We start from the raw sequence: 72089 nt of genomic DNA, 5'->3' as shown, positions 1-72089 counted from the left end.
ACGATTCACTTTCTTTTTTTTTACATTCATTCTATGACTTTTAATATTATTATTAACTAGCACATCTTAACCCAACTCTCTGTATTTTCAAAAATAATTGTAATGGTTTAGACAGGGCAGAAGCTGTGCAGAAGACTCTGATGAGCTTGTTGAGTTTGAGAATCTGAAATACCACACCGGAGAAACTGTAAACAAGAATTGCGCAACCGTGCAATATAAAAGCCTGGTTCACCATTGCAATGGTAGGACCCAAACGCCACTTCCTCCCCCTCGTTCTCATCTCCCTCGCCGCTTTCATCTTCTACTCTTTTGACCACTCCTCTCTCTCACCGGCGATTCCTGAATCCAACCACAGATCCACTTTCCCAATCCCGATTCGAACCCTAAACCATCCCAATTTCAATTTCGTTGTCAACGTCCTCGCCTTCAACCGCCTCGCCGCACTCTCTCGGTGCCTACGCTCCCTCGCCGCCGCCGACTACCTCGGCGACCGCGTCCACCTCCACCTCCACATCGACCACTTCGCCTACGACAATGCGTCGAGCGTGGACCCTAAGCTCCGGGAGGCACGTCGGATCTTGGAGTTCGTGGACGCGTTCGATTGGAAGTTTGGGGAGAAGGTTGTGCATTACAGGACGGGCAATGTGGGCCTGCAGGCCCAATGGTTGGAGGCCTGGTGGCCCACTTCCGATCACGAGTTCGCCTTCGTGGTGGAGGATGACTTGGAGGTTTCCTCGCTTTACTATGAGTTCGTTAAGGCGTTGATTCTCAATTTTTACTACAATGCCTCCAATTATAGCCCTTCCATCTTCGGGGTTTCGTTACAGCGAGCAAGGTTTGTTCCAGGTATCGATTTTTTTATTCGTCACTGCTTTAATATATGACACTTCTTTTTTGTAGCTGGTGAGGTTTAGTTTACTCATTAGGCGAATCTGGTTGCTTCTGTGGATTGGCATCATGTGTTTTTTGGGTTAGATGTATCGTTTAACTTAATTGATTATTGCTCTGTTTTGCCCACATTTGAAATAAATTGATTTTCGGTTAGATAATGTTATAAAAAGACTCATGTGATGCATTTTTTCTTCCGCATGGCACAACCCGTCGAACAACTTTGGCATATTTGGAACTCAAAATACCTGCCAGTCCCATGAGTTTACAACTCATCCCGGCAATCCTATTCCGATCCCACCAACTTCTGAGGTGTGAGGACTTCAGAAATGGCTGGAAACTCGTTATGATCATAATCATAAAACAATGGATCCTGGCCTTTGTTAAGGAGCAACGCCAGTGCCACCAATCTGGACCTTGTCTTGTGTGTTATAATGATTTTGAAAATGAATATGATAAACTAAAGATCTGTGCAAGTTCTTTGCTATTCAACTTCGTGTAACTTTTGTCTATGGTGTTATATGTCTTCAATGCTGAGTCTATGTGTCTGACACCGACGCAAGTATGCACTCACACAGTATGACACTCCTACGACACGTGTCAAGGTACTCTCCTAACGTGTTGAATTTAAAGAAACATTTGTTTACGGCTGGGACATGGTACGACATGGTTCCGGCACAACGCTAATGAGAGCAAACAGAGTGATTTTATAAGAAGTTTGAAAGTAAGAAACGGTGTAGGTTTGCATTTCTCTTTTACAAACAAACCATCTTCACATTTACAGTCTCTGTTTCCCCTTCTCTATTTAAATTTGTGTTTAGATGAATCTAACTTAGAGGGTCTTGTTCAATGATGGTGATCAACAAGGAGTAAAATGTCTTAAAATGATTTAGATTCTTTTTTCACTTTTTAGATTTTATGTGGATGAATTATTAGATTGGATTTTTTGTATTAGGAAATAATGTGTTCAGATTGTTATATTTGACTAACTTTTTCATAGATGATTTTGAATATAATTTTGATTGTCAGTTTAAATAATTCATGATAGTATTCAATATATATTATATATACACACATATATAAATATGTTTGTGTTGCTGTATCCTATATTTTGGAAATTATAGGTGTTGAGGTATCTGTGTCGTACGGTGTTCGTGGTTGATAGGTTATATGGTTGTCATAGTTGTACTCTGCTTATTCAATACACTGGTATTGTTTATTGATAATATAATTGGTTTCAGGTAAACATGGAAACAAATTACAGTTGGATGACAAGACACGGCTTTTCTTATACCAGTTAGTTGGCACATGGGGTCAAATTCTCTTTCCAAAGCCATGGAAAGAGTTCAGGCTGTGGTATGACGAGAACAAGGCAAAGGGCAATAGGCCATTTCTCGAGGGGATGGTAATAAAATGCTTTTAAAGAGAAAAACATCTCCTGTTCTTTACTCTCATGTAATTCTCAGTTTTGTTCTTTTATATATGTCAGCAGTTCAGTTCATTCCTGATTTTAGTTCTGAAAATCTTTCCAGGTGACTACAGGATGGTATAAGAAAATGGGAGAGAGGATTTGGACACCTTGGTTCATAAAGTTTATTCATTCCCGGGGTTACTTTAATATATACACAAATCTTCTGCATGAGAGAGCCTTAAGTGTTTCTCACAGAGATGCTGGAGTAAACTATGGGAAAACTGCTGGACCTGATTCTAAATTACTTGAGAAAAGATATATGGACTTCAATATTTTGGAAATGCAACCTTTGAGTAGTTTAAAATGGTTTGATTTTTGTTTCAGAGAAGTACATCCTGGAAAGATTGTAACAAACCTAGAAGAACTTGGATTGTTGCTTCACTATTGGCAGAAGCGGGATAGTGTCTTCTTGGTAAATCTTTTCGGGGTATCGGATGATATAGCAAGAAACTTACTCTGCCACTTTGAGAGGCTAAATATCAGGAATTATATACTTATGGGCCCTCCATCTGACTCCTTATTTGATCTGGCAAGGAGGGGACATCCTGTAATTAATGTTGACCAATTTTTAAGTAGTGTTGGATTGTATAAACTTACTTCGCAAGGTTCAAATTCTGAGGCCATCAAGGGTTTTTTGGCAAAGATCTATGTAACTAAGAAGTGTATCGAGAATAAATATAACACGTGGGTTATGGATGGGAACATGCTTCCCACCTCAGACTTCTTTTCTGAGTCTGAAAATCCCAATGATAACTTCTTTGTAGCGAACACTTTTGAACTCTTCTATGCTAAAAGCTCATCTTCTAGTGAGAAAATCTGGGTTGATGGATTTGTTTCGAAGGTTGTAGCTGCGGTGGAGTCTTTGGCAGGAAAAGATTCAGAAACTCATTATAGTTTAAGCTTTGTGCATATTGTAACAAAATTATTGGAACAGAATGGTGCAAGGATTGGAAGAGTTGATGAGAGTTCTTTGGCCACGAAAATTGGCCATGGTAATGTGAGCGAATCTTTTCTTCGTGATAAAAAGTTGGTATATTGGTCAACTGAGATGGAGCTAGATTCAATTCAGAAATGGTTCAAAGAGGTGAATTTGTGGAGTATAGACAATGATTTGTCTTGCACCGCGGTGGTCTGTCAAAAATCATAGCACTTTCTGGCAGCTAGTATTTATTCTTCTTATTTTTAACATCCAATGAGTTAGCCAAGCGTGACGTGCCTGTGAAGCTTGTTATAGAGGATGCAGTGGCGTATACTATGGATGAGGTTGACATAGTTTTTGTTGGGGTGGATGGAGTTGTTGAAAGTGGTGGTAAAATCAACAATGATGGGGACCTGCCAAATTGCAATGGTCGCTAAAAGTATGAACAAGCCAGTTTATGTGGCTGCTGAAAGCCTAGTAGGTGCGTTTGCTGGCATCTTTCTGCATAGTTGTTATATTGATCAGTAAGAATTTGATTAAAATACACTGTTTACCATAGTAATTTTTATGACTTAAGCACACAAAGGGAGTTTAACTCAAAATATTACTGCTTAACACGGTAATAGTAGTTATAATCCTCAGTATCTCACTCTGCTTATCACTGATTTAGGTGTTCTTACTCCATCAGCTGTTAATGATGAACTCATCCAGCTATACTTGTAGCTATTCCTGTATAATTTTCTTTCTATTATTTTAAAATCTTGGCCTCACTTCAAGATTATGTGCAATAATTTTGTAACAAGTACATGTTTAGAATCTTTAGCCCTTCAGATTCAGACTTATGACAGGCTAACTAGATTAACATCTTCAAACTCTCAGGATACTGTATATTTCAAATCCATTTCCATGGAAAAAAACTGACTCTATTATTAGATGTCTTACTGATAAGTCATTTATATATAACCCTTCTTTTCTGAGTAGATTTTAATAGCTTATCCTTGTTTGAAAATTTTAATAGGAATTCAAAGCTTCTTTTCAACCAATCATTTATGTGTAGTTAGTTAAACCAGTAATATATATATATATATATATATATATATATATATATATATTTAAAATAGATGTTTTTTTTCAAACTCAATTAATTAATAATTTCAAAAAACAAATCAATCTTTTTTTAATATTTATTACTTTTTTAGATTTAAATTATTTGGAACTTTGAATATATAGTGCACATCACTTCTTAATAATAGAAAACTGTATATGTTTTTAGAATTTAGTATTAAAAAGTGTATAGGGATAGATATGGAATGAATTTTTAAAAATTCTATCCAAAGTCTAATCTAAATTAGAATAATTGGGTTGAAATTAAATCTCTTATATATATATATATATATATTAAAATGATTTTTGAATTTTTATAGAATGAAAATCCAAATATTTGGATTAATTTTTAAATTCAAATTCAAATTTGATAAAATAAAATAGTTTGAATAATATATATATATAAGTATATGTATATGTATACATATGTGTATCTATTTTTTTTTATTGTGCCTAATGAAAAAGGAGGTACTAGTGCCTGTATATCTTTTGAAACATTAATAACAGTGAAAACATGAAAAGAAAAAAAAATTATGAATGGGTAGTTTATAATATATTGTGCCGAGAAAGATGTTAAATTTTTTTAGTTTATATAGTTTGTTGTATTATTGAAATGTTTGCAATTATTTGTAATATTTTATTTTTTATTTTTAAGATATAATTAAAGATAAATTAGAAATATGAAAATGCAGAAGAATACTATATTATTAAAAATATTGTTAATAAATATAAAAATTCAATCAAGTGAGAACATATTTTGCCAAAATCATATTTTATATATTTTCATTAATATTTATGTAAACAAGTATTTTTTATTTATCTATATATATATATATATATATATATATGAACTTTCTGTAAAGATATTTTAAACATCAATACATTTTTTATTTTTTATCGTATCATATCACTTATTATCATATTAAATAAAGTTTATGTTAATTAAATATTGTTCCGTCCGGCTGACTGGGATCGTCTTTGCGCGTGGCCTGTCCTCGCGAGTTAGGGCACCTTCGTCTTGCTCCGTCTGTGAGTACCTGAAAGAAGAGAACAAAGGGGCGCCTTCGCGGCCGTTTGCACTCCGACGATCAAGTCAGCTAGCGAGAAACATCAAAGTGACACACCCTTGGGAGGTGGTCGAAGAAACTGTGCTGAGTGACTAAAAACTGTGAACTAGAATGGTGTTGCCCCAATTGCCTTGTGCTCACAGTGGGTGCGCCGTCAAGAACAACTAGGGTTTAGTGCTCTGTATAACTATGAGAATTAGGTTAAAGCTTGTAAAACTCTCCCTTACTAGGGCTCTTAGTGCCCTTTATATATGTGGAAACTAGGGTTTACCTTTGCGTTGCTGCTCTTATCTAGGGTTCCTTGGAGAAGGTCCTTGCGCCGCTATTCCTAGGATCTGAGCGTATCTGGCACATGGACTTCCCTTATCTAGAGTGCAATGAATAATCTTGTGGTCGCTTGGGTTCTAACTTGAGCATCGTATCTCTCGCGCCATCATACTTCGTGGGTGCCCTAATTAATTACGTGTCATGCATGCAGCCTTCCTTGGAGATCTTTAATGAGCACGTGGGCATTGTCACGTGCCCCTTTGACTTGATCGTTTATTCTGTGTGGAGGGTCCCACAGCGCCGCCACCCAACTTAGGGTTATTCCATCGTGTGGGCCCTCTTCTCTGCGAAATGCTTCTGTCACGCGGGTTGACTCTTCGAGCGATGTCTTACTTGGGCGACGTCTCGCTTGGGCAACGTCTTGCTTAGGCGATGTCCTTCTCTTGGGCGATGACTCATCTTGGCGGTGACACATCTCGGCGATAACCGATTATGTATACTGCAGAACGCCGCTTCTACATACGGCGACTATGTTGACTTCTTGACCACCTACCTTTCTCTTGTCCACGTCATCAATACATTTTTTATTTTTTATCGTATCATATCACTTATTATCATATTAAATAAAGTTTATGTTAATTAAATATATTTGTTATTCTTAATTAACCTATTTTGAATTTACATGTACTCTTTTTGTTGAGCCAAATTTGTTTTGCTTGCTGTTCACTTTTTGATTTTTTTTCTATGAACATTTTTTTGTTTAAACAAAAATATCAGAATTTTTGTCTCATTCTACATAGGAGTAGCAATACGGGCTGGTCCGTACTGCACAGGTCTGCTCTGCATAGATCCACAAAATGTGGGTCGTCTTGACCCACTCTGTGGGTTTGCGGGTCGGCCAACATAACTTCTACAATGGATTCTCACATAAAGAAATCAAGCTTTTGGAAATTGATGCAATATGAAATTATGAACTAATCAAGCCTACAAGAAACTATGACTAACAAATACACCTCATAAATTCTTGAATTAAACAAGATGGCCAAAATTCATTCATAGTACACATCAATAGTTACAAGAGATTTGATGAACTAAAAAACAACACTGAATAAGCCACTAACATCAATTAACAGTCAAAAGCAGTTACCGCATCAAACACTTGTTATGCAGTTGCTATCATATCATTTTCTTCCATTTCAAGAACATTAGATGCAACCTTAGAAGAACTTTCATCTTTCACTTTTTGATAATTATAAACTTTTTCATCATTTGCATATATTTGAACAATGACAATGAAAGAATGAATTTAAAATAAAAGTAATACAATAAAAATAGGATCTTTTAGAATAATTAAATTACCCTCAGAAAATTCATGCTTCCAACTAGAAGTTCAAATAATTGCTTCCACATTTTCAGGCAAAAGAGAATTCCTATACTTGTTAAGGATTCGAGAATGAATGCTAAATGCATATTCTGATGCAAATGTGGTTATAAGAATGCTCAACAAATCTCTAGCCATTAAAGCAAGATCCGAAAAACGTTAACTATTATTTTTCCACCACTTTAACACATCCATATGTTTCAAAAAATCAAAATTCAAAGTTGGTTCATTCAAATAAGTGTCAAGTTGTGTTCTTCCAATTTAATTAGCTACTTGAAGCTTGGGCATTTTTAATTCCTATTATAAATGTAATAAGTTAGTAATATGCATAATGGGCAAGTACAACAAACTAAAAAATTAATTGAAGTACATTCAAGTAAGCAACTTACATAAAAAAGACTTGGATTTAGAAGTAAATGAGGATGAAGATTGTTCTTACTTACACTTTAGAGCATTTAATGATGTTATCAAAACACTGCTTCTAAAGCTATAGCAAAACCAGGTACCCCTACCAAGCACCATATGAAAGGTAGGTGACTACTTGAAACTAAATATAAAATAATCGCTACATTGCTCCTCGGTGTAAAAAGTAAGGCTAAGCTAATCATATAAAATGAGTAACTAATACATCTATTAGTATCTTTTTAAATCAAGAAATCATGTTTATTAGAAGTAAAACAATATATACAAAGGTAGCAAAGTACCTCACTACACCTTTAGCTTGTTTTCAAAGTGTTCCGTGAAAATAAAGCTTTCTTGTCATAGAGGTGCCAATTAAATTTGTGGCTTCATGTGGAGGCTTTTACCTTTCAATGAATCAATGTTCATTGCATAGTTGGAATTTCAATTTTTAGATTTGCAAAAACAAAGGCAACAAGTACCTTCATTCTAAACAAAGAAGAAAATGTCAGTTAAAACATAAACAACACCCCTGTCACAAACAAAAAATACATTAAAAGAAACATGGACTAGAAAAAGGCAGAAGTTTAAGGAGGAAGGGATAGAACTTGGAAGAAGATGACGGTGAAGGGCGACGACAGATGGTGGTGTTGGCGGTTGAGGGGATCAGCAAATGACACACAATACACACACATAAGTCTATTTTTTTTAGGGATTGAAAATGAATACGATGAGAAACTGAGAAGATATATGGATGGAGATTTTTTTATGCGGACTAACGAACTAGCCCACTCGACCCCGTCATTGACCCGTACAGGCTGCGGGATATGCGAAACGAGCTTTAGCGGGTCAAATAAGAGAGTCCACCCCACGTTATATCTTGCGGGCTACGGATTGGCCTGCCCTGCATTGTCACCCCTAATTCAACATAACCTATAGAATTCTAAAATAAATTTCACAAAAGTCTTTATTTAACATCAATGTAAAATTTTGGAAATTTTATATAATTAAAAGATTTCTATGATTTTAAAATGTTCAAACATATAATATGTATTATGATTGAAATCACAATTTAACAAATAATTTCAAGACTTTAAAACTTCAAAATTGTCACTCATATTCAAACTCAAACAATCAACTTTATCTACTACTTCCCCAATTGTTTATACTTCAAATAATTTTCATAAAATAACATCTATTTCACCTAATAAAATAAACATTACGGCTCTGTTTGCTTCAAGGGATGTACTGTTCAAGAGGAAGGATATGAGTGGATATCCATGGTTTGGATCAAGGGATGTGCAGGGAAGGGAGAGAGTGGATATCCATGAATAGTGATTTTTCTCATTCTTCTCATATGCAAAGATTTGAGGGGAAAGCCACCTAAGATGATGGTGTTTTCCCTTTTTGGCCTTTTTTTCTTTGTCATTAATGTAATAATATATATAATAATCCCTTTTATTTTTATTATTTTTTCATCATAATTATCATATTATGATATTTCATACTTTATTATATATATTTTTTCTTTATAAATAAATTTGTTGTACAATTCACTCTATATATAATTTTTTTTTATTATAAAATGTCCTCAAAAATATTACATGGTTATGTATCATCTACATACAATCTAAATCTAAATCTAAATCAATGAATATAATTTTTTTTCAAAATGTATAAATAAATATAACAATAAATTTGTATATGCTTAGATAATATTATTTGTATGGTTTTTTTTTTCATGTTTCGATAATATTAAATAACTCGTATTTTTTTAAAATAATTATTTAATAGTATTGAAATAAATTATTCAATTGTACAGAAAATAATTTAAAATATTTCAACTAACTCAAATTTACACAAAAATACATCATATTATATTATTTAAATATTTATAAATACAAGGGTAAATTTGTAAACTTATATTTTACACTTTTTAAAAAAATTAAAAAATTCTCACAATAATTACATCACTCACAAACTCCTATAAACTTTCTTCCACGTCCACTCTAACATACCCCAATCCAAACAACCTCACTTTCTTTACACTTTCTTCTCACATCCTCACACATTCACTCCCTCAAATCCTCACACATCCACTTCTCAATCCAAACACACACTACAAGACAAATTTGGAACCTGTGACCATGTTATCTTCACATTGAGATCCTCTAACCTATAGTTCTATTGAAAGATAAAACTAATTTTTCTTATCTGAATAAAAAGACAAGTACTAAAAAATAACATAACTCGCATTGTAGAATTCTAATAAATGATTTGAACATATAATTAGAACCATAAACTAAGAGAGACTATTCTTGAAGTCACATACATCACATGCAAAACACGTCTACCTAGTTAAACAAGACAACTCAAATATAATTCAAAGAAAATGAGAGTAGAAAGGAACTTACTCTAAACAAAAATTTGATCGACTTTAATTTATTTATTGTCAAGAGTTTAAAAATGGTCTTTGATAGTTGATGAAAGATATAGTAAAATTTTTAGAGAGAAAGCATAAGAGAAAAGAAAAATGATTTCTAGAAAGATGGTAATTATTTTGAAAATGAAACTTGAATAACTAATATTTTTCACTTTAATACTAATATCTTTATGTATGATTTAAATCATATACTTATATTACATAGTTTAAAAATTAATATCAAATTCATTTATAAATTTTTTTTTATAGATTTAAATTTTAATCCAGTTATTTAGATTTTAATTTATAAAAAATTTAACTAGTTTTTTTTTATAAATTTTGAATTAAATTTATTTTAAATTTAAACTATTTGAATTTATAATGAATTGGATTAGTTCATTAATAAAACATATATAATTTTATGATTTTTTTTCCGCACTTATCTGAATCAACATTCTGAATATATATACAGTGGAGTGGTTGAGCATGTGGTACATTGTGACGACAATTTTGTCATGCAAGATAAAAAATGGAGAGGACCACATTCCAACCTTCTGCATTCTTTTAGCCTATAATTTTTCTTTGAAGAATCTCTTACTCTCTAATAATGATTGATATACTGATTTTTAAATCATTAAATTTTAAAAATATAATTCATAAATCATATACGTATCATTTTAATTTAGTATTATATTAAAAAGTAAAAGAAACCAAGAGTATGGAAAAACTCGTTTTCATCTAAACTCTTTGTAATAGAAATAAGTTGGTTATAAAATAAGTTGAATGCTTATTTTTATTTTTATTTTCTTCTGCAAGTAAGGTCTTTTTATGAATATAAAAATTTGTAGATTTTTTAACTATGGAATGTTGATTTTATTATGTTCTTTACTAACTTTCGTATTTAAAGAAACTATGTTTAGTATTATTATGATTAATAATGATTTTGTTGAAAAATTTCTAATAAATTTTCTTTCTTAGTTTCCTTAGTTTCATAAAATCCTCTTGTTCGTATAAAAATTGTTTTTTTTTTCATTTAAGTCAAACTAGTTTGTTTAAGATTATTTTTCAACAAATTTGTATAAATAAAAACTAATGATCATAAACGATTATATAATGACTCATGGAAGTAATCTAATTTTCTAAATTGATCCAAACATACCCTAACTAATATTTTTTTTTTAAATGTAAATTTAAAAGACTAGATGAAAGAGTTGGAAGTTTAATTGTATGAATATTTTTACTTTCAAGTACTAATACTTTAAAGTTTAGTTTAGAATATGACTAATCATGAAAACTAATCACATGACTCTAAAATCAACCAATATAAAATTCAAATAACCTCACAATTGATTGTGTTTTGTTAATTAGATAAGTGTGTAGAACTAGTTTATACATTCTCATAATGATCTAAAAAAATTCATGTTGGTAGCTTAACATTATATTTTTTTAAGCAATTTTGATATTTTTTTTAAGGTAGAGTTTATTAACGTGCTTTTGAAATTTCATAATAAAGTTGTATGACATTTTTTTAATACATTATTGATAAATTGTGAATATTAATTATAAATAAAATCCATATATCAATTTATAATTTATAATCCACGATATATCTATATTTATTCATCTATTTATATATAAATTTTGTAATAGAATATGTAATCAAATTTTTTTCAGATTCTTTTTCTTAGTCTAATATGCTAATTAAAAATTAATTAAAATACTTAATGTATTACATTTTCGATTTTTAACTCCATTTTATATCACTAATATCGAAATACATAAAAATATAACAAATTAAGTGTATTAAAATAAAATTATTAACTTGATTCTTTTATGAAATATCATTTATATATACACACAAAATAATAATAATAATTTTTATGAAAGGCAATATAAATAATAAGAGTGATTTATGGTACAAACTTTTTTTATATACATAAAAAAACTATTTACTAAACAAAAGTTAAGTATATGTTCGTATTTATTATTCCATGGTTAAAATGATAAAAAATTGTTCAATATAAATAAAATTTGTGTAATAACTTTACAAACTGATGTTATGTTTTACCAATTATTTTAAAACAACTTAATAGATTATAAAAGTGAAAATAGAATTTACGCAAATATAATGTGATTTTTTATGTTTTCTATTTTGTTTCCAAAACCTGATTCACAATAAAGTAAATAATTACACTAATACAAAAAAAAAATCTAAAAAACATCTACCATTATTATAATTCAAAAACATTTTAAATCAATACTACTTTCAAGCAACTATAAAATCATCTCACTTTATTTTTATTTTGTTTGCATATTCACTGTGTTTCCCTCCATTTTTTGTTCATAAACCAAGCTATCCTAACTGGTATCTCATGATAAAAAAATTTAGAGTAACTTTTGGCCACAGTAGGGAAGAGAAAGAACATAAAGAAATGAAAGCAAAAGTAATATTTTTCACATAACCAAACTCAATTGCCTCATGGAAAAACCACTCTGCCACCATTGTTGCCTTTAGTCACCTCACTCATTGAAAGCAGATTCTCTCAGGGAAAGAGAGAACCCTCCAAGGCATCTTCTAGATATGGAAGGCCACATAATACAGAAGTGCTATTTATTTATTTATTTATTTATATATTTTGCATGTTCTCTGCAAAATTGCCCTCCCTTGAAAAGTATAATGATAAACACCTTTCCATTAAGGAATTCTAGTAAGCACCTTTTGTCTGGAAGAAGCCACCTCCTAGGAGTGTGGAATTCAGATATTATTATTATTATTATTATTATTATTATGAACAAAGATATGCTATAAAGTTTTACACATTTGGCAGTTTTTTATTGTCTCAGAGTTGTGTTTTTTTTCTCAGCCAAAAAGAAAAATCTATAAAATTGTGTTTCTAAGTGGAGTTGGCACAAAAATACAGATTCCTTACACCTTCTTATATCTATGTAAACAAAAGCAGTGAAAATCTTTTGGGACCTCTAAAAAAAATCATGCTTCAATAACAATTCTGATTATGCATGGTTTAATTGCTTGTAGAAGTCATCTTCCATATCACAATATGAACCAATAATCTATATTCTTCTTTTTTTCTCTTAGCTAGCCAAATGAAATAGATCCTCCATGGCTTCATTGTTCAAGAATTTTAATGAACATTTTACCAAAAGAAAATGAAATAGCATGTTTTGTTCGCTTTTAATTATTTTTTTTATCAACAATTAATAATTTTTTATTAATAATTAAAAAATGAAATATTTTAACTCTATTATAAAAATTATCTCAAGAACTTAACTCGCATGTTTATCAAACACAATCATATAAAGTGATATAGGTGAAAAAAAAGTACAGCAAAGCAAAGCAAATAATTACACAAATGAACATTGAAATAGCTACACAGAAGAGAAGAAGAATATTGAAATATTGAAAGCAATAATCAGCAATTAATATAGCTGTAATTATAATTATAGTTTGATTAGATATCTTTTCACATATAAAAAGGGCACAATTTCTGTAGTGATTAGAACTTTTGAATGAAACCCATATGCTCCAAACACTATGCAAATAAAACTAAAGCTAGCTAATCAAACCCCCCAAAACGCCATGTGAGCATCCAAGGCAAATAGCATTGCAAAAGTAACAAAAAGAAAGCCAAAAAGTTTGTGTGAGGTTGAAAATGGTGGGAGAAGAGATCATGGGTTATTACATGGGTGTGCGTGTATCTAAAAAGTTGCATTTTTTTTTGTCACCAAAACAAGCTTTTACCCACCTTTTCTACATCTTTGCATCCTTCAATTTTATTTTATTTTATTTTTCTAAATTTTGTGTCAATATTTGTTCTTAGTCTCTCTCTACCTCTCTTTTCTTTCTTTCTTTTCTCTTCCTAGTCAGCTTAGAAACAACGCATTCTTAGCAACCCACACATTTTGTTTTATCCTATAGCACACACATTTACACACAAAAAGCAAACATTGATATTAATATGAAACATCACATACGGTAGGTCCTCCAATAACAAAAAAAAAACCTATGTGCAATTGGTTTCTTCCTCTAGTTATGTACAAGTCTCTTTCTAAGATACATACATATTGGGTGGAGCTTTGGCTCCACATAGAGCTAACCTCCAATTTAGGGTTTCCTTTATCTTTTTTCATCCAATCTTCTTCTCTTATCATCCATGCATGCCATCCTTTTTGTTATTTTCTTTTCTAATGTGGAAAACTAATCTTCCTAGCTAGGTCAACCCGCCATCCATTTCCATTGTCTCTTTCTTTCACATTCTTCATTTTTTTTTCTCCTTCTTCTCTATCAAGAAAGATTATAGAGGTGTTTAGAATAACTTCTTTATGAATATTTGTAGAAAAAAAAGAGTATACTTTTTGAAATTAAAATAAAATTTCAAAATATCTATACAAGATGATTTCGAAAATTAATTAATTTATACCAAAATAACTATTTTTTTTTTTTTTTTTTACATATTTTGATGAACAAATCTATCCAAACATATTTGTTGGAACAAGTATCATGGATGGTCATTGACCTCTGAATTAAGAAATATTGTATTGTAAACATTTTCTTAATAAAATGTGCATGTCGTGACAAATGCATTTCGAAAAAGTTGCCTTCCAAAAAAAATGATAAAAGACGCGAGGATATTATACTATAATAGTAGTTATAGTGAATTTGGTTTAAAAAGCACTTTAGAGAATCTGATTTTTTCATGTCACGTCATATTTTCAGATTTCATTTAGGGATTCTATTTGAGATTAAAAGGTCACATTTTTTTTTATTGAGTTTTAAGTTTTTTATACAAACTATTTACCTACTCTTTTTAATTGAGAAACAACAATTTTAATATACAATTTACAAATAAAGAAAATATATTTTACCGAAATGGTCTTGATAAGTTTATTGACTTTTATAACCATTATATTAAAATAATATCAACAATCACTTTTAATTGGTTGTCAATATAAAACAATTACACTAATTATGTTTAATCATCATATTTGTAAATTATATCATAAAAATAAGCTTGTTTATATTTTGATTAAAGTATTTTGAGATCTTAATTATTACCTTTTTTTTATACAATAGCGAATTTGTACATCAATAAAAAAATATATATAAAATTTTATCTTTAATTACCTAACTACATGAAACATTTATAATGAAAACTTACAAGTGAGAAATAGAAATTTAATGATAAAATATTAAATCGTTTAATTTGAAACCGGTGTTAAATAAAGTGTGATGACAAAATCGTAATAATCAAAGTACGTATTATATTGGTTATGTGTTAAACTCGTGTAATTTATTAATTTAACTTTGGTGAGTTCTTATAGTTAATGTGTTAATGTAATATGTGAACAATTACTTTTCAAATTATTTTTATTTTTATTTTTTGTGGTAAATGTTATGTTGGTTTTTTTTATAACTGATGTAATAGGGTCCATTTTTTATTTTACCACTTTTCTTTACACGTTCATTTTTTTGTTCTCACTTGTGTGTTTCCTATTGTGAGTTTACATTTGTCCTATTTGCTAGCAGATGTAAAAGTTAATTATTGTTATGAGTTTTTATTTTTGTCTTCATTACTGGGCGATTATGCAGCGAACACATCAAGTCCTACCATGAAGAACTTGTGTTGACTACACTGCTGAAGTCATAACTCATGTAATATGTGATATATTTACATCAGTTTTACCACAACCCCATGTAATATGTGACATATTACATTGATTGTTAATTACTAAGTCACAACCAATGTAATATGTGCCATATTTTTCTCTTATATTGGTCAATGTATAAATCCAATGTAGTATTTGCATATTTTATATCAAATTAGCAATCGATGTAAAATGTGTTTCACTTTCTACATTATTAGTATATATATTTGATGGAATTAGTGTAAAAACTCACTTATAATCGATGTAAAATTATTATTTTTACTAGTGATTATCTAAATAGTGACTATTAATTAGAAAATACTCTAAATAAAGATGGTCAATGAGAACATAAAATAAATAGTAATGAAAAAAATATGGTGATATTTATTATGATTTGAATAATTTTGTAATAAATGCTTATATATAAAACATGTTATATTCTCTTGGTTGGTGGAAAGTGTTTATGATGTATAAATCATGAAGTGGATCATGACATTATTTTAGGTCATGTGGTAACAATGTTGAGTTTTCTTTGATATTCTAACCATGCAGAGAGACACTGAAAGATAATGGAATCAAACCATGCAGAGACACTGAAAGATAATGGCAAGAGAAGAGATTGCACTATGCATTATTGACACTTTCTAATAGATTTTGTTTATTTTTTAAAAAAAGTAATTTAAGAAAGAAACGAAAGCAATACTTCCAAAGAAAAAAACACATCCCAAGAAACTATATATGCAATTCCACTTTGAGCCAAAGTTTGTGTGTGTTTGAGGCAATTATTGATCATAAATTATGTGCACTGGTTTCTGTTCTTTCGGTTATATGATACAAGATGACTTTGTTGCTTATATATAATCCAAACAAACCAAATTGACAACTCCATTGAGGGTGACCCATATGTCTTTTGGGGTGATATTTTAAGGGCATTGTCCAATTGGATTTTTCTGTGTATCTCACAAGCTTCAATCAATATCAATATTATTATTAGGGTATGGCACATGATGTGATTATATAACTAAGTTTTAGGTCAAATCTCATGCTCAAGAGAATTCACATAATAAATATCACATTTTCCATGAGTTTAGTTAAGATTGTGTACATAATATAAGAGGAAAATTTTATTATCATTACAACTTTATGGAAAGTTATAATTATTAATTGATCTTTTTGTGTAGTGATAGACCTAATTTTAAGTGTCGTGCAAATTGGAGATTTATCATCATAACCACCAAATTATGAGAGGAGGTGGGGTCGGTATTAGCATTTAACTAGGAATCAGTAAAAAAAAAATGCTTAATTTCTACTGAATAGATTGTTATTTTTATATTTTTAATTTTACCTTTTTTTCCTACTATTTTAGTTCCCATATTTTAGAAAATATGTTTTTAAAATTTAAGTTATTAACTTCATCCATCCTATGTATAATGTATCATACTATACATATAAGATTTGATCATTAAGAATTATGGTCTTAACTTCTTGAAACCTTTAAATGACTTAATTTTTGTTCACTTTTGTTTCTTTATTCAAATATCGACATGACTAGTGAGTCATTATATATAACTACTTATTTTATATTAGGTGTTTAATTTATTTTGTTTTTGTTTTAATTATCATCATTTGCATTTTATAAGGAGTCACTTTAGGTTTCGGATCCATTCTAGTAATGGCTTTTATTCAATATATTACTAAAATTAAGATGATTTTCTAAATCTCAAATATTAACCTCGGATATTTCATCTTCTGAAATTTGAAGATTGTTGACGTAATTTCTAATGCTCACTTCATCATGTTTTTATTTTGTATTAATTTTTCCATAAAAAAATTATTAAATAAAAACTAATTTTATAAATTAAAAAAATAATTGTAGTTAAAACAACATTAATAATTAATTAGATACCACTTGAAAACTTATTTATGAACAATAATAATTACTTTAAATATCAATAATTTTTTAATATATAAAATAATATTTATGTTATTCTTGGACCTGTTCGATATTAGGAAGACCTATGACTTAGATATTATTTCATGTAAAAACTTAAGACATGGATTGAACAATGTTCGATGACAAAGAGTATAAGGACATAAAGGTTGGATGACTGATATATTTTCAAAATAAAAAAATGTACGTCCCATATTTCACCCAAAAAATAAAATACAAAAACATATTTTTTTTTGTTTAAACACAATAATAACAAAAAAAAAAAAACCGAATCAACAATAAATGGAGGAAAAACAGTTTTTATCCATAGTACTACTCAGTTAAATAAAAAAAAACACTGAAAAAATAAACTCCAAAAATAACATTTAAATAAAAAATATCTAATTTAGTCAATAATAATTAATAATTTTTAATCTTTAAAATTAGTTTTTATTTAACCATTTTCTAATTGTTATCCAATTTATCATTTGAAGCTCAAGTAGCTCGACTAAGAGTTTTTACAACTACAAATTAAATTAATTAAGAGGATAGCAAGCATGGTTAAAAGAAATGTTAAAAACTTTCTTGTACACGCTATTTGGTATAACTTAGTTAGAATTTTATTACTAGTACAAAATAATTTTTTTAGTAGATTTTAGTTTTTTTACCCTATTTAATACTATTTTTTATAACTTGTTAGTGTTCGTTTGGCACAGGATCAGTCCAAATTTTCTTATGGATTTTTACTATTCTGGGTTTAAAATACATTGATTTTGATATATTAAAAAGTTTTTATTATATTTTAAAATATTAAAATTAGTGTATTTTGAAGTAGAAGGATAACAGAAAAAAAAAACTAGGAGAGAATCTAAATTTATGTCAGGACATGACAGACATGATTGAATAATTATTGAATAATTTTATCTGGTAGACTTTTTCTATTTTATTAATTAATATAAATTTTATTTGAAAAGGTTATCTGAATCAAAATGAACTCAACAAGAATATATATAATGATATTTTTTACCATTAATATTTAAAATCTAAAATAAATATTTACATGTAAATATTAATATAGTATGCATCAGAATATTTTTATCTAAAAATATAAAAATTTCTCATTCAATCATTTATCTAAAAAATCATTTTAAAATATAAAAAATACAAATATTTTTATTTTCTCATTCAATAATGTTTTTATCATTTAAAAATTATTTTCTTCCTCAGAATAAATCATAATCTTATAATTGAATTTCCTCTTTTAGTTTTGTTATATTATTCTTATTTTTTAATTTGGAGTAATTGTTATTTTCTTTGTGAAATTTGTAATTTTCAGGAAAAAAAAACCTACTTCTTTTTCTCTCTATATCTCTCTTTTCCTTGTTTCTTCATTTTTTTCCCCATAATTCATCTATTTTCAAATATAATCATGTCATGCTATAACTAAGGAGTCAGGATACATTTCTACTCGATCATATTTTCAAACAGAGTATGTTCATTTTTATTTTTTTTTACTCAGCAATAAATAACTATTGCAACACAACACCTTTCAAGCTCCAATTCTAACAACACCCGTAATCTTACGCAAAGGAACAAAAATTACAAGCTCCAAAAAACATATACGACCAATCCAACAAAACCACAACACTACAAGAAAATCATGAAATAGAAACCAATTTTAGAGACAAAAAATAATTAGTTGTTATAGTGACTAAATTAGATACCATTTTAGAATCTAAAAAAACTTTTGGTTTCTAAATTAGTTTCCATTATTGTTAAATAGTTTCTAAATTAGTATCTAATTAGCTACCCAGGTTTTAAATACCAATTATTTATATTCTAAATTTGGTAGCAAAAATCTTGGTAGCTAATTATATACCAATTTAGAAACCATTTAACAATAATAGAAACTAATTTAGAAACCAAAATATTTTTTAGTCTCTAAAATGGTCTCTAATTTAGTTACTATAACAACTAATTATTTTTGGTTTCTAAAATTAGTTTCTATTTCATGATTTTCTTGTAGTGCAAACACATCTAACACAAAACATATAAATTCCTTACACACAAATAAGGCCAAAGAAAAACCAAAACAATAGAATGTTAAGAACAAAACTTATTTCCTTCAATACCTCGGGATCCATCTCCAAAACCTACAATAAACAACAAACCCCTTGTTGGCCTAAGACCAACAAGAGTAAGTTCATTTTTACTCTAAAGATCCCTTATTATCTATTTTTTCTATGATTTAGTCATCAATCTTAGTGGACCCAATTGAGAAAAGTGTTTCTTTCGACTTGATTAAGTTCATACTAAATTTTGGTAATGTTTAAATAACTTGCTCTAGATTCCTAAATTTTGGAGTGGTTCCCCTGTTTGAGGTAGAATTTCCATCAAAATAAGGAATTTCAGGTAAGAGAAGCTAACTTTAATTTTTAATAGCACCCTAGGCTAGAAGATCTGAATTTGGAGGGGACGTGGTCCTAAGTTTCAATTTCTCTTCTAGGGATGTTATTTGATAAAATTGTTTGATTTTATGTTGTGGGAACATGTATAAATATTAGATTTTGATAGTTTGGAAGTTAAATATTGTTTTTGATGTTGGAAAGGTTCTTGAATGTTATGAATTTTTAAATGTTATGTAATTGAATAATATGTATTATATATGAATGATGAAAATTGTATGAAATTCATGTCATACATGTGGGATAATCTATGAGTTGTTGTTTGATGGTACATTAAGTATGAAAGCTTATGTTTAACAGAGATCCTCTAGCTTCACTAATGATCTAAGTCATATAGACTAAGATATCAGGTGGTGAGAAGCTAATGAGGGAGTTCATACACACTGGGTCCCGCTGTAGACACTCCATATTGGATGCTTGAACTTATCTTGATCTTGGATGAATGGATTAGATGTTAGTCTCTAATAGGGGCATACTTAATGAGTCTTTTGGAAGACGATGGTTTCATGAGTAGTCAGTGGGATTGAAATGAAATCCAATGATTGTGATTGAGAAATTGATCCATGTGAGATCTATGTGATTGTTTTATTTTGGGATTTGAAGAAGATTGAATAATTGAGAAATAGATCCATGTAATTTGGTTTTCTCTTTTGATTTAATTGTGTATATTATAAAACTTTATTTATACTAGTTTACCTTTGCTTTTCTTGCTGTGTTGTGAACTGCGATGATTGTACTATATAAATATAGGTGCATGAGAGTCTAAAAGGTTTTATAGTTTTGTTTTAAGCTATGGATTTGTAAATATTTGTATTTCTATAAGTCCTAATCATGTATCAGAAATATTTTGAAAAACTATAAGCTTGTATAGAAATATGTAGAATTTGTATTGTAATAGTTAGATGTATATTTGGGATGTTACATATAACGATATCAAAGCAATTCATTTTAGGATGACCTGAGGGTAGTGGGTTTATTGTGTTTCTCTTGCATGTAGACCTTTTTTTAAGTCTAGCTTCAAGACTTAGTTAATAGTTTTTAATAGGATGTTTAACAAGGTTTTTATTTTAAAATCTTTTTTGTGGTTGAGTGAAAGTGATTGTTATGAATAAAGATGAAAGTATTAAGAATGGAAAGAATCTTGATGTAGTGGTGAGGGTGCACACTCATGACTAAATCAAGATGATTTTCTATCTTAATTCTAAAAGTATAGTATACTTTTTTGTATATGTTTTGGGATGGTTATTTCTATGTTATGTGAACTTGATATTGAACACATGTCTATTTTAGGAAAATAAATTTAATCAATGTAAGTGTTTGGTTGTAAGTTTTAAAGTGATATTTTCAGCTAATAGTTTTACACCAACATTTGCTTTACTGTAGTATTTTTTTATATATATACATGATAGGTGGTTATTATTACCGATGAACTCAAATTTTAAGAGAGTTTGAGACATCTGTCTTTGGAGGACCTAGATATAATCTTTAGGGATGAATTGACTTTATGTTGATCACAATCTTTTTAATTGTGATGAATGGAAATGTGACATCTTCAAATTGGAACGATATGGAATGAGTAGTTGCACAACGAGTATGGAACAAGTCATGAATTAGAGTAACTTGTTTTATAATTTGGCTTCAAATAGAGATAAATAATAAAGGTTAGACAAGTAGTACTTTGACAAAGTGGAGTTTTATACACAAATTTTTTGAGCAAATATCAAGGTTGTCTTTAAAGATAAAAGTAAAATTTTCTTTGGTATGGTGCTTAAGCAGGGTTGACATTAATGACATATTATAAAATGGTTTCATCTGAGTAGTAAATTTGTAAAATTAAATTGGAGAAGTAGATTATTGGGTCGAGTATGCTACCATGAGGAATACCAATATTGTTGGTAAAGACGAAGGATGAGAAATCTAGATTATGTGTGGATTGTTAAAAGATAAACAAGATTGTGTTAGAATTATAGGCGTTAAACAAGAGGGGGTGAATTGTTTAAGAAAGATATTTGCAACTATTGAAGGTAGATTGAAAGACAATGAAGAATAAATTAATTAGAAATTAATTCAGCCAATTAGAAAACTGTTTTTAACTTATTGTAGAAAATCAACCAATTGTTTTTGCGAAACAATCAGTTGTTTATATCAGCAGTGTTGAAAATCAAAGCAAAAGAAGATTTAAAGAGTGTAAGGATAGAGAGATTAACACAGAATGTTTATAATGGTTCACTCTTTACCAAGAGCTACATCCAACCCTCAGCAACCACTGAGAATTCACTAAGTAATCAAAACCTTGATTACATACAACACACCTAAGTGGTGATCTTGAACACTTAAAAAACGCACACCACCTTTGGCAAATACAACACAGTTTTCAGAACAACCTCTGAAACTACACAACACCAATTCACACAAAATTACAATGATCAAGAAAGAAATGAATGGAATACACCTGGATACAATCAAATATTAAAGCACAGTGAATACAGGACAATTTTATTGCACACTTGAGAATGATCCAAAGCTCTTTGAAATCTTGAAAAACTGATTTGAATAATTTCTCTTAGTTGATTAACAACCAGGAGGGTAAAACAACTTAGTTAAATTCTAAACAGTTGGTCAAAGCATTTAATTCCATAATCAGAATCACTTTTAATCATTTAAAATAGATTAAAGCCACTTAACAAAAATTTGTTAAGGTTTTTAGAAAATCCATCGGTTAAAAACACGAATCAATCGATTGAATTTGTTTGTCAGCAAAGTCAAACAAAGTCAAGCTTTTTCAAATCCTTTTCAAAAACATTAAGTGTAAAACAACCGGTTGAATCGAAATTTCAACAGGTTGATTTTTCACTTTCTTTAGAAAACATATCTTTTTCAAAAGGATTGAAATCAAACAACCTTGGATCATCACACAGAGTGAATTAACAAATTTAAATACTCTAGACACACGCACACAACCAACAACAAGGGTCTTCATGCATTCCACTTGGATTTGGAGACATCAAAGCACCTTGTTCAACAATCTCCCCCTATTTAATGAAGACAGATCCCTGGTTTGCTTGTGTTGTCATTTTTGATTTTGATAGATCCTGGAAAATAGAAATTATGCACATACAAGGCATACATAGCAGAAGGATAACCCAAGTTTGGAAAGCACCCAATAAACAATTTTCTGCATAAGCTTTTTAGTAAGAAAACTAGAAAACACCGTATGAAAACCAATGTGAAAACAATGGTGAATTGAGGTGCATATCAGAGCAATAGCAGTAGCAAAATAAAAAAGAGTCATAGCAGCAAATACAACACCAAAAACCACATCATTCTCCCCCTTTCACAAATAGAATGAGAAATGGGATAAAAACATAATTAAGGAAGAATTTGAGAATCAAGAATACCCAACTCATTTCTCAAGAAGAAAAACCTGTCCTTAGGCAGTGGCTTAGTGAAGATATCTGCAAGTTAATAAATTGAGGTTCATAATCCCCATTACTCATATGATCCCTTATAAAATGGTGGCGGAACTTAATGTGCTTAGTCCTTGAATGCTGAATTTGATTTTTAGTGAGGTTGATAGCACTTATGTTATCACAAAACAAAGGCACCTTGTTGACCTTCAATCCAAAGTCTTCAAGTTGTTGCTTGATCCAAAGGATTTGAGCATAACAACAACCAACAACTATGTACTCAACTTCTACAGTTGAGAGGGCCACACAAACTTGCTTCTTGTTATGCCAAGATATGAGGCTTGAACCAAGAAGATGACAAGTGCCACTTGTGCGAATCCGCTTGGAACCTTAAACAAAAAGGTCTCATGTGAGGATTGCCTATAGCGGAGGGGAAAAGTTTGATTAACAATGGAGAATGGTCCGATTGGGTTAGAGGTAAATGCAACACAGCTTGCACCCTGCAAAATCAGAATAACCAACTAAATGTATAGGAGAGTGAGAGGGATACCATAAACCAATAGTGGTTGCGCCCTTAAGGTATTTCAGAATTCGTTTGGAAGCCTTGAAGTGAGATTCTTTTGGATTTGATTGAAATCTAACACATAGGCAAACAGAAAACATGATGTTTGGCCTGCTAGCAGTGAGATAGAGCAAAGAACCAATCAATCCTCTGAATTTGGTTTGATCTACTATTGTTCCAGCCAAGTCAGCATCCATATAATAGCTTGTGAACATTGGTGTGGATGCCTCTTTGCAGTTTTCCATCTCAAACTTCTTGAGAATCTCCTTGTAGTACTTGGTTTGGCTTAGGAAGATGCCATCCTTTAATTGCTTGACCTGCAACACTAAGAAGAAGGATAACTCTCCCATCATAGACATTTCAAACTCTCCCTGAATAGCTGCCACAAATTCATCGCATAGACAATCATTAGTAGCACCAAATATGATATCATCAACATAAATTTTGTTAGAATATATGGCCTTAAACGAGAGGTAGGGTGAATTGTTTAAGATGGGTTTTTGAAACTTTTTAAGGTTTAACAAAATTCTTTGTATGAATCCAGAACATAAATCAGGTTAGCCAAGAACAAGATCAGTAAAACAACAAAGCAGTAGAAAAACAATCGGTTGTTTATACCAGTAAAAACTAAAAACAGAATGTAAATGAGTTTAAAAGTAAGAGAAAGATACACCAACAGTTTATACTGGTTCACTCTTAAACCAAGAGCTACATCCAATCCCCAGAAAACCACTGGGTAATCCACTAAGTAATCAAACCAGATTACAACACACAATCCACCAAAGCAGTGACCTTGAACCCTTCAAGAAACACACTCACTTTGGCAATTCACACACCAAGAGTATTGATCTTGACCACCTCAAGAGCACACAACAGTCCTTGGCAACACAACACCAGAAATACAGAAGGTTGAGAAGAGATTACACTCCTTTATAGAACAATCTGAAATCAATACAAATGCAATCCTATTCCACTCTCTTAGAAAACCCAAAGCTTTGATGTGAATGTTTAAATCTTGAATCAACTCTTTTACAACTGAAAAACTAAAATTTGTTTTCTTACCTGTTTGAAAACATAAACAAACTATTTATATTTTCCAAAGATTGGTCAAAGCATTTAATGAAGGAGCGTATTCAGTTGGAAATCATTTAAAGCTCATTCAACCATCAAAACAGAATTTTGTTAGGATTTTCAAAGAAACAATCGGTTGAAACCACGAAACAACCGATTGTTTGGTTTGGCAGTTAAGTCAACCAAACTTAAACAATTTTCAACCTTTTCAAAAACTCCTAAGAGTAAAACAACCGGTTGATTAGACAAAACAACAGGTTATTTTTCACTTAGTTTGAAAAACACTTTATTTTAAAAAAAGGATTTAAAACACATCAGCTTTAGATTCAACAAAGGAGTGGATTACATATAAAACTACCCAGATCCCTCCCAAAACACAACAACAACACAGCCTGGCATCAAGCACAAAGGGTTTGGATTCTTCAAAGCACAATTTGAATTCTTCAAAGCACTTAATCACTCTTGATCAACAAATTTGAACCAAGATAATGAAAGATTTGGACTTTTTAATAAAAAGAGTCTTATCAATGCTAAGCCTCTCATACCACTGTCTTGGGGCTTGCTTGAGTCCATAGAAGGCCTTTTTCAACTTGTACACATGATTAGGATATTGGTGATCTTCATAACCGGGTGGTTGTGAGACATAGACCTTTTCATTGATGAATCCATTGAGAAATGCACTCTTCACATCCATCTGAAACAGTTTGAAACCACTCATGCAAGCAAATGCAAGAAGTAGTCTCACAACTTCCAATCTGGCCACAGGTGCAAAGGTTTCATCATAGTCAATACCTTCCTCTTGATTGTAACCTTTGGCAACCAACCTAGCTTTGTTTCTTGTTATCACACCAGCTTCATCCAATTTATTTATGAACATCCACTTGGTTATAATGATATTCATGTAATCAGTCTTAGGAACCAGAGACCACACATCGTTCCTAGTGAATTGATTCAGCACATCATGCATGGCAACAACCCAACTTCCATCTTTAAGTGCATCACTTATAGAATTAGGTTCAACTTTCGTCTCTCTTCCAGTGGCTCTTTACTCGTGTTACGCCTAAACGCGTCATCCACACCACACGTATGGACCTCTTGTGATCTAGGCATCTCCGTAACTGATAACTGGTGTATGGTCTGGGACCTACTTCTCGTGGCCCAGCTCTTCTGTTCGAATCACCGATGTTCGATCTATCATCGCCCTCACTACACTGCCGAGGACACATCAGCACATCCTGGTGATCGATGTCTGACCACTCTTCGGCAACTTGGCTCACGTGCCTTGCGAGACACTGGCCCACACCGCTCGTGGGACCCAGCTTATGTGGCCCCATCATTACTAGCGGTCAACGACACCCGAGGACTAGTCGGCACACAAGCCCCCAGTCTGGAGTTGTAACTTGTTCAACGAAGAGACTAAGTCCTTGCCCCTGGCGACCTACGTGGCTCTGCGTGATAGGACATAAACAGTGCACAAAAGTGATGCTTCTCTGTGCCCATCTTAATCTGCGCACACGTGTCTTGATCAAACGGCCAGGACTTAACGTTGCTTGTGCTTCTTAGTTTACGTTAAGTATTCGAAAACGCGTGCTTCCAATCACTGTTTCATTATTCTCAGAAACACCTTTGATTGCTTCATCTTCTTCCTCGAGCGCTCTCACCTTTCCTTCTACAAAGTCCAGAACTTTCAACCCACCTCGATCGAAAGGTATGAACTTTATCCATTGATCATCCTTACTTTTCGATTTCGCTGCTTGATAACTGTCTGTGACTGTTTAATTTCATTGCATTTTAGGTTTTCCATTCCTTTCCTCTGTTCCTTTGTTTTTCTAGGTTTTTCCCTTCGAGTGTGGGTTTTTTCTGGTTTTTGCTGGGTTACACCTTCACCCTTTTCTGAACCTTTGTTTTCTTCTTTCCTTTCCTTGCTTTTTAGCTTTCTTCGAGATGGCTCGAAAGAAAACGACCTCCAACCCTCCCCCAACATAGATTACAGAGCCTTGAACCCTTGGGCCTCTGCAGAGCTTCTCGTTGAAACCTCTACCCTCAACTCTAGCGAAGATGTGAGAAAACATAGGGAAGGGGAGCCTGATTGTGTAAGGCGTGTCTTTGGGCGCGAAAGTGATACTTACGTCTCGGTTCGACCTTGTGCTAAGGGCGAACCCGTATGTGCCGATGACCGGGCTAACGAAGGAGAGCCCTTCTTCTTCCTCTACCAGACTATCTTCAAACAGATTAACCTACGTCTCCCCCTCATCGGCTTCGAGAGGGCGTTGCTGACAAAATTAACGTGGCCCCCGCCCAGCTGCATCCCAACAACTGGACCTTCATGAGGGCCTTCTCTATCTTGTGCGACCACTTCGGGCACCCTCCCTCAGTCAACGTCTTCCTCCACTTCTTCGAGGCCAAGAGCCCGAGGAAGAATCTCTGGGTGAGTTTCAGTGGTGTGGCAGGGACAGTTCTCCTCATGCTCTTCCAACAATCTTACAAGGGTTTCAAAGGGAAGTTCCTTAGGGTGTGTTGCACTGAGCATGACCCTACCCTGCTGGACGGGTTCCCCCTTTACTGGGTAAGGGAACTCAAGTTTAAGAAACCCAAGACCTTGGAGGAACTGGCCACTCCCGACCGCAAAGTGTGCCAGGTTCTCTAAAGTTTGGGGGCGGTGTTCAATACTGTCCAGCTGATCAAGCATGAATTCAGGGCCTCTACCCTCAAGGGCTACATTGGTATTGCCTTACTTTGTTACACCTGTTAGCATGCTTCGTATATTCTGCCTCTTCATGCTTGTATGTTTACTCTTGTATTCTGTATCACTTTGCTAACCTCTTGCATTTTGACTTCGGCGCAGGTATGGTGTTGAACGAGGAAAAACGGGCGAGGCTTGCTGATGCCTTTGCTCGTCGCCAAGGGGTGCCTAGGGCCGCGGGTGCCTCTACTCTTCCCACTCCCATCTCTGCCACCGCCGCGTCTTCCCCCGCACCTTCCGCTCCCATCGTCGCGGTTCCCCTTGCCGCCGTCCAGGCGTGACCTGCTCCAACCCCCCTTAAGAAAAGCAAAGAGGTGGTGGAGATTGAGTCTGATGAGGACTCCGCGGAAGGGCCTGTCTTCAAAAGGTGCAAGGCGATGGTGGCTGCGACCTCTCACTCTACTACTATGGGCCATCCTGCATCTTTCAGGGAGCACCCGCCAATTGCTTCCTAACCTCATGGTCTCCTCGCGCTCGAAGGTGGCGGTGAGAGCGTCCCTGGGCATGGGCAAACTCCACTTACAATTGAGCTTCCTGCTGTCCTTCAGCATGCCCTCAAAGGTTTCCAATGAGGGGCAGTGGTGGAGGCGAATGAGGACGCGACCAAGGAACGCTTAGGCTTTGGCTTCGACGAACTCCTTGCCCAAGAAAACACCCAAATCAACAAGGCTGAGGTGATGGAGTAGCAATTAGCCTTGGTGGAGGCAAAGGCCAAAGAAGACTTAGCTCTGAAGGAGGAGAAAAAGAAGGAAGAACTAGCTCAACTGGTTTAAGTCTTCACCAATCGCGAAACCACGTTGGAGCAGGAACTGAGAAGCCTCCGCCAATCTGAAAGGGAGACCAAGAAAAGGCTCTTCGACAAAGGTCAAGATTACACCGATCTTGAGTCGAGGGTCTTGCCTCTACGCACCAGGGTGGTGGAGCTGGAAGAAGAGGCGGTGGCAACAAAGGCCAAGATGGCGAAGCTTGAAGAAAGGGCCACCAACTGGGAGGTGCAGCTTGGCCGTGTGGAAGCGGAGCTCACCCAACAGGTCGAGAACTTCAAGAAAGCTGAGGCTGAGCTGTTCGAGGACGTTGTCGATGCGTATGCTGCGGGGTTCGAGGACACCCTTACTCAGGTTGCCTGTGCACACCCTTAGATGGACGCCTCACCCTTCGCGACATCAAATTGTGTTGTGGATGGGCAGATTGTGCCAGGGCACCACCATCATAAGTTGTACTTGGTTTTCTAGCAAACAATTTCTCTTTTATCTATGACTGCTTTATTTACTTACAACTGTTTGCATCTTTTAACTGCCTCCATCCCTTAACTGCTTTAACTTTCTCGATCTAGATCTGTTTGAATGTTGTTCTTCTATTTCGTGTTGACTATTAACTGTTGCACCTCGCGCTGACGCTTCTAACAACGCCTTTGACAAACATTCGAACCTTAGGTAGCACGCTTGCCTACCTTATCTACCGCATACTCTCCATTGGGTAGCGGGGGTTTGCATACTAACCTTAACTAACCTCACGAAGGAGGATTTCACTGATGAACTATTTCGTTCGACCTTCGTGTTCTCACTCGAGGGGGGAGGTGTTCTCTACGAACCTACCTTTCCCCCTCTCGAGACCTCTGACGAAAGGGAACAGTTTGTACTTGACCTCATCTCCGCTCAAAGGCGAGGAGAATTTCTCTGGTGAACCATACTTGTTCATTCTTACTGTTCTCACTCGAGGGGGGGGGGGTGTTCTCTACGAACCTACCTTTCCCACACTCGAGACCTCTAACCCAAGCGAACGATTCGTAACTGACCTTACCTTCGCTCAAAGGCGAAAAAGGATTTAACTGGTGAACTATTTCGTTCAACCTTGGCGTTCTCACTCGAGGGGGGAGGTGTTCTCTACGAACCTAGCTTTCCCACACTCAAGACCTCTAACGCAAGGTTGAACAGTTCGTAACTGACCTCGTCTTCACTCAAAGGTGAATGAGGATTTAACTGGTGAACTATTTCGTTCGACCTTGGCGTTCTCACTCGAGGGGGGAGGTGTTCTCTACGAACCAACCTTTCCCACACTCGAGACCTCTAACGCAAGGTTGAACAGTTCGTATCTGTATTGTACAAAAATTCGAGAAAATATTTCAATCGAAATTTATTGGGTGACCTCATTAAAAAACCCTTATAAGGGAAAAAGAGCATCCCCTAAGAACTATGTACAATGTTACTGTTCAACTGAAGTAAAACTTGAGGTTGGTCGCATTCCATGTACGAGGAATCGCGCCTCCTTCCAGTGTCTCAAGCCTGTATGCTCCATTCCCAAGGGCCTCTGTCACCCTGAAAGGACCAGTCCACTTGGGGGACAACTTGTTCTCTAGCTGATATGGGTGGGCCTTTTGCATCACCAGGTCGGCGACCTGGAACTGGCGAGGCTTCAACTTCGAGTTGTACTTGTACTCCACCCTTCTCTTCAATGCTTCATCTTTGATTCTTGCTTCCTCCCTGACTTCATCCAGTAGGTCCAGGTTCACCTTTCTTTCTTCGTTGGACTCTTCAGCCACGAAGTTCAAGAAGCATGGCGAGCTCTCTTGGATCTCCACTGGAATCATCACGTCCGACCCATATACCAAGCTGAAGGGTGTGTCTCCAGTGGTGGACTAGGGAGTGGTGTGGTAAGCCCACACTATTCTCGGAACCTCCTCTGCCCAGGTTCCTTTGTCCTTCTCAAGTCTTCTCTTCAGACCTCTGAGCAAGACTCTATTGGCAGACTCGACCTGCCCATTCGTCTGGGGGTGCTCGACTGATGCGAACACCTACTTTATTCCAACCTCTGAGCATAGCTTACCCAACTGTTGGCTTGCAAACTGTGTGCCGTTGTCAGACACCAAGCGCTTCGGTACCCCGAAGCGGCACACTATATTCTTCCACATGAAGTGCTGGATCTTGTGGGTTGTGATCTATGCCAATGGCTCAGCTTCTATCCACTTCGTGAAGTATTCTATGGCGACCACGAGATACTTCATCTGCCTTATTACCAAAGGAAAGGGCCCCAAGATATCGATTCGCCATGTATGGAAAGGCCAAGGGCTGTAAGTCGACCTGATCTCCTCTGGCGTCGCCTTGTGCCAGTCAGCATGCTGCTGACACTGCTTGCACTGTTATGCATACCTCGTGCAGTATTCCCTCACTGTTGGCCAATAGTATCCTGCACGAATGGCTTTTGATGCTAGAGATTGTCCACCGATGTGACTCTCACATATCCCTTTGTGGAGCTCTGCCATTATCCGTACGCATTGGTCTCCACTTACACATACCAAGATTGGATGGGTGAACCCATGTCTGAACAACACTCCGTCAATGAGAGTGTACTTGGCAGAATTTTTCTTGACCTTCCTGGATTTTGTGGGTTCCAGCGGGAGTATCCCATCAGCCAGGTAGCGCTTGTAGGGCGTCATCCAGGTATCTCCTCCTTCGACCAGGCAAACCTGCATTGATTCCTCGCCCAGGATTGGGTATATGCCTACCTTGGGAGTCTGCAGTATCTTCTGAGTCAATGATCGATGACTCCTCGCCCTTCCTCTTGTCGTGTTGACCTGGTGCACCCCCACCCGGTTATCTGCGGTGAAAGTTCGAGGTGTCTTCAGGGTTTCCAGTATGATCGTCCTCTACCTGCCCCCCTTGCCTGAGCTGGCGAGCTTAGCTAGCAAGTTAGCTCGGGCATTCTGCTCTCTTGGGACATGCACCAACTCGAACACCGCGAATGACCCCTTTAGAATCTGAACATACCCTAGATAGGCACCCATCTGAGGGTCCTTGGCCTGGTATTCCCCAGTTACCTAGCCTGTGACCAGTAGGGAGTCGCTCTTCACTAACAGACTCTACGCTCCCATCTCTTTCACCAACAGCATGCCTGCAATGAGGGCTTCATACTCTACCTGATTGTTATTGGCCTTGAAGGCGAACCGTAGGGCTTGCTCGATCAATAGCCCGTTCGGTCCCTCCAAGATGACACCTGCCCTGCTACCTTGTTGGTTAGAGGACCCATCTACAGAGAGCACCCACCGGAAGTTGTCTTCCTCTTGGTGTGCATCTGCCGATGAGAGCTCTACCACAAAGTCTGTGTAAACCTATCCTTTGATAGGACCTTGGGGCTCGTACTGGACATCGAACTCTGAAAGTTCCACTGCCCATCGTACCATCCTTCCCGCCACATCCGATTTCTGCAGGACCTTGCGAATAGGCAGGTCTGTCATCACCACCATTGTAAAGCTTTGGAAATAATGGCGAAGTCTCCTAGCTGAGAACACCACTGCTAGAGCCTCCTTCTCCAGGGTCTGGTACCTCACCTCAGGCCCTTGCAATACTTTGCTCACAAAGTATATAGGCTTATGAACTTGGTCCTGCTCTTGCACGAGGACCAAACTGATTGCCCGCTCCGTCACAGCGAAGTACCGGCGGAGCGGAGTACCTAGCTGTGGTTTGCACAACACTGGAGGACTGGCCAGGTACTCCTTCAGCTTGAGGAACGCCTCTTCGCACTCCCTGCAATCGAGTCAACCGGCAGGAACATTTGGTGCCCACCGTGGGACCCAGCTTACGTGGCCCCATCATTACTAGCGGTCAACGACACCCGAGGACTGGTCGGTACAGTTTGCAGTAATTAAAGACAGAGTTTCCACAGAAAGGTCTTTAGAGTCCTCCATTATTTGGGACGTTAATCCTGTTGCAGAATTTCAACCGGTTGTTTTTCTGGAAATGATTCCAACTTCTGTAAAATGCTGTTTTTCTCATCTTCTTCTACATAATTCTTCATGGATTCCTATTCTACATGGTTAGTCTCATCAAAGACAACATAAATAGACTCTTCCACGGTTATAAGCTTTTTATTATACACTCTATAAGCATGGCTAGTTAACGAATAACCAAAAAAGATACCATTATCCGATTTTTCATCAAACTTGCCAAGGTTTTCCTTTCCATTATTTAAAATGTAACACTTGCAACCAAAAACGTTTAGATGACCAATGTTAGTGATCCTGCCGACAACTCGAGCGTGGAGGAATCGCTTCGTAGCTCTCTCTGCCCCGTCTACGCGACTGTGTGATCTGCAAAATCACCCTCAGAACCTTCTCTAGGATCTCCAAACGCGACCTGCAAAACACACAGACGGCGCCTCTAGCGGCCGTTTGCACTCCGACGATCAAGTTAGATCACAGAACCACCAATGAGAAAAACTAGTAGTGTGTGTGTAAACTCTTCCTCTCTCTTTTTTGTTCCTCCCTCTCTTTTCTATCTTGATTCTGTTTTATGCCACTGCCTGTATCTGGGCCTAACAGAATTCTGTTATGCTTTCTGGCATGTGTCAGAACCCTGTTATGCTTTTCTGCGACAACGTACCTCCAGAATCAGTAGAGTGTGAGTGTCTGTGCGTGTCTGCGCTTGGCTGCGCTTGTCTGTACCCTTAGCGGTATGGAGTGCACCTATATCTGGACCGCGCCCTTCTCAGATGATGACACGTGGAGGCATGCAACTCACATCTAACCATACACGTGTCACTACTTGAAGGGCTCTAGCGCTTCTCTTTGTGCGCCTAAGTTATTCCCTCGCGGAGTAACTTAGCATATTTCTAGCCGATAAGCTCCTCCCTCCAGAGTTTCTAGCCGATAAGCTCCGTTCTCCAACGTCTCAACCACTCTGTACGGGCCTGTCCACTTTGGAGACAACTTGTTCTCCATCTCATTCTGATGCGCCTTTCTCATCACCAGATCACCTTCCTGGAAGCGCCTGAGCCTCACCTTAGAATTGTGCCTCCGTTCTACTCTTCTCTTTACGGCTTCAGCACTGACTCTGGCTTCTTCTCGCACTTCGTCCAGTAGGTCGAGATTCACCTTTCGCTCTTCATTGGACTCTTCAGCAATGAAATTCAAGAATCTGGGGGAGCTCTCATGTATCTCCACGAGAATCATGGCGTCTGTCCCGTAAACAAGGCTGAAGGGTGTCTCATGGGTGCTGGACTGTGGGGGTGGTATGATAAGACCATACGATTCTGGGGACCTCCTCTGCCCAGCCTCCTTTAGCCTTGTCTAGTCTTCGCTTCAGCCCCCTGAGCAGTACTCGGTTGGCCGACTCCACATGCCCATTGGTTTGCGGGTGTTCCACTGAAGCGAAAACCTGTTGTATCTTTAACTCCTCACACATCTTCCTCAGCTGATGACTCGTGAACTGGGTGCCATTGTCGGAGACCAACCTCTTGGGTATTCCAAAGCGACGGACGATGTTCTTCCAGACGAAGTGCTCAACTTTCTGTGCGGTGATGTGTGCGACTGGTTCTGCCTCCACCCACTTGGTGAAGTACTCGATGGCCACGATGAGAAACTTCATTTGCCTTATCGCCAGGGGAAAAGGTCCTAGGATGTCGATCCCCCATGTATGGAATGGCCACGGGCTATGGATGGACCTCAACTCCTCAGGAGGTGCCTTGTGCCAGTCCGCGTGAAGTTGACACTGTTTGCAACGCTGAGCAAACCTCACGCAGTCTTCCTTCAGCTTTGGCCAGTAGTACCCCGCGCGGAGTATCCTGCTTGCCAAAGCGCGACCACCTACATGGCTTCCGCACACCCCCTCGTGCAGCTCAGACATGAGTCTGGTGCATTGCTCGCCGTGCACGCAGATCTGCACAGGGTGAGAAAATCCGAATCTAAAGAGGTTTCCATCAATTAGAGTAAACTTACTTGAGCTCCTCTTTATCCTTTTTGCCTCTGCCACGTCAAGTGGGAGTACACCATCTTCTAAGTACAACTGGTATGGTGTTATCCAGGTGTCGGGTTCCTTCACCGCGCGGACCTCCATCGACTCATCGATCTTCGACGGTCGCGCTCTCACCCTCGGTGCTTTCAACGTTTCTTGAGTCAACGACCGATGACTGACCGTCAGGCGCTCCATTGATTTGTACACATGAAGTACCTGGTTGTCTGACACGAACGCTCGCGGTACCTTCAAGGTCTCCTGAATGACGGTCCTCTGCTTTCCCCCCTTGCCTGAGCTGGCCAGCTTGGCAAGCAGGTCTGCTCTGGCATTTTGCTCTCTTGGCACGTGCACCAATTGAAACTCGGTGAAGGACGTCTTCAGGAGCTGTACATACTCCAGGTAGGCTGCCATCTGGGGGTCTTTTGCCTGGAACTCCCCTGTAACCTGCCCGGTGACTAGCAAAGAGTCGCTTTTGGCCAGCAGGTTTCTCGCTCCCATTTCTCTTGCTAGCAACATTCCTGCGATCAGGGCTTCATACTCCGCCTGATTGTTGCTAGCCTTGAAGGCAAAGCGGAGGGACTGCTCGATCAGTACCCCGTTTGGGCCTTCCAGAATGACTCCAGCGCCGCTCCCCTGCTGATTAGAGGAGCCATCCACCGATAACACCCATCAGAAATCTAAACCTTCTACAGGTGTCGCGATCGACGACAGCTCGACTACAAAGTCCGCGAACACCTACCCCTTGATCGGTCCTCGGGGCTCGTACTGAATGTCAAATTCTGACAATTCCACCGCCCACTTGACCATCCTTCCTGCTACGTCAGGTTTCTTCAGCACGTTTTGGATGGGCAGATCTGTCATTACCACCACTGTGAAGCTGTGGAAGTAATGCCTGAGTCTCCTTGCTGAAAATACCACCGCCAGGGCAGCCTTCTCGAGGGCCTGGTACCTTGTTTCAGGGCCTTGCAGCACCTTACTCACGAAGTACACAGGCCTCTGGGCCTGATCTTGCTCTTGCACCAGGACTGAGCTGACTGCTCTCTCCGTCACAGCGAAGTATAGGCGAAGAGGGATGCCTACCTGGGGTTTACGCAAGACTGGTGGGCTCGCCAGATACTCCTTCAGTTTGATGAAGGCCTCCTCGCACTCCTGTGTCCAAAGGAATCTGCTGTTGCGTTTAAGACACTGGAAGTACGGATGACCTTTCTCCCCTCCAGCGGACATAAACCGGGATAAGGCTGCCAAGCGACCGGTGAGCTGCTGCACCTCCTTCACCGTCGTCGGGCTCCTCATTGCCACGATTGCTGCGCACTTCTCTGGGTTAGCTTCGATTCCCCGCTCTGTTAAGAGGAAACCCAAGAACTTCCCAGCCTCCACGCCAAAAATACACTTCTCAGGGTTGAGCTTCAGCCTGTACTTGGCGATGGTGGTGAATAGTTCCTCCAGATCAGCTGCATGATGCTTCTTCTCTTGGGACGTGACCACCATGTCATCTACATATGCATGCACGTTCCTTCCCAGCATGGGCGAGAGCACCCTATCCATGAGTCGCTGGTAGGTAGCCCCCGCATTCTTTAATCCGAATGGCATGACCCTGTAGCAATAGCAAGACCGTTCCGTCATGAACGCGGTCTTGCACTCATCCATGGGGTGCATCCTGATCTGGTTATACCCTGAGAAAGCATCCAAGAAGCTGAGTAGCTTCCCCCCTGATGTGCTATCAACTAGGGCGTCTATACTGGGTAAGGGGTAAGAATCTTTGGGACATGCCTTGTTGAGGTCAGTGAAGTCCACGCACATTCTCCACTTGCCGCTTGCCTTCTGAACCAGTACCACGTTCGCTAGCCACTCGGGGTATTGGATCTCTCTTATGTGCCCTGCAGCAAGGAGCTTCTGCGCTTCGTCGTGGATCACCTTCCTCTTTTCCTCGTTGAATTTCCTTCGCCTATGTCGCACAGGTTGAACCTTAGGATCCATCGACAGACGATGGCAAAGGAAATCGGGGTCGATTCCTGGCATGTCGGACGCTGACCATGCAAAGGCACCCATGTGTTTCTCGATAACACCAACAATCAGCTTTCGCTCTTCTTGAACGAGGGATCCCCCCAATTTGAACTTTTTCCCCCTGATGTCCACTTCGACCCATCCTTCAGCTGGGTGGGGCCTTCTCTCACTGGCGATGACCGCCCTCGCGATCCCTGACTCGCGAGGAGCGATCGCGCCTTCCTCTTCTTCTTCAACCTGAGCTACCTGGGAGCCCCCCACTGTAGCGTTCTCCATCCTCTGAGCACCCTGTGTTTCCCTAACCACCGATCACTCTTCGCGCACACCTGGTGGTGGTGTCGTGGTGACGTGACATACACTTCTCTTCTGCTTTAGGCTGTTCTCATAACAGCGTCTAGCCTCAGCCTGATCCGACTTGATGGTTATTACGGTCCCCTCCATCGACGGCAGCTTCAGCTTCATGTGCCTCGTTGATCGTATTGCGCCCAACCTATTGAGGGTTGGCCTCCCCAACAAAATGTTGTACGCAGAAGGGGCGTTCACCACCAAGTACTTTATCCTTTCGGTGCAGGCTGTCGTTCCATCAGTGAACGTTGTCCTCAGCTCAATGTACCCCCGCACCTCTACCTGATCCCCTGCAAAGCCGTAGAGACACCCGGTATACGGTCTTAGTTGATCAGGGGACAACTGCAACTTGTTAAACGTCGGCCAGAACATGACGTCCGCCGAGCTTCCTTGATCTACGAGCACTCTGTGCACTCGTCTTCCTGCCGTGATGAGGGAAATGACCACAGGGTCGTTATCGTGCGGGACAACGTCCCGTAGGTCAGCTTTCCTGAAGACAATATCTACTTCAAGGTAATGGCTCTCGTTTACCGAGTCTACCGCCATAACCGATCGAGCGTACCTCCTTCTCTGTGACGCGGTGCATCCCCCGCCAGAGAAGCCTCCCGCGATTGTTTGCACTTCCCCATGCACAGGGACTTCATGCTGCTGTTCTCCAGCCAGGGATCCCGACGCGCGATCACCCTGCGGCTCACGCAGGTAATCTGCCAGGAATCCAGACTTCACCAACTCTGCCAGTTGGTGTCCCAACGCCAAACAGGAGTGGAGTGTGTGGCCAAAGGCCTGGTGAAACTCACACCACTCATTCTTCTTCCTTCCAAGTACCTTATCTGTCTTTTCTGGTACTCGTAGTCTCGCTGCAACAGCAGGAAGGGCGATGAGATCCGCCAGTCCCACCATGAAATTGTATCTTGGGGGTGCATTGTTCTCCCTTGCACGCCCCCTGCCCTGATCCTTGCCTGGTGTGTAGGGACGAGGTTTTTCTCGCACCTTTTTCCCCTCCTTGGCCTCATGCACCCTTGCTTGCTGCTGCGGTTTCCCTTGCCCTCCACGCGGTCTTGGTGGTGCAGCACTCCCTCTTTTCTCAGAAACCTCTATTTCTGCCACTATGTACACCACCGCGCGTCGTCGAATCTCTGCAAAGGTGCTGGGATGGCTCCTGATGAGGGACTCACTGAAGGGGCCAGGCAGCACTCCCTTCTTAAACGCGTGCACCAACATATCCTCATCCTTGCTGGGCAGTCTAACCACTTGTGCTCCAAAGCGGTTGAGGTAGTCCTTCAGCGACTCGCCTTGGTACTGTCGTACATCGAACAAATCGTATTACACCACCGCGGGTGCTTTGTTGACGATGTACTGCTCAGTGAAAAGCTTTGAAAACTGAGGGAAGGACGTGATATGTCCTTCTGGTAGGCTCACGAACCATTCCATGGCGATTCCGCTTAGCGTGCTCATGAACATTTTGCAGTACACAGCGTCTGAGCCCCCAGAAAACATCATCTGGGTGTGGAACGCCGTCAGATGCGCCTCCGGATCTTCTACCCCTGTGAACGACGCCTTCACTCCCACCAGGTTGGGAGGCACCATGGTTCCCATGACTTCAGGGGAGAATGGCATGGGGAACACTCTTGGAGGCGACGGTGGCCTCGACACCCTTTCTTCAACCGCGCGTTCCTTCTGTGCCTGCAACGTCCTCCTTAGCTCTTCATTGACGCGATTCAGCTCGTCGTTCCTACTCTGCGACGCAGCCAACTCCGTCTGTATCCTCTCTTGCTCAACTCTCGACGCCGCGGCGTTGTCCTGCAGCGTGCGCACCATCTCCAGGACCTGCGCCATTGTCACAACTCCTTCGTCAACAGATGGCGCAGGTGATGGTTGTCTGTTTCTTGGCATCTTTCCCTAGCAAAGAGCTTGGCAAAACTTCGATAAGCTTCAAAAACTGTGGTGTAAATGGGACCACGATTCACTCGGGCCCCACGGTGGGCGCCAAATGATCCTGCCGACAACTCGAGCGCGGAGGAATCGCTTCGTAGCTCTCTCTGCCCCGTTTACGCGACTGTGTGATCTGCAAAATCACCCTCAGAACCTTCTCTAGGATCTCCAAACGCGACCTGCAAAACACACAGACGGCGCCTCTAGCGGTCGTTTGCACTCCGACGATCAAGTTAGATCACAGAACCACCAATGAGAAAAACTAGTAGTGTGTGTGTAAACTCTTCCTCTCTCTTTTTTGTTCCTCCCTCTCTTTTCTATCTTGATTCTGTTTTATGCCACTGCCTGTATCTGGGCCTAACAGAATTCTGTTATGCTTTCTGGCATGTGTCTGAACCCTGTTATGCCTTTCTGCGACAACGTACCTCCAGAATCAGTAGAGTGTGAGTGTCTGTGCGTGTCTGCGCTTGGCTGCGCTTGTCTGTACCCTTAGCGGTACGGAGTGCACCTTTATCTGGACCGCGCCCTTCTCAGATGATGACACGTGGAGGCATGCAACTCACATCTAACCATACACGTGTCACTACTTGAAGGGCTCTAGCGCTTCTCTTTGTGCGCCTAAGTTATTCCCTCGCGGAGTAACTTAGCATATTTCTTCCCTCTGGGTAACTCGCATACTCTCAAGAGAACGCCAGGTGTGGCTGGTCTAAGCGCACTCACCAAGCGTTGCTCTCTGCGCAAACAACTTACCCTTCACGCACGTAATGGGTTGGGGGAATCACCAATCACTGATCGGTTTACTAGCTCCCTCAGGCCACTCTCGTGCGCGATTCCCTGAGGTGTGCTCATGCGAGGTCTATGCGTAACGCTCTCGCTGGGAACCTCAATCCCAGTTTAACTGCGTGTAGCACGAGGCAGCCCCGATGACCATGCACCCGATGACTGATCAGTGCTCTATTGCTTCTCGCGTTCTGCCCCCAGGCGTTCATCTGGGAACTGGTATGTTGGTGGCCACTTGGTTACTGACCTCCGATCATCGTTCTGGGTGGTCTGTCCCCTGACTTCGCTGCCGCCTGATCTGTCGGTGGTCATTTGGTTAGTGACAACCGATCGCGTTCACCCCGATCTATCTGTCACCTGGCCCACGTGTCACCCCGCGAGTGGTCCACGTGCTTCTCTGCTGCTGACGTCATCGACTACCGATGACCGATCGGATCAGTTAGGTTTTCTCCCATTAAACAGTTCATAAAGGGTTTCCTTCAAGATTGGTCTAATGAGGACCTTGTTCATCACATAACAAGTTGTACTGGCAACATCAACCCAAAAATATTTTGGCAAAGAAGTCTCACTTAAAATGGTTCAAGCAAGTTCCTTAAGAGACATGTTCTTCCTTTCCACAACCCCATTTTGTTGGGAAGTTCTAGGAGCAGAAAAGTTATAGAAAATTCCAAAATTTTCACAAAAAGCACTGATTTTTTCATTTTGAAATTCCCCTCCATGATCGCTACGGATGGCACAAATGTTATTGTAGCTCATGTTTTGTAATCTCTTGGCAAGCTTTTTGAATGCAAAAAATGCATCACTCTTGGATTCCAAAAATAAAGTCCATGTGAACCTAGAGAAATCAACAACAACAACAAGTGCATAGTAGTTTCCACCAAGACTCATGGTTCTTGAAGGACCAAACAAATCCTTGTGCAGCAGTTCAAGGGGTTTGGAAGTAGAAACACCATTTTTTAGTTTGAAAGAATGTTTGATTTGCTTCCCCTTTTGACATGCTTCACATATGTGGTCTTTCTCAAACTTGAGTTTGGGTAAACCTTCCACAAGATCTTTTGAGATCAACTTATTTAGATGATGCATGTGGATGTGTGTTATCCTTCTATGCCATAACCATGATTCCTCATGTTTGGTTAAAAGGTAGCCAATAAATGCAGAATGTAAGATATCAAATAAATAGACATTGTTGATCCTTTTACCAATCAACAATACTTCCTGTGATTTGGGCAGCTTTATCTCACATGTGTTCGGCTTGAAGGTTATTTGATAACCTTTGTCACACAGCTGACTTATGCTAACGAGACTATGTTTGAGTCCTTGCACAAACAACACATCATGGATCAAGAAGGTGTTCTTGTCTCCAATGGTTCCTCTCCCAAGAATTTTCCCTTTGTTGTTGTCTTCATAAGTCACATGACCTTCATGCTTGAGGATTAGATTAACAAACTTGGTTTTATCCCCTGTCATGTGCTTGGAACAACCATTGTCCAGGTACCACAGGTGCTGGTTTGCCATCAAAGAGCTCTACAAGAAACAAAATCAAGAAGCAAGATTTGGTCCCCTTACAAATTTGGGTCCATGGGCATTAATTGGATCATTAGGAACCTTAAAATTATTAGGAACCCATTTCAAAACACCCCTGGGAACAGAAAATTTCCTAACTCCAGAATCTAACAGAGTGGCCCTTCATCATACAGTAAAAGCATGAAACTACCAGTTGTTTAAACAATTCAATCGGTTGTTTTTCAAAGAAGCTTGAAAAAGGCTTTGAAACTGATATTTTCTTGCTGTGTGGATTAAAACCTGTTCTCGCCTGTTGACTCGAACGGTAGTCCTTGGCCCTCCTATCTCCGCCTGAGAATCAAACTTCCTTGGTTGAAGAATCTCTCGATTGCAAAGACAAAGGGCACCTTGACAGTCGTTTGCACTCTGACGCTCAAGTCGATCGCCTCGATACCAACTTGTGCACCAAGTCTCTGGGACCATTTGTTCTGCGGGTGCCCTAAGTATTCACATGCCATGCATGCAGCCTCCCTTGGAAACCCTAACCCTAACAGGCCTTAATGCCTCCAAGGACTATTTACTCGTGTTGCGCTTGAATGCGCTATACACACCACCTGCATGGATCCCTCGTGACTTAGACTTTCTTTATATCTGTTGTTTTAACTGGTAACTTAATGTAATTCTGAGGCCCACCTTACGTGGCCTAACATAGTTGTTCAGACCACCGACATCCGATCTCTCCCTCTATTTGATGGAGATCAAGCCCAAGAGAACATGGAGGCCACTCATCAAGCTCAAGAAGAGGTGGAGGCACAAATGGAGGACGCCCATGGAGGTCAAAGTCCACCTCAAAGGATTACAAGAAGCATGTTCAAAGCCTTGGGAGCTAGAGGACATTTATTTTCTCTTTTTGTAGTGTCTTTAGTTGAAGGTGCTTAGAGGGAAACCTTAGAAACCTCTTTTGTTATAGCATCTTTTAGGTTTTAGTTAGGAGCTTTAGGGGGGTGTATTAGTAGATAGGTGTAGGAGTAGAATAGGGGGTGCCAAAGTGAAGGAAAGGATCACACCTTCCTTGCCTTGCTTTTGAGCGCCGGTTCTAGCTTGTTTTGGAGGGAATTTTGATTTGTTTTAGCTTTCAATTTTCAGCACCTTAGGCTATAAATAGAGGTGCATGTGGTATCATGAGTCTTAGGTTCTTCATGTTTAATTGTTGAGTTGTGTGCACTTTAATTTCAAGAGCTCTTTAATTTCTTGCAATTTAAGTTTCTGTTTTAGAATTTTAATTGAGTTTTCTTGCTGTTTTTCTTTTGCTCCAAGTGTTTGTGGAAAGGTTTATGGCACTCATAATTCTTATGAGTATGGTTGCTCTTTTGGAATGGCATTATCCTTCCTAGAGTTTACCTTAAGCTTCCTTTCATTTGTTACAATTTGTGTTGTGTCTTTTAATTTTTGAATCATGTCAAGTTGTGTCTTAGTCATGTTATTCCATATATGTCATTACTTCTAGTAGTACTTTTATTGTTTTGATTGTTTCTTGCTTTGGTGTCATATAATTTTCTGAATTGATGTTGATCCTTTGTGCATTTTCTTTTTAGAATTGAGTTCATACTTGTATTCTAGACCTATACAAGTTCCAATACATCATTTTCTATTATGTCTTTGCTAGTTCATCATTCTGTTTTTTTATTCCTATTAGGATTCCTCTGTTTCTGAAAAAAGTGCTTACTGTTTTTCCTTATTGCAACTGATTTACGTACTGTAAAATTCTGAAATTCTGGATTTGAGATATTCAAAGTGTTAGAAAAGAATAGAAAAAAGAATCATTCAAAAATATGAAGTACACAAAAAATGATAAATAAAATAAAAAAAGTGTACATTCCTGCCGAAAAAAAATACGGTAATCTGGCAGTGATTTTGAAAAATTTATTTCTCTCAATTGGCTTACTGTTTTTAATTGATTCCAGTGCCATTATTGAGTTAACATCTTGAAGTTTCTGTGGTATAAATTTCATAATCCAGTTCGCTCTACAACGTTCCAGTTAAATCAGTGAATATCAAACACAGTTTGCATAAAAAAAAAAAAATTTCCAGTAGCTAAATTTTTTGTTTTCTTCATCTACTCTAGTGCTTTTCCTTAGGTATTCTTTTGTGTGCCTACTTTTCTCATTGAGTTCTTTATTTTCTTGATTGTCTTTCATTCTTACTCTTTGAGTTTGTCTTACATATAGTATTCCTTTTGCAATTACCTTTCCTTGCTTATACCTTTTCTTGTTTGTCTTTATTGTTTCTTTGGTTTTGTGGTGGTTTGCTCTTAAGATTGGTGTGCTTGCTTTGACATATTTCATTTGAGGATTCCAAGGCCTCAAGATCAGATTGGAGCAAGAACATTATTTTTTTGAGAGTGATATCTTTTTCAGCCTTAAATTCACTTCGGCAGTTTCAAGTGCAAAGCTCACTGTTTTTGCTAATTTTTAACTTGTTTGCTGTTTTGTGTGTTTGCTGTTTTTTTTAATTACAAATGGCTGGATCTTCAAGTGATGCATCCTACAAGCAGAATTCTCCTTCCAAAGCTTCCATTCTTGGTGAATTACATGAAGCTCAAAGAACAATTAGAAGGTTGGAGGAAAAAATGCAAAAGATGGAGGTCCAACAATCTAGACCATCTCCTTCTATCCATGATGGACATCATTCTCATAGACCATCTTCAAGAGCTTCTTCAAATGATGTTGGCCGTGAAGATGAGCATAGGAGAAGGAGACCTCCACCCCAAGTCCATGGACAAAGACATCATCATCAAGGGGAAAGAATTCACTACGGCAATGGCTTCTACCATGATGCAAAGTCCAAGCTTCCTTCGGTCAAACTACCTTGCTTTAATGGTTCTAGTGATCCAAATGTGTATTTAGATTGGGAGGCTAAGTGTGAACAAATTTTTGAGATCCATGAGATCCAAGATGAGCATAAGCTCAAGCTAGCCACCCTAGAGTTTAGTGATTATGCCATGAAATGGTGGCATGGAATTGTAAAGGACATTATCTATCACAAGGGTCCTCCCGTGGACTCTTGGAACTCTTTAAAGGATCATATGCGCGCTAGGTTTGTGCCCCCACATTTTAGGAAAGACCTCATGTTGAGACTCCAACGGTTTCAACAAGGCACGCTAAATGTGGATGAATATTATAAGGAGCTTGAGACGCTTGTGCTTAAAATTGAATTAGAAGAAAGTGAAGAAGCCATGGTTGCTAGGTTTGTGAGTGGTCTTAGGAAGGATATCCAAGACATTGTTGAGTTACAAGAGTATTCATCATTGGGCTCTTTAGTTCATCTTGCAATGAAGGTGGAAGCCCAACTTGCTAAGAAAAACTCTTTTAAAAATGCTTCCAATAATGGATACTACTCCAAGTCTTGGAGAAACAAAACTTCTTTTTCAAAACATCCTTCCAAAGATTCTTCTTTCAAACCCAAGGAATCTAAGCCATCAACATCTAGACCTAAGTCTCCCACTAGAACATCTAACACTAAATGCTTTAAATGTATGGGTTATGGTCATATTGCTGCAAATTGTCCTTCAAAACGAAGTATGTACATGCATGAGGGCATTGTAGTTAGTGAGCATGATTCGGATTCTTCAAAGCATTCATTGCATTCTCATGCATCTAGTGAGGAAGAGAGCGAATGTCCACTTGAAGGGGACTTGTTAGTTGTGAGAAGACTTCTTGGACAAGTTTCACAACCTTTTGATGAAAGTCAAAGGGAAAATATTTTCCATACAAGATGTCTTATTCAAAAGAACATTTGTTCCTTGATAGTGGATGGGGGTAGTTGTGCAAATGTGGCTAGTACAAGAGTAGTAGATAAGCTTGGATTGCCTACTATCTCTCATACAAAGCCCTACAAATTACAATGGCTTAGTGAAGTAGGAGAAATAATTGTTAATAAACAAGTCCTCATCCATTTCTCCATTGGAAAATACAAAGATGAGGTATTATGTGATGTTGTGCCCATGGAAGCCACTCATGTTCTTTTGGGAAGGCCTTGGCAATTTGATAGAAAAGTTTTACATGATGGCTTTACCAACAAATTATCTTTTGAATTCCATGGTCACAAGGTTACTTTAAAATCTCTCTCTCCAAGAGAAGTCCATGAGGACCAAGTTATCATGAAGAAAAAGAGGGAGAGTGAAAAAGATAAAAAAGATAAGAGTTCTAAGCCTACACTCCTTGTGTCTAGGCGTGACATTGAAAGGGAAATAGTGGCTCATCATCCTCTTTTTTTAGCCATCCCTAGAACTCTTAGCATAGAAACACTTGTTGATAGTCCTCATTGCTTGGAAAATTTGGTAGAAGAGTTCAAAGATGTGTTTCAAGATCCTCCAAATGGACTTCCACCTTTGAGAGGGATTGAGCACCAAATTGATTTGATACCGGGCTCTTCTTTACCAAATCGTCCCGCATATAGGACCAATCCAAGTGAAACCAAGGAAATTCGCCAACAAGTTGAGGCTTTGATTGAAAAAGGGTGGGTGCAAGATAGCATGAGTCCTTGTGCTATGCCTATCATCTTAGTGCCAAAAAAGGATGGCACATGGCGAATGTGTTCGGATTGTAGGGCCATAAATAACATAACCATTAAGTATAGGCATCCCATACCTAGACTAGATGATTTGTTGGATGAATTACATGGTTCAAAAATCTTTTCAAAGATTGATCTTAAAAGCGGCTACAATCAAATCCGTATCAAACCGGGTGATGAATGGAAGACGACTTTTAAGACCAACTTTGGTTTATATGAGTGGTTAGTTATGCCTTTTGGTTTAACTAATGCACCAAGTACCTTCATGCGCCTCATGCATCATGTTCTTAGACCTTTCATTGGTAAGTTTGTTGTGGTTTACTTTGATGACATTCTCATTTATAGCTTATCTTTGAATGACCATAGGTTGCATGTTAGGCAAGTTTTGGAAACCCTTAGGAAGGAACATTTGTATGCTAACCTTGCTAAATGTATGTTTGCTCTTGATCATATAGAATTCCTAGGGTTTGTTGTGAGTTGTAAAGGGGTCCATGTGGACAAAACCAAGGTGGTGGCCATTCAAAATTGGCCTACACCGAAATCTTTGAATGAGGTCCGAAGTTTTCATGGGCTTGCTTCTTTCTATAGAAGATTTGTCCCAAACTTTGGTACCATTGCCGCACCACTCAATGACATAGTGAAAAAGGATGTGGTCTTTCATTGGGGAGAAGCACAACAAAATGCTTTTGATACTTTGAAAGAAAAATTGACTAATGCTCCCATCTTGGCCCTTCCTAATTTCACTAAGACATTTGAGATTGAGTGTGATGCTTCAAGCATAGGTATTGGGGCTGTTCTCCTTCAAGAGGGCCACCCCATAGCCTATTTTAGTGAGAAATTGAAGGGAAGTCATCTCAACTATTCCACCTATGATAAAGAATTATATGCACTTGTTAGGGCTTTGTTTACTTGGCAACACTATCTTTTTCCCAAAGAGTTTGTGATACATAGTGATCATGAATCTCTTAAATATTTGAAAAGCCAAAACAAACTTAACAAGAGGCATGCTAAATGGATGGAATTCATTGAGCAATTTCCTTATGTGATCAAACACAAGCAAGGCAAAATAAATATTGTGGCGGATGCTCTTTCTAGAAGATACACCTTGCTAAATCTTTTAACCTCTCAATATCTTGGTTTTGATCACATTAAGGAACTTTATCATGATGACCTTGATTTTTCTCTCCTCTATCAAGAGTGTCTTAAGGGAGGACACAAAGATTTTTTTATTCAAGATGGCTTTCTTTTTAAAGGAAAACGTCTTTGTGTTCCCCAATGCTCTATTAGATTATCTCTTGTTAGAGAAGCTCATGAGGGGGGCTTAATGGGACATTTTGGGGTTGCTAAAACTTTGGATGTGTTGCATGAACATTTCCTTTGGCCTCATATGCATAAACATGTTCATAGTTTGTGTGATAAATGCATAGCTTGCCGCAAAGCTAAATCTAAAATGCATCCCCATGGTCTTTATACTCCTCTTCCTATCCCTTCAATGCCTTGGGTAGATATATCTATGGATTTCATCTTAGGCTTACCCAAGACATCAAAGGGAAAGGACTCCATTTTTGTGGTAGTGGATCGTTTTTCAAAGATGGCTCACTTTATTCCTTGCCACAAAGTGGATGATGCATGCCACATTGCAAACCTCTTCTTCCAAGAAGTGGTTCGCTTGCATGGGATTCCTAGGTCTATAGTGTCCAATAGAGATCCTAAGTTCTTGAGTCACTTTTGGAAGACCTTGTGGGGCAAGCTTGGAACTAAGCTTTTATTTTCTACCACTTGCCACCCACAAACTGATGGTCAAACCGAGGTGGTGAATAGAACTTTAGGACAACTATTGCGATGCTTTATTTCGGGGAATCCTAGAGTGTGGGAGAATTTACTACCCCATGTTGAGTTTGCATATAACCGAGTAGTAAATTCTACCACCTCCCATTCTCCTTTTGAGGTGGTCTATGGGTTTAATCCCCTAACACCTCTTGATCTTCTTCCTATTCCCCTTCTTGACGATGTCTTGTGCAAAGATGGGGATGAAAAGGCTTCTTTTGTGAAAACTTTGCATAAAGACATCAAGAAGAGAATTGAGAAGAAGGTTGGCAAGTATGCTGAACTTGCCAATAAAAGGAGAAAAGCATTGTTGTTTGATGAGGGCGATTGGGTTTGGCTTCATTTGAGGAAGGATCGTTTTCCTACTCAAAGGAAGTCCAAACTAATGCCTCGAGGGGATGGACCTTTCCAAGTCCTCAAGAGGATTAATGACAATGCTTATGAGTTAGATATGCCTGATACATTCTTAGGTAGTCATACTTTTAATGTCAGCGATCTAACTCCTTTTTCTGTAGGTCTCCAGAATTCGTGGTCGAATTCTCTCCAACTCGGGGAGTATGATGGAGATCAAGCCCAAGAGAACATGGAGGCCACTCATCAAGCTCAAGAAGAGGTGGAGGCACAAATGGAGGACGCCCATGGAGGTCAAAGTCCACCTCAAAGGATTACAAGAAGCATGTTCAAAGCCTTGGGAGCTAGAGGACATTTATTTTCTCTTTTTGTAGTGTCTTTAGTTGAAGGTGCTTAGAGGGAAACCTTAGAAACCTCTTTTGTTATAGCATCTTTTAGGTTTTAGTTAGGAGCTTTAGGGGGGTGTATTAGTAGATAGGTGTAGGAGTAGAATAGGGGGTGCCAAAGTGAAGGAAAGGATCACACCTTCCTTGCCTTGCTTTTGAGCGCCGGTTCTAGCTTGTTTTGGAGGGAATTTTGATTTGTTTTAGCTTTCAATTTTCAGCACCTTAGGCTATAAATATAGGTGCCTTCCTTGTAAATTTCAGATTTGAATTTATCTAAAGAAACTATACTCAAAATTGGAGTGAGCATTTGGAGAGCTTTGAGCTTCTACTCTAGTCTTATCTTGAAGGACCATGGTTTCCTCAAGTGGCGGCTTCCACACTCATCTAGGAGCATCCATACTTCTAGTGGCGTGATCATCCAACCTATCTTCCATCTTCATGAGCATTCTCTTCTCCTTCCTTTCTTCTTCTTTAATTGTTCATGTTGCCTTGTGTTTTTGAGTTGTCTAGCTTTCGGTTTTTCTATTTTCAGCACCTATATTCTGTTTTGTTTTTTTTTTAATTCTGTTCGGTTCTTTTATTTAGTAGCTTAATTCTGTTCGGTTAATCTAGTTTCTATTCCTTTGTTGATTCAATTTGACAATATTTGGTTCATCCAAATGAGTTTGGGATTTGGTACTTGTTATTGGTGAGTTCTTGATTTTAGAACCATGATCCAACTTCTAAGAAAGTGCCTCTACATTTTCCAGCTCAAGGTGATTCCTCAAAGTGTCAAGAATCTTGTTCTATGTGGCTATTGGAATCACATCACTATTGGCGAGGTCTGATGTCAATCCTTGACGTTGATGTCCGAGAACTGGTTGATACAAAACCCAATCCAACTTTTCCAAAAAAACATTTTTGAGATTTTAGAACAATTTCAAAGTTTGATTGGCCTTTTGAAAACTTAAACACAGTTTTTACTAGATAGAGAACCTTCTTTTGAAGTGATTAACAGTTTTCATGAAAACTAGAGTCACATTTGCAAGAAGAGTTTTTGTAAATCATTTCCAGATTTTCAAAATCATTTTTCGAATTGTTTAGCTCTTCTTCCAATTTCTTGACTATGTTTTCCAGCCAATTATTCATGCCTTTCAAGCAGTTGTTCAAAAGGGTGATGTGACCCAAAAATACATGAAGATGACCAAGTTGCTATACTTGAAGGGTCATCTCAAAGAGCAAATGAAGACTTCATCAGTAGAAGAAATGGACAAGGCCCAAAGCATTTGAAAGGAGTTCATACACACCGGGTTCCGCTGTAGACACTCAGTATTGGATGTTTGAACTTATCTTGATCCTTGATGTATGGATTAAATATGAGTCTCTGGTAGGGGCATACTTAATGAGTCTTCCGAAAGACAATGAATTCATGTGTAATCAGTAGGATTGAAATGAATTCCAATGATTGTGATTGAGAAACTAATCCATGTGAGATTTATGTGATTGTTTTATGTTGGGATTTGAAGAAGATTGAATAATTGAGAATGGATCCATGTAATTTGGTTTTCTCTTTTAATTTAAATGTGTATATTATAAAATTTTATTTATAATAAAGCCGCCTGGGAAGCTTGGCAGGCAAGGGAAGTGTCCCCTCCTGATACCCACAGGTAGGGATAACCGTGTAGGAGGCAGCACAGTAGGAGGCGACCCAGTAGGGGCGTGGAGTCCTTGGGCCTCGGCACCCCAGACAGTAATAATAGATAAAGAAAGGTGGTTTTCAAGCCACACCCCTAGTACCAGAAGGGAGAGACCCAACTCACGAGGGATCCGTGCATGAGGTGTAGGGACGCGGCAGTACGCACCACCATTGGAAAGCCACTGGGACAGAGACGACCCATGAGAGGGTCACGTCCCAGAGGGTGATCTGCATGCATGGCACGTGAAGAAGGCAGGGAACATTTGGCGCCCACCATGGGACCTGATCTAAAACATCTGTCCTGCTGCAAGAAGGAGAAGATTCAGTGAGGGTTGTGGAAAATCGTTAAAGTTTTTCAAGATTCTTGAAAGGTTCGTCAAGAATCCTCAAGGTTTTCTTAGATTCACCGAAGAAAGTTCCAAGATTCGATAAAACAATTCAAGATTCGCCAAGAAACGTCCAAGAATGAGGAATACTAGGCAGAGTTCTACGGCGCATGTGGGTGGTGAGAGTTTGACCTTGCAGCATGTCACGGAAATGATGCAGGGCCTCGAGGAGGCGATGGCGGCGTTGACGGCGGAGCAGTAGTGTATTCAGCTGGACCTTGCGGCGTCGCAAGCAAGAAATGAGGAGTTGCACCGCACTAACGAAGAGTTGCATCGCGGGTTACGCAACCAACCTGGGAGTCACGAAACAGAGGAGCAAGAGTGCGCAACGCCTCCCAGGGAGTTTCCTATGCCTTTCTCACAGGCAATCATGGATATTGCGATCCCTACTACATTCGTGGGCCCGAAAGCCACGTTCATCGGGATGGAGGATCCAGAGGCGCACCTCACAGCATTCCATACTCAAATGATGCTAATTGGCGGTTCTGACGCCGTCAGATGTAAGTTGTTCATGAGTACGTTGGTGGGAACGACGATGGAGTGGTTCATCAGCCTTCCAGATGGCCACTTGACTTCATTCGCGCAGCTGTCGAAGCTGTTCAGGGAGCAGTACATAGAGAATCGTGCTCCCCCACCCAACTCCTACGATCTCTTCGATGTAAGGCAGTATCAGGGCAAACGTTGAAAGATTTTGTTAATCGCTTTGGGGCACAGGTGGTGAGGGTCAACACCACGGATGAGTCGATGATAGTCCATGCGTTCAGGAAGGGAATCTGCCCTGGACCTTTCAGCAAGTTCCTCATCAGAGGTCACCCCAAGACTTTCGTTGAGATCAGGCGTCGTGCGGTGGCACACATTGCAGCGGAAGGTGAAGTAAACGAGAAGCGCGCGAGCGTCGTTCCCGCGCGTCCACGAGTTTCATCGTGCGCACAACCCATGAGGGTGAACGAGGCCGCGACGAGGAAGAGGGGTCAAGGAGGAAAGCGGCGCTACGAGCCAAGGAAGCCCTAAGCTAAGGGGCGCTCAGGGGAGAATAAGCCGGTGAGGCACAACTTTTTGGTGGATTTGAAAGACCTGATCGCTAAGCCCAACATAGCGGACACGTTGAAGATGCCGGTGAAGACTGATAAGGTGTTGGGACCACACAAGGATGCATGGTGCGAGTTCCACCAGGCGTTTGGTCATCCGATAAACAACTGCTTGGCGTTGGGGCATCAGTTGGATGAGCTTGTGAAGAGCGGTTTCCTGAATGATTACCTGGCGGGGTCATCAGGGACCGAGGCCTTGACGGCATTAGCAGAGGACCAAGCCCACGAGATGCCCATCCACGGGGAAATCCACACCATCTCAAGTGGATTCTCGGGTGGAGGGTGCACTGCCTCTCAGCGCAAGAGGTACGTGCGTTCGGTAATGTCAGTAGCAGAGCAGGTGGTGGATGACTCGCTCGACGTCGACCTCACGTTTACGAAGGCTGATCTTCGCGACGTCTTTCCATATGATAACGACCCCGTGGTGATTTCGGTTGTAACCGCAGAAAGGAAAGTACACCGAGTGCTGGTAGACCAGGGCAGCTCGGCGGATGTGATGTTCTGGCCTACGTTTAATAAGTTGCAGTTGTCTCCTGATCAACTTAGGCCATACACGGGGTGTTTGTATGGGTTTGCGGGAGATCAGGTGGAGGTGCATGGTTATTTGGAGCTGAGGACGACTTTTACAGATGGCTCCGCATCTCGCACAGAAAACATAAGATACCTAGTGGTAAGGCCGACCCTGAATCGGCTGAGGGGGGTGTCGTCTACACGCCATATGAAGTTGAAGCTGCCCGATCTTAGTGGGAAGGTGATCGTGATCAAATCCGATCAGCAAGAGGCCAAGAACTGCTATGAGAATAGCCTCAAAACGAAGAGGGGGTTGTTCATGGTAGTGGAACGCCCACCCATGGAGGAGGCGCCCATGGAGGAGGACCGTGTAGGTGTATCCCGCGCAGAGAACGCTCGGGAGAGGCGACCCGAGCCAGCTGAGAATATTGTGGAGAGGAAGATTGGTGGTAAGACGTACAAGTTGGGTAAATCGTTAGACCAAGAGGAACAAAACTAGGTGGCAAAGGTGATATCGCGTCATCTGAACGCCTTCGCATGGTCCGTCTCGGACATGCCAGGCATTGACTCATTGGTAGACAGCGCCTCGGGTTGTAGGATGCTCAGTTTCCTGGACGCGTTCTCAGGGTATAATCAGATCAAGATGCACCCCCGCGACGAGTGCAAAACGGTGTTCATGACCGAGACATCCTGCTACTGTTACACAGTGATGTCGTTCGGCCTGAAGAACGCAGGCGCCACCTATCAGAGGTTGATGGATAAGGTCCTTGCACCCATGTTGGGAAGAAACGTGTAGGCCTATGTGGATGACATGGTGGTGACCTTGCAAGAGAGGGGACATCACATAGCTTATTTGGAAGAGCTATTCGCTACAATAGCTAAGTATCGTTTGAAGCTGAACCCCGAAAAGTGTGTATTCGGGGTCGAAGCGGGTAAATTCTTGGGGTTCCTACAAACCAAGCATGGGATAGAGGCGAACCCAGATAAGTGTGCAGCGATCCTCGCCATGAGGAGCCCCACCTCGGTGAAAGAAGTACAACAACTGACAGAGCGGATGGCAGCCCTGTCCAGATTCGTATCCGTTGGAAGAGACAAGGGCCACCCGTACTTCCAATGTTTAAGAAGAAACAGTCGTGAGCCCCGAGGCCCCATCAAAGGCCAAGTCTATGCGGATTTCGTGGCAGAGCTCTCCCAGGGAGTGCACAGCAAGAAGAGGAGGTTAGTTTCAAGTGGGTACTCTCAGTTGATGGGTCCTCCAATCAGCAGGGAAGTGGAGTCGGCGTGATCTTGGAGGGGCCAAATGGGTTGTTGATTGAACAGAACCTGAGGTTCGCCTTCAAAGCCAGTAACAACCAGGCGGAGTACGAGGCCCTAATAGCTGGAATGCTCTTGGCCAAGGAGATGGGCGCACGGAGTTTGCTGGCAAAGAGTGATTCCCAATTAGTTACGGGACAAGTAACCGGGGAGTACCAAGCCAAAGATCCACAGATGGCTGTATACTTGGGATATGTTCAAGTCTTGAAGGGGGCGTTCGCGGTGTTCGAGCTGGTACACGTCCCAAGGGAGCAGAATGCCCGTGCTGATCTGCTCGCCAAGCTGGCCAGCTCGGGCAAGGGGGGAAGGCAGAAGACGGTAATACAAGAAACCCTCAAAACACCACGAATGTTTGTTGCAGATAACAGGTTAAGCGTCCTTCAGATCAATGCGTTTAGGGGAAGGGCGATGAGTCATCGGTCGTTGACTCAGGACACGCTGATGACACCCAGCGTAAGTGTTTATCCAGTCTCACAGGGAGGGGAGGATCCTATGTAGGTATGCGTGCTGGAGGAGGGGGACACGTGGATGGGATACTCCCAGTAGAGCCCGAGGAGGGAAAGAAGGTAAAGAGAAACTTTGCAAGGTACACCCTCGTTGACGGAGCACTGTTCAGGCATGGGTTCACACACCCGATCTTGACGTGTGTGAGCGGAGATCAGTGTACGAGGATAATGACTGAGCTCCACGAGGGAATTTGTGGAAGCCATGTTGGCGGTAGGTCTTTAGCGTCGAAGGTTGTACACGCAGGGTATTACTGGCCGACAGTAAGAGAAGATTGTGTGAGGTACGCCCAACGGTGCAAGCGGTGCCAGCAGCACGCCGATTGGCACAAGGCGCCACCAGAAGAGTTGAGGTCCATCTATAGTCTGTGGCCCTTCCATACATGGGGAATCGACATTCTGGGACCCTTTTCGTTGGCAATAAGACAGATGAAGTATTTGATAGTAGCCATCAAATACTTCACGAAGTGGATTGAAGCCGAGTCGGTAGCGCAGATCACGACTCACAAGGTACAACATTTTGTGTGGAGGAATATTGTGTGTCGCTTTGACGTACCTAGACGTCTTGTCTCCGACAACGGTACACAGTTCGCAAGCCAGCAGTCAGGCAAGTTATGTACAGAGGTCGGCATAAAGCAAGTGTTCGTGTCCGTCAAACAACCCCAGACGAACGGGCAGGTGGAGTCTGCTAACAGAATCTTGCTTAGAGGATTGAAGAGAAGGCTAGAGAAGGCTTGAGAATGCTAAGGGGACCTGAGGGGAAGAGGTTCCCAGGATAGTGTGGGCTTACCACACCACGCCTCAATCTTCCACTAAGGAGACGCTCTTTAGCCTGGTGTATGGATCGGATGCAATGATCCCGGTAGAGATCCACGAGATCTCGCCACGTTTTCAAAGTTTTGTGGTCGAGGAGTCTAACGAGGAGAGGAAGGTAAATCTGGATCTGTTGGACGAGTTCAGAGAGGAGGCGAGGATCAAAAGAGAAGGGTGGAGCACCAGTACAGCTCCAAGATAAAGCCCCGGCAGTTCCAAGTTGCTGATTTGGTAATGCGGAAGGCTCATCCGTACGAATTGGAGAACAAATTGTCCCCCAAGTGGACTGGTCCCTTTAGGGTAACCGAGGCCCTGAGGAACGGGGCGTACAGGCTTGAAACCTTGGAGGGAGGCGCCATCCCTCGCACTTGGAATGCAACAAATCTCAAGTTTTATTTTAGTTAAAAATTCTGCATTGTATACAGTTTAAGAGGACACTCTTTTTCCCTTTCAGGGGTTTTTTAATGAGGTCACCTAATAAAGTTACATTTTGAGCATATGTACCCTCAAGTTTTCTTTACAATGTAGGGAGGAGCGCTCGTACGTTGGTGTTTAGACACCTCGGGCGGTGTAGTAGCTTTCTTTAAGACGCCTCCCCGAGCGTGGGCACCAAGCGAGGATAGCACGGTTCAGTAAGAAACGAACTCGTGGCCTTGATGTTTAGACACCTCGAAAGGAATTGGCGGGGGGCGCCTCCTTCGAGCGTGGGCATCAAGTGCGAGAGGTAAGTTCAAATCAGTGATGAACCGGACGCCTTGGTGTGTGTACACCCCAAGCAGGAGTGGTGGTATCCTTTGGGACACCCCCTCCTAGGGCGTGAGCACCAAGTGCCCTGGTCGTATTGGTGTTTAGACACCTTGAGAGAGAGCGACGGGGGGCGCCTCCTCCGAGCGTGGGCACCAAGTGCGCTGATCGCCTTGATGTTTAGACACACTGAGGACGAGCGGCGCTGCTTCTGGCACACCTCTCCTCGGACGTAGGCATCAAGCGCAAATAGTAAGGTCCGATCGGTGGTGAACTGGTTGCTCTGGTGTTTAGACACCCGGAGGGAGGATAAAGGCGCCCATTAGGCCACCTCCTCCCCGGGCGTGGGCACCAAGTACACCGATCGACTTGGTGTTTAGACACCTCGAGGAGGGTGGCAGCTCCCTATGGGACGCCTCCTCCCCGGGCGTGGGCACCAAGCCTATCGATTGACCTGGTGTTTAGACACCTCGAGAGAGAGCGGCGAGGGGCGCATCCTCGAGCGTGGACACCAAGCATGAATAGTAGGCTTCGGCCAAGATAAGTCCTCCTCCGCCTTTGAGCGATGATGAGGCCAGTAACGCTCTTAAGGCTGGACGCCTCGAGACCACGAAGTACGAGTAAGTGCCAAGTGAAGGAGCTCCCATGCTCGAGTTGTTGAACCAAGTGGTGTTCAAGCTTTGAAGAATCCAAATCCTTTGAAGGATGTTGAAGCCTCTACTGTGCTTGATGTTGCTGTGCTGGTTTAAGCTTTGTTCTGGGGTAGTTTATATGTTGTAATCCACCCTATGATTAAATCTAAAGCATTAGCATTCTCAATCTTTGTGAAAACAAAATGATTTCAAACTAAGTAAAAACAACCGATTGTTTTGTCGAAACAACCGATTGTTTGTACTTAGGTGTTTTGAGAAAAAGTTTGAAAACTGTTTTGAATGGTTGAACTGTTAAGTACCAAAACAACCGATTGATTCGAGGAAACAACCGATTGTTTATTTTGGGACCATAACAGAAAAACTGTTTTCTTTGACTGAGCTTTAAATGATTTAACTGCTTACGCTCCAGTCATTAAATGCTTTGACCAATCTTTTAATGCAATTTAAGAGTTTGTTAAGATTTGATAACAAGCTACATCTTTGAATATATTCAGAAAAACAAATTTAAGAATGAAGAATCTTTGACAAAGTTTTTCTAAGAGAGTTTTTTCAAAGTGCTGAGATTGCTAAGAGTTTGTGATCGATCAAAGTGCTGGAATAGGATTCTGCTTGTATTGATTTCAGATTATCTTCTGTAACAAGTGTAATCCTTGTACTCTGTTGAACAATTTCGTTTCTGTGTTTGCTGAGATTGGCTGTGTGTTCTTGAGGTGTTTAAGATCAACAATCTTAGTGTTGGCCAAGGAGAGTGTGTTTCTTGAGGTGTTCAAGGTCATTCTCTTGGTTGTTGTGTAAGTGATCAAGTGGTGATTGCTTAGTGGATATCCTCAGGGTTTCTGAGAAGACTGGATGTAGCTCTGGTTTGGAGTGAACAAGTATAAACAACTGTGTATAATCTCTCTATCTCTAACTCTTTAAATTCAGTTTATTTGTTGTTTGCTGGTATAAACAACCGATTGTTTCTACGAAACAACCGATTGTTTTTCTGGTTCTTTAGCTTTTGCTTGCTGTTTTGGCTAACTGAATTACTGAATCAATTGGTTCCTGAGATAAATTCATTCTAGTTTTGAAAAGTTTGCGAAAACCCTTTTTAAACAATTCACCCCCCCTCTAGTTTAAAGCCATCTTTTCTAACATGAGTAAGAGAGAAAGTTAAGGACTATTGAAGGTCCGCACACACTTGTCTCATCACAGATTGTTTTGGCAGCAAAGTTAAAGGATGACAAGGCGTGCTACCTATAGTTCGAGAAGACAAGGCTATTCGAAGTAACGAGCGAAGTAAGCATCAAAAGTGTTGTTAATAATGGAGGTAAGCAAAATGCAAGCAGAAATAAGCAAAGCAGTTAAGTTAAAAGTGCAAGATACATTCACAGTATAAAAAGTTCTTAAGAATACAACTTTTTTACTACAAAGCTAAGCAGCATCATGATGTGGAAGGCTCCTTGGCACGATTTCTCCTTCGATGACGTGGTTCACTGTGGAAAAAGGCGAAGTGTCCATCTCAGGATGTTTGCAAACAACCTGGGCAAGGGCATCTTCAAACCCAACGGCGTAGGCGTCCGCAGTGTCGTCGATGAGTTCTGTCTCGACCTTTTGGAAGCCCTCAGCTTGGACAACCATCTCTTTTTCAGCTTGGACAAGAACTTCAGTTTTCCGTGAAAGCTCTTGTTTGGTCTCCTCAAAGCTTTTGTCCTGCTCAGCTAGCTCAACCTTGATGTTCTCAAGGGCCTCAATTTGTGCAGCCAGTTCCTCCTTGGCTTTTGCTAGAGCTTCAGTCTTTTCCACGAGCTCAGCTTCAACCTTACCCAGGTGCACCTCCCGGGTAACAGAGTGCTCTTCAAGGTTGGTCATCTTGGCTTGGGTGGCCGCAACAGCATCTTTTAGTTCCGCTATCTCAGCTCGTAGAGGCACCACTTTGGCCAGAAGTGTGGTGTACTTCTGACCTTCATCGTGAAGCCTCTTGTTGGCCTCCAGCTCAGCCTTTCGAAGAACGCCCATCTCCTCGGTCAAAGCAGCCTCCTGGATAAAGAAGCGTTGAGCCTGTTTGGCCATTTGTTCTTTCACCAGAACCAGTTCATCTGCAAGGGCCTGTTTCTCCTTGGCCTTCACCTCAGCCTGGTGGAAAGAAGAGTTGGCACGAGTAAGGAACCCACCAAGGCTGAGGGCTATGCTCTCTGGCAGCGCCTCATCAGTAAAGTTCCCCGTGGTCTCTTGCTGGTAGCCCCTCAAGATGTGCTGGATGACCCGGGGAAGCTCAGGAGCAGGTGCAGGAGTGGGCTCAGGAACACTCTCAGCTCCCTCCTCAAGGGCAAGGTATTGTGGAGGTGGGGAGGCGCTGGGAGGGTTGTCCCTAAGGGAGGCAGGATGCCTATCAGATGAGGAATGAGAGGTGGCTACTGCGGTGGTTCTCCTTCTCTTGAAAACAGGGCCATCTACAGAGTCCTCATCCTCATCAGAAGGGATGACCACCACCCATTTGTTTTTCTCTAGAGGGGCTGGTGGAGGAGAGGCCCTGAGCGTGGCCAAAGGAATAGCCACGATTGGGACTGGAGAAGTGGGGGCTGGTGCTGTATGTGGTGAGGTGGGGGCAGGTACAATGTGTGGGGAAGCAAGGTTGGGAGTTGTTTGTGGTGAAGCAGGTGTTGGAGTGGCCTAGGCAGAAGGGGAGAGAGGAGGAGTAGGAGAGGCAGGCGGGGCTGGGTGTGCAGAGGTACCTGCCTTGCCAGTTGTGGCATTATCGCGAACAGATAAGACTCCAGCTAGTCTTGCCCGTTTCTCAGCATTCAACACCATGCCTACACCAAAGAGACAACATTCAAGATTAGGCAAACCAGAGAAATCAAAGAATTAGCATAAGTATGAGTTGACAAGTAACAGAAGAGGTATAAACAAAGAAATGTTTGAAGAAGGTTGGGAAAGGATTCCCATACCGAAATATCCAGCGAGCCCAGTTGGGCTATACTCATTCTTGATGAGTTCAGCAGTGTTGAAAATTACCCCCAGGCTGGCCAAGACCTGGCACACTTCGCGATCAGCTGAAGATAGCTCATCCAAGGTCTTGGCCTTCTTGAGTTTTAGTGCCCCCACCCAGTACAGAGGAAACCCATCCAGAGCAGTTTGGTCCTGCTCAGAGCAGCACATTCTGAAGAATTTGCCTTTGAATCCTTTGTAGGATTGTTGGAATAACGTGAGGATCACTCTTCCCGTTATCCCACTGAAGCTGACCCAGAGATTCTTCCCTGGGCTTTTGGCCTCGAAGAAGTGCAGGAAGACATCTACTGAGGGAGCGTGGCCGAAGAAGTTTCAAAGAATAGAGAAGGCTCTTATAAAGGCCCAGCTGTTGGGGTGCAGCTGAGCCGGAGCAACGTTGATCTCCGTTAGGAGCTCCCTCTCAAAGCTAGTGAAGGGGAGGCGATGCTTAATACGTTTGAATACGGTTTGGTAGAAAAAGAAGAATGGCTCCCCGTTGTTGGAGTGGTTATCGACGCAAACGGGTTCACCAGCTGTACAGGGGCGAACGGAGATGTAGGCGTCACATTCCCTCCCGAATGCCCTTCCTTTGAAGTCAGGTTCACTATCTAAGTGAGCCCTCCAGTCAGCAATGGAGGTTAAGGAGGAGGTCTCGACGAGGAGTTCGTCGGAGGCCCAAGGGTACAGGGGTTTGTAGTTGATGCTAGGTGGAGGAGGATTGGCAGTGACTTTAGTCCGCGCCATAATGGAGGGAAGCTAAGAAAAACAAAAGAAAGGAAGAAACAAAGGTTCAGCAAGGGGAAAACTACGGTACGAAACGAGAAGTTCAGAAAAACCCTATTCTAGCGAAAAACCCAAAAACAGAGGAGTGAAGAAAATGCAGAGGAAGATTAAAAAATAAAAGAAATCTAAACAGTCCCAGGCAGTTTATTTATCAGTACGTGAAATCAAGAGTAAAGAAGCAATTAATGCGTAAAAATCATACCTTTGATGGTTGATCAGCGAAAGTTTCAGTTTTTGCAAGGAGGAATCAGAGAAAGCTCGAGGAAGAAGGTGAAGAGTGTAAGAACAAGCGCAAGTGATGGAACAGTGCCTGGAGCGCGCAATTTTGAAAGACTTAACGTAAACTTGAGAAGCGCAAGCGACGTTAAGTCCTAGCCGCACGATTGGGCCACGTGTCTGTTGATTACAGTATGAACAGGAAGGCGTCACTTCAGCGCACAGTGTCTGTCCTGTCACAGGATGCCACGTAGGACGGTAGGGCGAGGCCATAGTCTCTTCGCTGAACAAGTTGTCAGCTCGAGACTGGGGGGCTTGTGTACCGTACGGTCCTCGGGCATTGACCAAAGTCAACATGGTGGGCCTCCGAGAGAGGGATCAACTAGAAAGTACAGCAGGGTAGGAAGGAGTTTCTTTAAGGTCCACGACCTCGGGCGTTGACCGGCCTCGGGCGTCGCCCAGGCTCAGTATAATAAAGGCGCCTGGGAAGCTTGGCAGGCCAGGGAAGTGTCCCCTCCTGATACCCACGGGTAGGGATAACCGTGTAGGAGGCGACACAGTAGGAGGCGGCACAGTAGGGGCGTGGAGGCCTCGGACCTCGGCAGCCCAGACATTAATAATAGATAAAGAAAGGTGGTTTTCAAGCCACACCCCCAGTACCAGAAGGGAGAGACCCAACTCACGAGGGATCCGTGTATGAGGTGTAGGGACGCGACAGTACGCACCACCATTGGAAAGCCACTGGGATAGAGACGACCCATGAGAGGGTCATGTCCCAGAGGGTGATCTGCATGCATGGCACGTGAGGAAGGCAGGGAACTCCCAGGGCGGATGACTCAGAGAATGGGCGCATGAGTTGGCACCCATGCAGTTACCCCCGTGCGAGTTGTACTTCGACAGGGCAACCTTACGCACTGAGAAGGCCCTAAAACTGGGAACAATGTTGCTAAGGAGCGCCCACAGAATGCGCACGTCTCAAGCTGACACGTGGATAGAAACACCGGGAAGGTATATAAGGTTTTACGATAAACAGAATAGGGTACGTTTTACACATTCTAAGACATTTGAGAAGAAACTAGCATTTTCAGTTACGCATTTCTCTGAACATTGACCTTACGGTGTTCTGCGACGAAAAGTGTTTGGTGTTTCCTGTCCAATAGCTGACTTGACCGTCGGAGTGCAAACGGCCGTGAGGGCGCCATTTGTCTCTCTGTTTCAGGTGTTCACGGCGGAGGAAGGATAATGTTGGAACAGAAGCAAATGTGTTCTTGAAGCGCAGTTCATAAAGACGCACGAAGGTGTTCGAGTTAATCGCCGGGAACAATAAGTTAGATGTATTTTTGGAGTGTCACATCATTGAGTTTTATTTAATTTAGGAGAAATAGATACATAATGATAACTTTTGTTTGATAAAGAAAAAAAAACAAAACTATGATCATGGATTTTATTTAATTGAATGATTGCGTAAATAGATATTTATGTTCTGTACAAAACACTCATATAAAGAATCAAAAGAACAAATTATTATTGTAGAAGAATTTTAATTTCATATTTTTTTGTTACTTTTAAAATATTTCAAAGTTTATTTTAAATGTGATATTAAGGGAGTATTATAAATTAGATATTGGTTTTATACAATAAATGATGGGAAAAATGCACGTGGAAGCAACACACACAATCACAAATCAACTGCAGAAAATAAACAACACATGATTTAACGTGGTTCGGTCGCCAACTGCAACCTACATCCACACGGGCAACTATTAGGTTTTCATTCTATCCTGTTGCGCACCAATTATAAGTACAATAATCTCTTTAAATAGAGATAAATAGAGATAATAAAGGGACACAATGATTAAGCCCACTCACTAAAACATGGTGTCTACTCAGTCCAACCCCAATTGGTCCTGGCTTCATACCCAACAATCTCTCACTTGAAGTCACAGAACAATGTTCACTTGCGCTTCAACTGTGTACATGTACTTCTGTAATCTATCGACAGAACTCAATGTTCCACATCTAGTTGCCACTAGCCTTCTTAATCATTTTGAAGACTTCGTTAAAACTCCCCTGTGTTTCAACACGTCAGTCAGTGACCCGTTCTCTGTTCCTACCGGCTTCCACTTACAAGAACTGCCAGATCCTGGAACAACCTGAGAACAAACACTCTCCATATTCAACAAGAAATTTTCTGGAGAAGTTTCAACCGCTGGAATACTAGTTCTCCTAACCCACTGTCATCTAGGAACCTCAGCTGAAGCACAACCCGTGCTCCCACTGCCACAAGTACCTCTGACTGGTCTACCTGAACCTTTCCATGCTCGTTCATCCTGAATCTGACCTGTGGCTCTGGGTATCTCTCTTGTAAAGACAACCCTCTTCTGCCCACGAGATTCTGTGAACCAGACTTTGTTTATCTTCTGAACTGGGATGGTCACTCCCTCAGACGCGGTAATCTGACCATATACAACTAACCTCTCTTTCTTCTGCAGGCCATGACAAGATTTCCCTTAACGACCTTCCATTGCTGATTTCCGAACTTCACTTCATGTCCCTGTTCGTCCAACTGTTTAACAGAAATCAAACTTTTCCTCAAGCTTGGAACAACTCTGACATCCCTCAAAGTCCATAAACCAACTGATGTCTTCAACACTATGTCACCCATGCCCGTAACATCAAGAGTTCTGTTGTCCGCTAGTCTTACCTTTCCAAAGTCTCCAATAACTAGATTCTGCAATGCTTCAGAATCCATGACCCAGGAATCCACACTGCTATCCACGCAACAGACTAAAAGGTCTTCGTCCGCAGAGTCTTCTGCAATGTTGACTTGTTTATCATTTGGGCATTGATTCCTGAAATGCCCCACCTCCTTCCAATTCCAACATGTTACACTTGAGCAATCCTGAGTCTTTGACTGACTCCTTCTTTTGTTCTTGCTCCCACTATCTCTGATATTTCTCTTACCTCTTATGACATATAGCGATTCATTAGATAATTCCCCAGAACTCCTTCTTCGAACATCCTCGCCGAGAATGAGATCACAAATCTTCTCAAAAGTGAATCCATCGGATCCCGCTGAACTGGTAACTGCAGTAACCGTTCCGGACCAACTGTCAGGCAAAAATAATAGCAGTAGTAAAGCTTGAACTTCATCATCGAACTTAATGCCCACTGACGTAAGTCTGGCTAAGATCGAATATTGATGTGCTTAGTAACTGAACTCGCAAATCCTCAATTTGCATTTTCCACCAACTGAAATTTGTACCATCGAATTTTCAATTTGGAACTTCCCGTCTTCTGCCATCTCAAACGACTAGTCGAGATACTCGGTACAACTAAATTCAGATCTTGACAATCTTTTTTTTTTTTTGAAATCAAGATCACAAAAATTACACCACCCAAAATCACTCACCAATAGACCTGGTCGCAGTCCCCAATGCACTGGCGCTCCGCCGCACTGGACCGCAGCTGCCAGGATGCACACCGTCGTTGTTCACGCTCTGCACCACCATCGTCGCTGGTCACCGCCGTTGCACTGCACTCTATGCCGTCTCAGACCAACACACCTGTAGAACGCACATGCAACCTTAACTTTGTGATGCCGTTGTCGCCCCTGCGAAACCCTAGCTTTGGGATGCCGCTGCAGCCCCTACGAAACCTTAGCTTTGGGACGTTGTTGCCTCCTCTGCGAAACCCTAACTTTGAGACGCTACTGTAGGTCCTACGAAACCCTAGCTTTGGGACGTTGTTGCCGCCTCCGTGAAACCCTAGCTTTGGGACGCTACTGCAGCCGCAATTTTCACGTCTCGTCGATTAATTTCTGTTGATCGGATCTCTGGTGTAAACGAACCAAGGCTCTGATACCACTTGATGGGAAAAATGCACGCGGAAGCAACATACACAATCACAAATCAACTGCAGAAAATAAACAACACATGATTTAACGTGGTTCGGTCGCCAACTGCAACCTACATCCACACGGGCAACTATTAGGTTTTCATTCTATCCTCTTGCGCACCAATTACAAGTACAATAATCTCTTTAAATAGAGATAAATAGAGATAATAAAGGGACATAATGATTAAGCCCACTCACTAAAACATGGTGTCTACTCAGCCCAACCCCAATTGGTCCTGACTTCATACCCAACAATAAAATCATTATTTTGATTTTAAAATTACATTTTTATTGTATGTATTATTTTGACAAAGTGCGACAACGTAAACTTAAAGACTAGTATTAGATATCTAAACTAAATTATAAAACAAGACAATAATTTAATATTTTCTTTAATTTTTTTATTTATACCATTTTTTTCTACCTTAATATGTATATGGAAATTTATATGTAAGAGATTGACAATTTAATGAGTTAATGTTGGAAAAAAAATGTACGAAGATAAAATTTTGTTTTTTCATTTTTATATCGGTGAGTTTATGTTGCTATGTGATATTACGAGAATTGCTTTGCCAAATAACATGTGAATTATGAATGTTTAAGGGGAAACTTTTAGAAAAAATTGATTAATTGTAATGATGTTACATGGGTTCATCAACTTCGCATGTACGTTATTATTTTTATTTGTAATTAAGATTGATATTGTATAAACTGAACATATAGAGATAATTACTTGGAAATTAATAAATAGAAACTAATTTTAGATACAATAAATAATTAGATGTTATACTAACTAAATTAGATACTATTTTAGAGACTAAAAAATTATTGGTATCTAAATTAGTTTCTATTATTAATAAATAATTTATAAATTGATATCCAATTAGCTAGCAAGATTTTTTTAGTTACTAATTATTTATATTCTAAAGTTGATAGCTAAAACATTGGTAGTTAATTAGATACCAATTTAGAAATTATTTATCAATAATAGAAATTAGTTTAGATATCATTTAATTTTTTAGTCTCTAATATCTAATTTAGTGAATATAACAACTAATTATTTTTTTCTCTAAAATTGGTTTCTATTTTATGATTTTCTTCTAGTGGGTGTTAGATTAAAGTTTAATAGACAATTTGTTTGATTTTGATTATATGTTTAATCAACAAAGTGTTAAAATATAATCCTTTTGAGCATCAAATCATGTTAGACACAAGTGTCAAGTTTAGCTTTAATAGAAGCAAGTTGTGTGGCTAAACAGATGCACACGTTATGTGAAAGGAAATATCATTAGGGTGTATTGATCTGTGAGTATCCTGTGAATGAGACAATCAAGACTCTACTGATATAATGGAATCACATAGATGAAGTTATTCAATTGGTGAGAGTTGAAGGAGGTCCATTTAGTCAAGTCTGAGGTTTGAAAGAACTGATCAGAGCAGATCAAATGGATTTATCCTGTCATATGAGATGATGAGACATTGAGATGAGTATGTGCATGACTGTATGGATTTCACAGCAAGTGGTATGACAGGTGTAGGTCTCTGGATGCTAAGTTCAATACACGAGTCTTCCGAAAGTAAAGTCAAATGTCTATGTGTTTTGAGTTAGTAGAAGTCTGACATGAGAAAGAGGAATTGTGAAATTTTGATAGACACTTGATGATTATGTGGAAATGCATGAGAATTGATGGCTTTATGTAAATATTTAAAATTTTATTTATTTTATATTAGAAATTTTTAAAAATAGCTAGCTTACCTTTTGCTTTGTTTGTGGTTATTTTCTTTAATATGTGATGATCGTGTATTTACACGGGAGCAGATAATGTTACAAGTGATAGAATTCCTTATTGAGAAGTTGGAGGATGAAAATATTTATTTTATTTTGAATATTTTATTTTAAACCTTTGTGTATATATTTAAAATCTCTATAAAGAGGGATATATATATATATATATATATATTTAAAACATTGTAGGAAAGAGTTATAAATATATTGCATATTTTAGTTATTAGATGTGAAAAATATAAGGATGTTACAGTATTAAATATTAAATAACAAAGAGAAAGTCAATTTAAAAATTTAAACTTTGAATTGAAGAAAAAGACTTTTATTGTTTAAATAAATCATTTCCTGTATCTCTATTTTCTTTTCACTAGACTAAAAATAGCATAAAAAACATTGCCAAAGGATATTGGGTGGAAACTAGAAACTAGCATGGTCCTAAGGTTATACATACATACATATATATATATATATATTGATCCTGCCTGTTGACCGGAACGCTGGAAACTGCCTCGTCAAAGGATCGACGTGCGCACCGCTTCTCACCTCCGTTCCTCTTCGGGATCTACCTCAAAAACCTACAAAGAAACAATACGGCGCCGCTGCGGCCGATCGCACTCCAACGCTCAAGTCAGTGACGGTATCACCAAATACTAAGAGAACAAGAACCGTGCAAATCCTCTCTCACAGTCAGCTCTATCACTCGCAAGCGTAAAGTGTATAAACTGAACGTGTGTACCTCAGAAAGTTTGTTAAGAACTCTTATATACCTGGTAGCTTTCTCTCTCCTGGCAGTTACAGACTTGGACACGTGGCTCGCATCCAACTGTACACGTGCCATCATCTGGAGGCTCCCTGACTTGGCGCTGCTTCTACTCTCATTTTGGCTAAGTTACTTATCCATGGTACTGCCCAGTGCATAGCTAACTTGGGAGTGCGATCTCTACTGGAACTGGCGAGTTAGGGGTCTTCATACACCTTCCCTGTGGTCTCGCCGGCCGCCTTCATAATCTGCTTCTCCTTCATCTTTGGCGATGTGCTTGCTCTGGCGATCTCCAATAACTAGGTCGCCTGAATCTACATCTGGCGACTTCATCTTCAACCTGGTGATCGCCGACTCTGGTAAGCTGGAGATCGGAACACGCCAACTTGACAACTGGCGACTACGCAAGCCCCCCGACTTCCTTCCCTTCTGCCAACCTGGCGCCTTGTCAACACGCCTATACTGTAGCTGGATGCCACGTCATCACTCCCGACTACCAGGGCGGTACACAAGCCCCCCAGTCTTAAGCGAAGACTTGTCTAGCGAAAAGACTGAAAAAGTCACTTCAACACCGGTCTACGTGGCACTGACGCAGAATTCCAAGCGGTTGTACCTTCTGCTGCTCTGACGCTCCACCAAACCCCTCACTCATCGTTTGACGCATGGCTTCATCAACGGCTCTCTTCAGTTGCCGTTTGCGCTTCCTAAACCCATTTCGAAAAAACCCTTAAACCCATTTTCACTCAGCACTGTTCCATCACTTTCCCTCGCATTCACGAACGCTCCAACTTTCTTCTGCGAAAAACTCTCAGCGCTCTCCAGCATTCTGAATCACCATCAACATTCATCGTCTCCCTGATCATCAAAAAGGTGCCTACTTTCCTTCTTCTGCTGGCTTTCCTTGCATTTTAACCGATTCGCATCATCCTGTAACTGCCTGGTGCATACGCTGTGGGTTGTTTTTCCATTTATTCTGCGTAACTTAGGGCTTCGTCAATCGTCGCAACGAACCTACATTCGTTCGTCTTTCACCTTCCTTCTATGATCGAGTCAGCCTTTGTAACCCCCTGATCATTTTTCCTTTCTTCTTCCTTTGCAGCTGCTATCATGACTCGCACCAAGATTACCCCGAACCCTCCTCCTTCAGCACGAAACCTTCCTTCACAAGCACACGACCCAACACCAGTTCGTGGCGCTTCATCTTCGCAGGCTGAGAGGCCTGCGTCTTCCCAACCTGTCCTGGCCCAGGCGACTCCACCTATCGCCGGAGGAGCCCCCGTTCCTCTGCCAGATTTCAAAACTTTGTATCCCTGGGCCAACTCAACCCTCCTGAAAGAGACATCCTCTGTGAACACTGCGGGAGCAGTCTTGCGGCTGACTAAGGGGGACGAGATTTACCAATCGTTTCACAAGGAGCACGACGAGAAGATGATGGTGCTGCCTTGCCCCCCCGATCTGCCCGTGTGTGCTGATGACAAAGTAAGCGCCGACGGGCCCTTCTGCTTTGTCTATACGACTTTGTTCAAGAAGGTCAAGCTCAGGTTCCCTTTCACCCGATTCGAGAGGGAACTTCTTACCGAGCTCAACATTGCTGCCGCCCAGCTCCACCCCAACAGCTGGGCGTTTGTTCGAGCTTTTCAAGTAATGTGCGCCCACCTGGGGTTGCCCGCGTCGGTGGACGTGTTTTTATTCCTCTTCGAAGCCAAGCACCCAGGAGACCGCCTGTGGGTCAGCTTGAACGCGATTGCTGGGAGGTCCATCTTTGCCATCTTCCAGCAATCTTACAAGGACTGGAAGGGGAAATTCGTCCAAGTGCGTGCGAACGACAAGGACACCTCCCTTCTCGATGGCTTCCCCTTGTACTGGGTGGACAAGGGGAAGAAAGAGTCCAAGAGCTGCTTCAGGAGGCCCAGAAGTCCTGACATCATGGGAGCATTGGACAGAGACCTCTGTCTCTTCTGGAAGAAGGTGGCGGACGCCAATATAACATTCCTTACCACCACCTTGATATGCTTCGAATTCTACGAAGATCAGCTAGAAATTCGAATAGGTTAGGACATTAAACTCTTGTTTTGATGCCACTTCTTGTTTAGCTGTTTCTGGGCGTCTTGTGCGTTATGCGCAAGACTTTGGCTTTACCTTTCCTGCACATACCATCTGCTTTGCTGTTTATTACCTTATGCACTTATTTGTTTTTCTTGAGTTAACCCATGCATCTTCGTTCCGTGCAGACGACATGTTGCCCAGAAACATGCTCGCTGAACTGAAGGCGCTCGCCCGAAACCACGGGTTGGCGACCGGTTCCCAAACGGTGCCCAACTCGGTGGTGGAGGCCGCCATTGTCCAAGGGCGATCACCACCCAAGGAACCCGCCCAACGCAAAAAATTGGTCCTTAAGAGACCTAAAAGGAAAGCCCCTTCAACTCGCGTCGCCTCTGATGAGAGCTCAACCACGAAATCTGCAAAGATTTGCCCCTTGATCGGGCCTCGGGCCTCGTACTTAATATCAAACTCTGACAACTCTACCGCCCACTTCACCATCCTTCCCGCAACGTCGGGTTTCTTCAAGACCTTCTGGATGGGCAGGTCAGTCATCACCAGTATTGTGAAACTGTGGAAGTAGTGGCGCAACCTCCTCGCCGAAAACACCACAGCCAGCGCAGCCTTCTCCAGGGCCTGATATCTCGTTTCTGGGCCCTGCAACACCTTGCTCACAAAATAAACAGGCTTTTGAGCCTGATCTTGATCCTGGGCGAGCACCGCACTCACCGCCCTCTCAGTCACAGCAAAATACAACCTGAGAGGGATTCCCACCAGCGGTTTGCACAAAACTGGCGGGCTCGCCAGATACTCCTTCAGTTTGACGAAAGCTTCTTCGCACTCTTTCGTCCAAGCAAACTTATTATTGCGCCGCAGACATTGAAAATAGGGATGCCCCTTTTCTCCGCTAGCTGACACGAAGCGAGATAGGGCTGCCATCCGACCTGTTAGCTGCTGGACTTCTTTCACCGTAGCCGGGCTCCTCATCGCCAAGATGGCGGCACACTTGTCTGGGTTGGCTTCTATTCCTCTTTCAGTCAAGAGGAAACCCAAAAACTTTCCAGCCTCCACGTCGAAAATGCATTTCTCCGGATTGAGCTTTAACTTGAACTTGGCGATCGTCGTGAATAATTCTTCCAAGTCTGCCACGTGCTTGCTTTTTTCCTGCGAGGTAACGACCATGTCATCGACGTAAGCTTGCACGTTCCTTCCCAGCATTGGTGCAAGTACTCGATCCATCAGCCTCTGGTACGTGGCCCCCGCGTTCTTCAGCCCAAACGGTATCACCTTATAGCAGTAGCACGATCTCTCCGTCATGAAGGCTGTTTTCTCTTCATCCATGGGATGCATCTTGATCTGATTATATCCTGAGAAGGCATCCAGGAAACTCAGCAACTTACACCCTGCAGCACTATCAACCAGGGCATCTATGCTCGGTAAAGGATACGAATCCTTTGGGCAAGCCTTGTTCAGGTCGGTGAAATCCTTTGGGCACCCCTTCCATGGACGGCAACTTTACCTTCATGTGCCGAGTCGACGGAATGGCGCCTATCCTGTTAAGCGTGGGCCTTCCCAACAGGATGTTATATGCTGAGGGGGCGTTTACGACGAGGTACTTGATTTTCTCCGTCCTCGACCCAGCCTCATCTGTAAACGTGGTTCTCAGCTCAATGTACCCCCTGACCTCCACCTGGTCACCAGCGAACCCATATAGGCACCCTCCATAGGGCCTTAGCTGGTCAAGGGGCAACTCCAGCTGCGTGAAAGTCGGCCAGAACATCACGTCTGCCGAGCTTCCTTGGTCCACCAGAACTCTGTGGACCTTCCTTCCCGCTGTAACCAACGAAATAACTATGGGATCGTTGTCATGAGGCACAACGTCCCGAAGATCCTGCTTGGTGAACGTAATGTCCACTTCCGGCGAGTGATCTTCAAACATATCCACTGTCATCACCGATCGCGCGTACTTTTTCCTCTGCGATGCGGTGCATCCACCACCTGCGAAACCCCCTGCAATGGTGTGGATCTCCCCGTGGATAGGCATCTCGTGTTGCTGGGCTTCTCCACCTGCTGGCTGGGAACTCGACGCTCCCCCCGTCCTCCTGTCCAGCAGATAGTCATTTAGGAACCCGCTCTTAACCAGATCGTCGAGCTGATATCCCAAAGACAAACACGAGTCCAAGGTGTGGCCAAAACATTGGTGGAACTCGCACCAGGCGTTCGGCTTTGACCCCAGCACCTTGTCGCCCACCTTCTCAGGCGCTTTCAACCTAGCAGAGATATTAGGAATGGCGATTAGATCCGCTAATCCCATGACAAACTTGTGCTTAGGCGGGCGATTGTATTCCCGGCGTGCTGGTTGCTGGCACCCCTGGCTCCTTCCCTTGTTCCTCCTGTCGTAAGGATGGCGAGTCCTCTAGTCCTTTCTGGCCGCCGCCGCCGTTTCCAGCACCCTCTGCGGCTGGATCCTGGTCTGGGCGCGTGGCCTGGCGGGAGCCACGCTGCCTCTCTTCTCGGCGACTTCACTCTCGTCGGCGATGTGAGCCACCGCAAGTCGCCTGACTTCAGCAAACGTCGCGGGGTGAGCCCTGATCAAGGCCTCGCAGAATGGTCCTGGCTGCACGCCCTTCTTGAAGGCATAGACCAGCATTTCTTCATCCTTAGCCGGCGATCTGACCATCTGCGCTCCAAAGCGATTTAGGTAGTCTCTGAGGGACTCCCCATGGTACTGCCTTATGTCAAACAGATCATAAGACACCCTGGGCGGTGCCTTATTCACAATGTACTGCTCGACAAAGATCTTCGAGAACTGTTGAAAATTGGTTATGTGGCCGTTAGGCAGGCTCACAAACCACTCCATCGCCGTTCCCTGGAGCGTACTCACGAACATCTTGCAGTAGACGGCGTCTGACCCTCCCGACAGCATCATCTGCGTACGGAACGTGGTCAGATGAGCCTCTGGATCCTCCACGCCGGTAAAGATAGCCTTAACCGGAACCACGCTCGTGGGAATAGGCGTGTCAGTAATCGCCTGAACAAAAGGCATTGGGAAAACACGAGGTGGCGTCGACGGCGCCACCTCTTCAGCAGAAGAACGTCCTTGCTGCTCCCGAAGAGCTTGACGCAGCTCCTCAGTCACCTTGCTAAGCTCCTCGTTCCTGGCGCGAGAGGCGACCAGGTCCTCATGTATTCTCGCCTGCTCTACGCGTGAGGCTTCTACAGTTGCCTGCAACGAGCGCATCATCTCTGCCATCTGCGCCATGGTCATGGCGGCGTCGCCTTCAGCAGCGACAGGCGCCACGGGGCTTGAACGATTGCTTCTCATTTTTCTCATGAACTTCAGTGAATCACAGGAATGCAGCAACAACACTTCAACCACGATCGAATCAGAGAAAACAGCGCGAAACTGCGCAAGAAAACTCAAGAACACCGTAAACCTTCGAAGAAAACCACAACTCCACCAGAAACCCTACGAACAACCGATTGAGCGAAAGGACTCGAACTCCACCGAACAAATCACGCGCAAGCAGCAGGAAACCTCGCTTCACCGAACAGAACTCGAAACGAACGGTGAAAAAATGCGAACTCACCGAACGAAACTCAAGCAAACAGCGGGCGACGGTTGCACCAGCACACAACCACGCAAAACTTCGAAAACCTCCAAGAACTCACGCTGTGGATGGGAGCAAATTTTACACGGCCCCACGGTGGGCGCCTGATGATCCTGCCTGTTGACCGGAACGCTGGAAACTGCCTCGTCAAAGGA

General features: G+C 40.9%; 3 protein-coding genes across 5 annotated transcripts in view; 2 read left to right on the top strand and 1 right to left on the bottom strand.

The window, feature by feature from the left end:
* LOC137818828 (uncharacterized) overlaps positions 1 to 4054 on the top strand; it is a 4084-nt gene extending 30 nt beyond the window's left edge. Inside the window, exons 1-4 of one of the 3 annotated variants that reach the window (XR_011082147.1) lie at positions 74 to 846; positions 2130 to 2293; positions 2421 to 3759; positions 3949 to 4054. Coding sequence is in view for 2 of the 3 variants with exons in the window: in XM_068622450.1 (XP_068478551.1) it covers positions 240 to 846; positions 2130 to 2293; positions 2421 to 3506 (1857 nt within the window). In the remaining variant the exon portion in view is untranslated. Of the gene's footprint in view, positions 847 to 2129; positions 2294 to 2420 lie in introns of all 3 variants that reach the window. The other 2 variants (XM_068622450.1, XM_068622451.1) reach the window with 2 other exon arrangements.
* A 25915-nt stretch (positions 4055 to 29969) lies between these two features.
* Positions 29970 to 30347, bottom strand: LOC137816416 (uncharacterized). The gene has a single exon (XM_068619545.1). The coding sequence runs from the start codon at positions 30345 to 30347 to the stop codon at positions 29970 to 29972; it is 378 nt and encodes a 125-aa protein (XP_068475646.1).
* A 21009-nt stretch (positions 30348 to 51356) lies between these two features.
* Positions 51357 to 52343, top strand: LOC137816399 (uncharacterized). Its single transcript, XM_068619521.1, has one exon. It carries the CDS (start codon positions 51357 to 51359, stop codon positions 52341 to 52343), a length of 987 nt encoding a protein of 328 aa, XP_068475622.1.
* The last annotated feature ends 19746 nt before the right edge of the window (positions 52344 to 72089 follow it).

The sequence above is a fragment of the Phaseolus vulgaris genome, chromosome 10 (genome assembly GCF_000499845.2).
Source record: "Phaseolus vulgaris cultivar G19833 chromosome 10, P. vulgaris v2.0, whole genome shotgun sequence".
NCBI classification, from domain to species: Eukaryota; Viridiplantae; Streptophyta; class Magnoliopsida; order Fabales; family Fabaceae; genus Phaseolus; species Phaseolus vulgaris.
Note: the sequence above shows the minus strand (reverse complement) of the source record. Positions and strands in the feature narration are given on the sequence as shown.

Bases quoted from the DNA above. Each gene is read 5' to 3' on its own strand.
- LOC137816416 (XM_068619545.1), bottom strand. From the start codon at position 30,347: ATGATTCCAGTGGAGATCCAAGAGAGCTCGCCATGCTTCTTGAACTTC.
- LOC137816399 (XM_068619521.1), top strand. From the start codon at position 51,357: ATGCCGGTGAAGACTGATAAGGTGTTGGGACCACACAAGGATGCATGG.